Raw genomic sequence first — 72,089 nt, 5'->3', positions numbered from 1 at the left:
TATGTTTCGCCGTGCTAGTAGCGTGTCCCACCAGGCATCGGATCCAGGATCACCGCCGCATTGCCGAAGGAGGAAGGAAACGTGGGCCGGAGACGGGGAGTAGGGGAAGTGAAGGAAAAAACTGTATTTACATTGTTACATGATTATTTACATTATTTACATAGAGCGGGACTGAGAATGGCTCTCAGTGGAAGGGGAACGTCTTCGTCAACCGTAGTCGACTGGAGCTAGCAGGCTTCTTTCGGCCACACTCACGGCCGAGTTAAATATCGTTCGGTTTCCCCAGATCCCTGGCTGGGGAATAATGGTCGACGAGCACTGTCCAATCGGATGGACCGAAGGGGACGTTCTTGTTACCACCCACGGCTGGGCAGGTGCGAGCTTTTCCACTCTCTCGCAGCTGGGTCGATGAGAGGGGGAGATGCCGACTCATCCAGCCCTGCGGGAAAGGAATCTCCCGAAGTCTTCCAGCAGGTGAATGAACTTGCTTCCCCGCCGATTGCCCAGAACGCGAGTCGGGGACACAGAATTCTTCAATTATCCGCCAGCGTGACCGGCGCCGGCACGTCGCCTCCACTGTGGTCGCTCGGACAATACCTCCGGCGCGTCCCCGGCCTTCGCCGCTATAGTGGTCACCTCCGCTGTGGTCGCTCGGACAATACCTCCGGCGCGTCCCCGGCCTTTGCCGCTATAGTGGTCACCTCAGCTCAAGGAATTTCGCCGGGGTTACTGCTGACAATGGCCCTCGACATTCCTGCTACACTAATCCGCTGAGGCTAGGAGGGGCATTCCAAGCATCCCACTTCCCATGGTCGTCGCCAGGTTGTCGGCCTTGTTGATTGTTCACGGTAGCTGCTTGATCGGGCACACGTGGTCCGAAGTACGGTCACAACAGCACGTCCGCCGCCCGAAGAGGTCTCGTAGTGGTTGCAGCTAACGCTGCTGCGCGCAGAGACCTGGAGTTGTGTCCGTTCGGCTTTTGGTCACAGCTGGGCCCAAAGGTTCTTCTTGCTTCGTTGACAACTGTAACGGTCTCAACCAGCAAGGTACACAGCCCAACAAGCAGAAAGCGCCAAACCGTCTTTAAGAACTGCCAAGCTGTTTTCGGTCGACAGAGTCTGTTTAGAGAAAATGAGCTGTCGCGTGAAATTTCCGTCCTCCTCCGAAAGTTTCCAAGTTTGACCAAACCAGAATACAGAGAGCTTGTTTAGCCAAAAGGGAAAAATTTCCTAAAATTTGGGGGGGGGGGTGCCATAGCACGGTTTTTGTCACAGAAAGCCACCTCCCGTGAGAGCACAAAGGGAAGGTGGAGCTGCTGAACACACATACAAAACAGACAAAAATGATTCCCGCTAAAGCAAAAAACAAAATACAAATTTGCATAGCGGATTAACGTCCGGGGAGTCAGGAAAGGGCATTACACGGGAAAGCTTCGGCTGAGGCCATCAGCGTTGCCATTACGCGCACCTTTCGGCAACGCATGTGAACTGAGTCCCGCAATGCCAAGCTCCGAAATTTCGCTCTCATTTCGCATAGAAGAGTGTAATGAACAAAAGACAAAAACCAAGCATTAAACTCAATATGAGATTATGCGTCATATCCGCCCCTTGCGCGGCCGTGGTCCGACAGCTGCTTTAGCAGATGAGACATTACATAATGCTAGAAATTTCAGCTTGCATTTCTGTACAGGAGAGTTAAATGAACAAAAAGAAACAAGCAATAAACTGAATAGGATTATTCCTCAAAACCGTCCAGAAACAGCGTTACGATTAGAGGAATTTACTGGTTCCTATTCTTCAGCCGCCCCCTGCGCGGCCGCGGTCGGATTGCTGCTCTAGCAGGTGCAACAGGACACAAGGCTAGGAATTTCAGCTTGGGACCCTTAACTGTTCCTCGTCCAAGTCTCGCGGTTCTGAAGTTTGGCTGACGCTCAGAAAGCAGAATGCGAGAAGGGAACGAACGAGTGCGAATGCCGTGCCAGCGTATCCGTCTCTCTCGGAATGGGTTCGCGCGTGGCGTTCTCTTGGCTTGTGTTCCCACGGGGCGGGTGCGAACTCTTGAGCACCGAGGTGCCAAATTGGGGCGGCTACGTGGTTCGGATTTCAGTCCAGCAGTCAACAAGAGCCGCACTTTCCCCTTAATTAACTCTTCCCGTTTGGCCACCTCTTTACGCTGCCGCTCCGTGGAAACCCTCGCTATTGGTTTGCGGGGCGCGTCACTAGCCATCGCGGAACCGACACAGGTTAAGTCGTCGGCGTTCGCCTCATTTCCAATTTGCGATCCAGCCTGCTCTGGCTCACTACCGTGAGAGTTTATAAGGGTTACAGGGTCACGTTTGCCCTCTTCACCCGCGTGCTCTGCTGGCGCTGCGAATTCTGGAGCCTTCGAACTGGTGAGGACCTGCGCAGCGTTATCTCCAAGACTAAGGCCCTTTTCTTTGGGCAGCCTATCCAAGCGATTTGGGAAAATCGAGGGATGCTGCATAGGCAGGTCTTGGGAGACGGCTGCCTCGGTCAGACGCAGCTCGAGCGGGCTCTCGATCGCGACACGGGCAGTAAGTTGGTCGTGTTCGATACCTTTCCTATCCTTATACTGGCGGTACAGCAGGCCAGAACGGAGCTGGAAAGGTATGTTCTTCCGTGACACACATATGTCACTTTGGTGACTCAAGTTGCGTAGAGATTTGTCTTTCTCTTGCTCAGCGGTGAACGTTTCCCTGTCCACACGAAGGAGTTCGAGAAAGCCATCTGAGTGGGGCAACACTAGATTCGTAATCAGTTCCTCACCTAGCCCCAGCACATCATTTGCGCCTGCTTCGGAAGACTCACTATCGCCTGCACTACTATCGGTACTCTTTACCCCTGTGCTAGTAGTGAGTAAGTCCTGGGCTGGCTCGTCATTAGGTAGCGCGGAGCCGTCACGGCTTAAGTCGCCGGCGTTCGTCTCATCGTCAGTTTGTAACAAAGCCTGCTCTAGCACATCACCGTGAGAATTTACAGGCTTCGGGCTTACAGGTTGAGGTTTGCCCTCTTCAACCACGTGCTCTGCTGGCGCCGCGACCTCACGAGCCTTCGAAATGGTGAGGACCTGCGCAGCGTTATCTCCAAAACAAAGGCCTTTTTCTTTGGGCAGCATATCCAAGCGATTTGAGAAAATCGAGGGATGCTGCTTAGGCAGGTTTTGGGAGACGGCTGCCTCGGTCAGACGCACCCCGAGCGGGCTCTCGATCGCGACGCAGGCATTGGGCAAAGACACACTGTTTTCATTGGAGCATAACTCAATTTCGGGTGTTTGGTCGCGAGCGGCTGTCGTTCCCTCATCGTTGAACTGATCATTGTTCCGAGGCAGCGATGAGGCGCATTCCTCGCATACAGTAGAACCCTCATCTGTCGCTTTCAGCGCGCGACTGTTTTCTGGAGGACTATATCTCGGCGCTGCGCCTACACCTTTCTGAGTTGCAAGGGCAATCTCTGCGGCATCCCGCTTTTCAGCTAACGCTGCGCTCTGTCTTGGAGCGCCACAGTCGCTGTCAGGTGACTGACAACGACGCTCTGTGCCGTAGATTATCGCGTCAACTTCCCGACTGCCACTGTTCTTCTGAGCAACTACATTGTGCGTAGCTGACCAAGCGAGGCTCTTTGGCTGGTCACTGACGCACTGACGGGAGCGCGGCCCGCTGTTATCACTTCGGCTTTTAGACTCGGTCTGTACGCGAATTCCGAAGTATCGGAAGAGGGCACTTTTGGCTTTGTCGTAGTTTCTGGCATCCTCATCGGACAGTCGCGCTAATACGGCGCTGACATCGCAAGGAAGGATGGCCAGCAACATCATTGACCATTCGCCCTGATCTAGTTCCTCCTCCGCACATACCTGTTGAAAATTCGCGAGGAACGTTCTGAAGCTCTCGCCTCTCTGAAAAGTCCGCAACCGATCTCGGGCCCTTCGCTGTCTGAGAAACTGAGTAGTACGTATGAGCTCCTGCTGTTCTCGTTTTCGTAGTTCCTCGAGCTCAGCGAGTCTCTTATGGCATTGCTCCTGCCATTCTTTTTTCAACCCTGTCGGCCTCCTTTTTAGCGGCTTCCTTGCGGTAAAAGCGTTCTTTTTCAACCCTCACGGCCTCCTCCTTGCGTTCTTTTTCAATCCTGTCAGCCTCCTTCTTAGCGGCTTCCTTGCGGTAAAGGCGTTCTTTTTCAATCCTGTCGGCCTCCTCCTTGCGTTCCTTTTCAACCCTGTCGGCCTCCTCCTTAGCGTTCCTGATTCCCTCCTGAATGACTTCCCAGGTCTCCCAAATTTTGTCACCCTCCTCCTTAGCACCACATTCCTTAATAGCCTCAATCAGCTGCGGCTTTCTGTGACTTTTCCTGGCCTCAATACCCAGCTTTTCACAAAGCAACATCAACTCTGGCTTCTTTAGCTTGCTCAAATCCATGGCAACTTCCGAACGAGGACTTTCATAAAATAAGCTGCTACGTGAAATGCTTAAGCGAGCACGTGCAGAAAAACAATCTACAGGTAGTGATAAATTTCCAGAGTTATCAAGCCTGGCAGATTCTCAAAGAAAGTCAAGCGCTCACCACTGCTGCAGCCAGGACCAAGCGTGGAAGATCCCGCCGCTGCCAACCAGTTGATATGTTTTGCCGAGCTCGTAGCGTGTCCCACCAGGCATCGGGTCCAAGAGCACCGCCGCTGTGCCGAAGGAGGAAGGAAACGTGGGCCGGAGACGGGGAGTAGGGGAAGTGAAGGAAAAAACTGTATTTACATTGTTACATGATTATTTACATTATTTACATAGAGCGGGACTGAGAATGGCTCTCAGTGGAAGGGGAACGTCTTCGTCAACCGTAGTCGACTGGAGCTAGCAGGCTTCTTTCGGCCACACTCACGGCCGAGTTAAATATCGTTCGGTTTCCCCAGATCCCTGGCTGGGGAATAATGGTCGACGAGCACTGTCCAATCGGATGGACCGAAGGGGTCGTTCTTGTTACCACCCACGGCTGGGCAGGTGCGAGCTTTTCCACTCTCTCGCAGCTGGGTCGATGAGAGGGGGAAATGCCGACTCATCCAGCCCTGCGGGAAAGGAATCTCCCGAAGTCCTCCAGCAGGTGAATGAACTTGCTTCCCCGCCGATTGCCCAGAACGCGAGTCGGGGACACAGAATTCTTCAATTATCCGCCAGCGTGACCGGCGCCGGCACGTCGCCTCCACTGTGGTCGCTCGGACAATACCTCCGGCGCGTCCCCGGCCTTCGCCGCTATAGTGGTCACCTCCGCTGTGGTCGCTCGGACAATACCTCCGGCGCGTCCCCGGCCTTCGCCGCTATAGTGGTCACCTCCGCTCAAGGAATTTCGCCGGGGTTACTGCTGACAATGGCCCTCGACATTCCTGCTACACTAATCCGCTGAGGCTCGGAGGGGCATTCCAAGCATCCCACTTCCCATGGTCGTCGCCAGGTTGTCGGCCTTGTTGATTGTTCACGGTAGCTGCTTGATCGGGCCCACGTGGTCCGAAGTACGGTCACAGCATGGTCATGAAACCTCCGTAACGCTATGGGAGAGCTTCATATGTTGACCGCGCCTTCCATGAGGCGGCGCTGAGTGTCCTGTGGGGGCAAAGACGCGAGGAAGCGAGCGTCTCTACGGCCGCGAGTCTACGGACGGAGTAGGACGCCGGCGGTGCGGCAGCAACTATTTTCTCCATTGCCTTCGTTTGCAAAAAGTACAGTGCACGGGACGTGCAAGCCTGTGATACCGAATACTTGCTGCGTTACGGGTTGCCGCTCCGTCTACGGAGGTACGACCTCTCCCGTTCAAGTTCACACGTGGGGTAAGGGGAAAAGGTACGAAACAGCGTGAACACAGCGCTCAGTCACGCGAAAAGTAAGGCTTTAAGCGCACTACATGCACGATTTCAGGCCGTTGACGCTGAGGGCCGGAGACCACAGTTCCATGGGGGACAACTTCGTAGTTGACGCTGTTCAGGCGGCGCAGGACTCTGTACGGGCCAAAATACCTATTTAAAAGCTTTTCGCACAATCCCTTGCGGCGCACTGGTGTCCACACCCACACGTGGTCGCCCGGCTCGTAGTGCACGTCCCTGTGCCGAAGGTTATAGTGTCGGGCATCGGCGGATTGCTGGTCCTTGATGTGCAAGCGGGCCAGCTGACGGGCCTGCTCTGCTTGCTCCACGAAGTGGCCAGCTTCAGGGGGAAGCTCTGCGTCGCCGTACGGCAGCATGGCATCTAGCATCATGCGGACCTCTCTGCCATACACGAGACGGAACGGGGTGAACTGGGTGGTTTCCTGCGTCGCGGTATTATATGCGAAGGTGACGTACGGCAAGACCTCATCCCAGGTTTTGTGTTCAACGTCGACGTACATCGAGATCATGTCCGCCAATGTTTTGTTGAGCCGTTCCGTTAGACCATTGGTTTGGGGATGATACGCTGTTGTTGGTCGATGAGCAGTATGGCTAAGCGCTAAGATGTCACGTAGGAGTCGGGCTGTAAACGCCTTGCCTCGGTCAGTAATGATGGCCGATGGGGCGCCTTGTCTAAGCACGATGTCCATGCCTGAAGTTACATGGGTTGACAATAAACCAGTCCTTACCAACCTGTCAAAGCTGTACGTTGATTTCCGCGACCTCATTATTGCAAACGACCTGTATCAGTTTGTTAAGGAGCCAACCAGGTCATGCCATGGTTCCTCGTCTGTTCTAGATTTGCTTTTTTCTAACCGAGATTCACTTGTGCGCGATAGTTATATTATCCCAGGTATCAGTGACCACGACTGTGTCGTTGCACACGTGCCAATGACCCAGCCTTCAGTGCCACACAGGCACCCCAGGAAAATTTTCTTCTATGATAGAGGTGATTACTCATCACTATCTAGCGAGCTTGCCAACTATTTACAAGACTTCATATTCATGAGCCAGCGTTTCGATGCTACTGCGCTGTGGGACATATTTAAGCAGAAGCTTGATGTGCTCATCGACAAATATGTTCCTTTCAAAAACATATCAGCTAAGCGGCGCAAGGACAAGCCGTGGGTAACTCGGGAAACTAAACCATTGATTAAGAAAAAGCGTCGTCTCCTAAACACGTACAAAAAATACCGGGACGCAAAAGTTCTTGAAAAGGTACGTGCTCTTGGAAGAGACATAAAAGTTGAAAATAAAGCTGCGAAAGAAAGATACATGAATGAGTTAGGTGCTAAAATTCAGAGTAATCCAAAAGAACTGTGGAAATTTCTTAAAGTTAATGGCCGTGAATCAGTTGGTATTCCGGCACTGAATAACGGCGCCGCTGAACCTATAACTGATGATTTTGATAAGGCATGCTGTTTCAATGATTATTTTAAGTCTGTTTTCGCAGCAAACTCGCATCATGAAATGCCAGTCATGGATGCCCATGTGCAAGAGACAATGCCTGAGCTAACAGTTACATACAACGGTGTGTTCAAACCTGCTGAATAACATAAAGGTGTCTTCGGCAAGCGGGCCCGAAGATGTTCCCGGTCATGTCTTGAAGGTCTGTGCTGAAAGCATTGCTCATTACTTAGTTATTCTATACTCGAAATCATTAGATACAGGAATAATACCCCAGCAGTGGAAAAACGCTAACGTGGTGCCCATTCATAAGGGTGGTCCTAAAAACATAGTTGCTAACTACAGGCCGATTTCGCTTACAAGTATTAGTTGCAAAACGCTTGAACACATAATATATAGCGCATTGATGAAGCATTTGGAACAAAATGAATTTTTCACTCAAGCTCAGCATGGTTTCAGATCAGGTTACTCGTGTTCGACGCAGCTCTTAGAATTTAGCCATGATATTTTTTCATCATTTGACAAGGGTCTACAAACGGATTGCATTTTTTTAGATTTCAAGAAAGCGTTTGATTTGGTACCTCATGATTTACTACTGTATAAATTATCTTTGATCAAGATTCCAACTTCCCTTCTAAACTGGCTTCAATGTTACCTGCAGGGACGCAAACAACGTGTATTGATTAATGGGTCCCAGTCTGATTATGTTCCTGTATCTTCGGGGGTACCGCAGGGGTCTGTTTTAGGACCTCTGCTGTTTCTAGTTTATATTAATGACATTTCTAAATATATGACCTGTAAAATACGTTTATATGCTGACGATTGTGTTGTCTACCATGTTATTAACAGTTCTTCAGATTCTTGTCATTTGCAGTGCAACTTGGACCGCATACAACAATGGTGTTTGAAGTGGCAGATGTTTCTGAACCCAATAAAATGTCAGTTCATTTCTTTCACGCGCAAGCATCACCCTTTCTTGGCTGAATACAAACTAGATTCTACCCGACTTTCCAGAGTTAGTAACTATAAATACCTCGGCGTTTACTTTTCGTCTAATCTCACCTGGAATGAGCACGTCGAGCACGTTTCTGCTAAAGCTTATGGCATGCTAAATTTTCTAAGAAATTTTAAAATGGCACCACTAAAAGTTAAAGAGCTTCTTTATTTTACCTATATTCGGCCAATATTGGAGTATGCTTGTGTTGTTTGGCACCCCCCTACTTTAAATTTAACAGACATGCTTGAGCGTGTTCAGAACTTTGCCGCTCGGTTTGTTTCAAGTAATTATGATTTTAACAGCAGTGTTACTAACATTAAACTAACGCTGGGATGGGAGCTGTTACGGAAACGCCGTACCAACTCCCGGTTAGAAATGCTGTATAAAATCTTTCACCGAAAAATAAAAATAGATAAAGAAAATTATTTACTTCCACCGCATTTCAGGTCAAACAGACTTGACCATGGGTGGAAGATTAGAGAAATTAAATGCAAAACTAACACTTATCAAAACGCATTTTTCCCATCTACCATTCATGACTGGAATCGCCTGCCCCATGAAATTGTTGAGTGCCGTTCAGAGTCTATGTTCCGCGCGTTGCTGTCGGATGTATGAGTGCGCAGTTGGCTTTCTTTTTTTTTTTTTTCGTCATGTCTTTTTGTTGTTTCATATTTCATTCATTTTGTACTTGCTGTGTCATGCCTTGTTGTATTGCTTTTTTTTTCTTCCTCTTTTTTTTCCGGCCTAATCTCCTGTTATGTATCCTCATCCCCCCTGCAATAATGCCTTCGGGCGCTGCAGGTATTTCCAATAAATAAATGTCGTGCATAAAGAAGTGGGCAACTTCGGCGGCAGTACCTCGCGCAAGGGCCTTCGTTTCAGCGTAGCGGGTCAAGTAGTCTGTGGCGACTACGATCCACTTGTGGCCGGAAGACGAGAGAGGAAATGGCCCCAGAAGATCCATGCCGACTTTGTCGAATGGTATTTGTGGCGGCTCGATGCACTGAAGCAGTCCAGTAGGCTTGAGCGCGGGTTTTTTTCGCCGCTGGCATTGCCGGCATGTCCGGACATAATGCTTGACACTTGAAGTTAGGTTGGGCCAGTAATAGTTCTGCCGGATTCGGGATAAGGTGCGGGTAACTCCAAGGTGGCCGGAAGTCGGTTCATCATGGCAGGCAAGGAGGACTTCATCCCGCAGATCAGACGGTATGACGAGCAGGTAAGTTGTCGGACTTGAAGTAGAGTTTTTTTTATAAAGCACCCCTCTCCGCAGGCAGAACGACGATAGTCCACGAGCTAGGTGTCGTGGTATTTCAGGGCACCCACCTTCGAGATGTTCGATGAGCAGACGGAGCTCGGCGTCGGCACGCTGTCTGGAAACGAGCTCAGATGTGCTGACCGCTCCAAGGAAGCTATCATCGTCGGTGGTGTCTTGCGGAGGAGGTTCGACGGGAGCGCGTGACAAGGTATCAACGTCGGTGTGTTTCCGGCCTGACTTGTAGGTGACGGTGAAATCGAATTCTTGCAGGCGTAATGCCCAACGTGCTAGGCGGCCGCAAGGGTCCTTTAAATTTTTCAGCCAGCACAGCGAGTGGTGGTCGGTGACGATACGAAACGGTCTGCCGTAGAGGTATGGGCGGAACTTGGCGGCGGCCCAGACTACCGCTAAACATTCTTTTTCCGTGGTAGAGTAGTTCAACTCAGCACGCGACAGTGCGCGGCTGGCGTAGGCAATTACTTTGTCGACACCGTTTTGCCGCTGAACTAGAACGGCGCCAAGACCGACGTTGCTCGCATCCGTGTGCACCTCCGTATCGGCATCTTCGTCGAAATGTGCCAGAATGGGCGGTGATTGGAGTAGGCGTCGTAACTCGTCGAAGGCAGTCTGTTGTTCGTTGCCCCAGGAAAATGACGTGTCATCACGGGTTAGGAGCGTCAGAGGGCTGGCGAGCTGGGCGAAGTTTCTAATGAAGCGGCGATAATAGGAGCACAGGCCCAGGAAACGTCGGACTGCTTTTTTGTGGGACGGGACCGGAAAGGCAGCAACGGCAGCAAGCTTCTCTGGGTCAGCGCGGATTCCGTCAGCACTAATGACGTGCCCGAGGAACTTCAATTCGGTGAACCCAAAGTGGCATTTTTCTGGTTTTAGGGAGAGGTTGGCGGATCGAACGGCTTTGAGGACAGTCCTAAGGCGGTGCAGATGTTCCGTGAACGTTGCGGAAAAAATGATGATATCGTCAAGATAAACAAGACAGGTCTGCCACTTCAAACCGGTGAGAACGGTGTCCATCATTCTTTGGAACGTGGCAGGAGCACAGCAGAGCCCGAATGGGAGGACGCGAAATTCATACAGCCCGTCCGGTGTAATGAAGGCGGTTTTCTCATGGTCCCTCTCATCAACTTCTATCTGCCAATAACCACTTCTGAGGTCGACCGAAGAGAAGTACTTCGCTTGACGAAGTCGGTCGAGGGAGTCGTCGATACGCGGGAGCGGGTACACGTCTTTCTTGGTCACACTGTTCAGCTTCCTGTAGTCGACGCAGAACCGTAGTGTCCCGTCTTTCTTTTTCACGAGGACGACAGGAGACGACCACGGACTGCTTGACGGTTGGCTGACGCCGTCTGTGAGCATCTCTTCGACCTGTGTTTGAATAGCATCTCGCTCACGAGGGGACACACGATAGGGCTGCTGATGGATGGGTCGGGCTCCTTCATGCGTGATAATGCGGTGTTTAACTAGGAAGGGCTCACAATAGGAAGGGCCTCGGGGGACAGGCCGCGGATCCTCCGGCTGGCACGATGGACAGGGGTGGTCACAAGAGGCGGACGCGTCGAGTCGTCCTCAGGAGTAGGGAGCATCGGCCGCACCTCCACCAGTGTCACGACCAGAGGAGCCGTGAAGGTAGACGTCGGGAAGAAGCCAAGACCGGGAGCCTTCTTTTAAATATGGAGCCAGCTTCCACGACCCACAACAGAACAGCGCGCCACGAGAGCCCACCGCCGCTTCGTCGTCGTCTTCGACTCAGCGCGGAGGCCGCGCGGCGCGTTAGGCGCGTGGCAATATGCTATAAGATTTGCACTTGCTTGATTGTCTCTCAACACAAGCGACTGGCTTTGCCCATACCATCCTTGAATGCTACCTGGGCAGCCCGCCTTACCTGAGCTGTATCCACCATGATGGCTGAGAGCGTTGCCATTGAGGCGGCCTTATGAAAACTTAGATATTTCTTACCTCGGCCTGTGGTTATTCTGACGGACTCGAAATGGACACTTCAGAGATTACAATATCCCTTCTCTTTCGAAAGGTTACACCTGAGCTCGCCGCTTTTAGTGCAGCACCTGCACAGCAGGGGGCGTTCCAGTCGTTTTCAATGGATTCCCTCACATGCAGGCGCTCGTAGAAACATGGTGGTTGACAGCCTTGCCCGTGAAGCACTGTCTGCTTAGAAATGAAGAAAAAACTTCTGAGATTCAAACATATTTTTTAAATAGATATTATCAGCCATCCTTTAGGGGCAAAAGAAAGGAGGGAAATGGCAGACGTTCACTTGCACTGGCGGACGTCTTCTATATGTCTCCACCTTTCTGTCCCTTGTCTAGTATTCGCGCTAACTTCTTCAAACGAAGCAGCTGACATAGTGCTGGTGGGGGACTTCTTGTGAACAACTTAGCGAGAATACTAAACGAGGGGCAGAAAGAGGGAGAGACATTAGTAGACATTCACCAGCGCTGGTCATCGCCTTTTTTTTTCAGCCACTCGCATAGTATTCGCGCTAACTTCTTCACAAAATGCCACACAAAATATCCGGGCAGCCTTTCTCTCTCACGTCGTTCTTCGTCACGCGCAAAGCACTGCTTCTTGGGTGATTGAGGCCCTTTGAAAGTATTCCTTAGTGTGTGTCCATGTGCACTGAGCATACCGTTTGAATCCCTTAAAGCTCCCGAGCAGTTTCAGCGTCGCGCAGAAAGTGGAAGTGCAAGCGCTTGTTCACAGCAGACTTTTAATAGGTTTGATCACCAGCGTGAAATTCGCTCACTTTTTTTTTCAGGTCAACTCGTAGTTCGAAAACATCAGCCTTCCAAAGAAAGTTCTGCAACCGAGCTCACCCGAAATGAAAAGTCTCTGGACTGTTCATTCAGAGTACACGCATGATTTTGTGATAATTCCGTGGAAAAATGTTAAAAATTACAAAGCACAAAAAAGACGACCGAGCTAAATGCAACAGCGAAACAATAAAGCCGCTCTTGTTCAATACAAGCACCAAGTTTAGAAACAGGAGTAGACGTGATATTTCCAGCCCCTCAGCTTCTGGGTAGACCTTGTCAAAGTGTATACGAAAGACCCTTTGCATACATTGAAGGCGTAATATACTCTATACTCTTATCTTGCGGCAATGCGCACATATGTGCCAAACCAGCCGATGTATGGCATTGATTTTTCAAGGTCATCTCTAAGAAACTTACCAGCTCACTGCAGAAAATGAGGCAGGGGAGAATAATGCTTCGCAACGTTGAAGTGAAGAGTACCGTTTAACAGTACTCTTCATAAGCACATTTCTGAGAAACTCAACCTAGCTATACAAGTTTGTCTAAAGCAGACAAGTCCCCGAAAAACAACCCATAGTTAACTTACACAATGAATTTTTATTTTTGCTTAAAAAAATTACATCGAGCTTTATGCCGAAATGGTCCATACCAGTCTTAGTTTATAGAAAAACCTCTGGTTGCTGCGTTTTAGCACAATATTGTCACGTATGATATGTGATTCACCACACAGTTCGGGATATTTTTCATGAAAATATAGAATTGCATTTGAACAGCCATAACTGAATGGTAATTTCTTGAAAGAAAAGTATTTTTGTTAGGTATCCAGCCAGGCTAGCCTCTAAAACGCATGACCCTTGTGTTGGCTTTACACGTATGGCATTTGTTGTCATAGTTCAGTGCAACACCTGGAAGCTGATGGGTGTCTGAAGCAGACACCATTGCTCGTCCAAGTCAAACCTAATCACGCTACTCCTGAAGGCCGGCGTGCAGCGCATTCGTTCCACTAGGTGAAAGGGCAACTGGTCTCTTTGTAGATTAAGCAGCCTTCAAAATCCAGCACCGGTGCCAGGGAGGCCATGCGGTCATTTGCCTTAGTGAGCGTCCTTATTTAAGTATTCATGGCTTATTCCTGTCCTGCATTATCCAGACATAGTCTCACGCGGATGGTTTGTTTTCTTGGCGCACCGTGTTTTTGCCATGAAAATTTGTTGTTGTTGTTGTTGTCCTCTAAATAATGGCGCGTACCCACTGCGGTGGATTGACCAAGACAGAGGCGGTGACTGACAGGTACTCAACAAATCCAGTTTCTTTTGCATCCCTTTGAATATTTTTTCTGCACTTGATGGCTAGTTTTCTGGCTTTAGTATTTAGCACATCAGGAACAGATAGCTTCATAATTGCTTTCTTCACTTACACATCAAATCTAGCTTCGTCTATCTTCTCTCTCGCGCTTTTTACAACCTCCACCAACAGGAGATCGCCTTCTTCGTCATCCTCACTAAATCAACTAGCGCTGCGCTGCTCCTGACACCACCTGCTAAACGGACATAGCACCTCGCTTTCTATTCATCCTTAAAACCTGCTGTGCCCTATCAGCACTTTAATTAGGAGTCATTGATTAAGAAGTGCACATAACCTTCCGAATGTGTAAAAGAACGTAAAAAGACTCGATTGCACAAAAGTTGTTTTCTGCAGCCGAAATTATGAAATTCCAAACTAAAAAATTTCCCATCATTGTATGCTATGTCAGATATGATACGCTGGTAAATACCAATCTCACAACACACTCTGAAGAATTATCGCGCTGCTCCAGCTGCTGTAAGAGAACGACAAAGTGCTATTTTATGACCTATTAATTTCTTTACAAAAAGCCACCTCCGGTTAGGATGTAGATTGCAAATAATATTTTCTTTACCTGCCGAATTTCCTCAACAAACGCTCGAAACAATTCCACATACTTTTGAAAAGAAAACCACTAACGAAACGCTTCCGAAGGTGATATATTTTGGAAGGCTTGCAGACAGTGCACATTGTATTACTGAATAAATAAGCAGTCCATTGTAAAGTAAAGGCGGCAAAAACCACACACACAGTGAAGACAAGAGAACGGGACAGAGCGACACTCACAACTAGTTTATTTTGCAGAATCCAGATACATATATACACATAGCCAGCTCCGGCGCAAGGAAGAAAATTACGCATCAATGTGATAACGAACGCTCAAAAAACTTTTTTTTTCCGCCTGATACAGGCATAAATAAGTTTTGCTGACGCACGAACTGCTTTTCTTATGATATAGAACGCTTCAATCAGTTCTCTGGCTTTGATATTGCTGCTTCTGGCAAGGATCCGCACGGATGAGAAGCATGGCTCACAAGAGCGTGAAGGGCAGGATCTAATATGTTTCGGCAAATTGGGACCCTCTTTGTTTGGTTCTACGTTTCGTTCATGTTCCGATTCGCTCATTCACGCAGCGCCCTGTTTGTCCTATATAGGAACGACCGCACGAGAGGGGAATTTCATAAACAACCCCTTCGGCACATTCCATGAAAGGCTTATATTTATATTATAAATTAGGTCCGAGGTCAACCATAAAACACGAATAACAGTAATCAGAACAGTTTAAATTCATATTTACCCTCAGTTGCCAACTTTTTGCTCCCTTTTTTTGGGGGGATGTCTAACAATGAACTGAAATGAAATCCTGAAGCACCTCTAAAACTACAAATAATGGAGCAATAGGGATCGTTTTCCCCCACACCATTGCAGAACTAAAGCTCTATGCTCCACAAAGGCCGCTTCAGATGGCGACAGCCACCAGCAATAGAACGAATTCCCATCTTTGATCCTTGATGTAGTTTCGGTGTTTTGAGGGTGCCTTATTTAAAATCCTAGATTATATAATTATGTAAATTATAATTATATTATATAATAATAATCCTAGATTATACAATATAAACATATAGCGTTGTGCATGGTTGAAAAAGCCGCAGTTCGTCCACATTTTCGAGGCATTGCCAATAAATGTGCATAAAACTATCACCTAATTTTCATCCTGCCCACTTCCCTTATAAAAATTTCTATAGACAGTCCATAGACTGTCTATAGACTTTAGTCTATGAAGTCTATAGACTGTCTATAGACAAATCCTTTAGACTGGTCTATAGACAGTCTATAGATTTATGGCCATACACTTTTAGTAGACTTTTGTCTATAGACAGTCTATAGACACATGTCTACTGAAAGTCTATAGGTCTATAGGAAGTCTATAGACACAGGTCTATAGACAGTCTATGGACGATCTATAGACTTATGGTCATACATTTCCTATAGAGTTGTCTATAGACCGTCTATAGACACTTGTCTATAGACCGTCTATAGACACTTGTCTATAGACGGACTATAGACGACCTATAGACTTATGGCCATAGACTTCCTGTAGATTACTGTCTATAGACAGTCTACAGACAAAAGTCTACTGGTCCAGTAGACATATGTCTATAGACTGTCTATAGACATTCCATAGGTGCGTGGCCTGGCAGTGCTACAGACCTTTGTCTATAGACAGTCTATAGACCTGTCTACTAAACTATTAGTAGACCGTTATCTATAGACTGCCTATAGACAGACAGTCTACAACCGTTGAAAAAGGTCACCAGACAGAGTTCACAAATGACACAATCAATATACTTACAAATTTTGTTTATTTCCAAGCTATCCAGGGTGGGAATATGCAATACATGCACCATAAGAATGCACCACAGTAACATAAATGTTGAAAGTAACAGTCCGGCTAGTTTCCTGAGAAGCATTCTTGCGGCCTGTTGTCTGCAGTCAATCATCCGGGCATGTTCACCTGTACAGCACAAAGGAAAAAAATATAATATAAGAGGAACTGAAAAAAAATTCCCATTCCATCTCTAAGCATGTGCTTTACGATGCAAGGCATATCCTGGCTATGCCATTCTAGAAAGGCAATCTTGATCTTTTGGTTTGGTTTTATGGGGTTCAAAGACCCAAGGCGACACAGGCTACGAGACGCTGAAGTGAAAGGCTGGGGAATAATTTCGGTCACCTGTGCAGAGTACACAGGCGTTTAGCATTTTGCCTCTATTAAAATGCGACCGCCTAGGTCGGAATCGAACCTGCATTTTTCAGGTCGCCAGACGAACATGATAGCCACTGAGCTATCGCGCCGGCTTAATCATTTCAGTAAATACACGACAGATAAGTGCCTTCATAAAATATTGTAACAAAGACCCATAATCCTTGGAGCACTCTACTCTGAATCCAGTACTGATACTGATTTCTGTATTGCAATACTGTTACAGCCAATACTGATCTCTGTATGGCAAACCTTTTACATTATTTGTAACGGAATACTTCGAACAATTGTGCCACATATCTGCATTCACTCGCAAGGAGCTGTTAAGAATGTCATCTCCATATAATACAGATTCAGTGCACCTTACACAGGGATCCAAAAATGGAGAATATTGCAGCATTTATTCTTATAACCGCTATAGAAGAAGCGCTTCAAAATACCCTGCGTGAAGAATGGTACACCCGGCTAAATTTTTAACTGACTCGGGTGTTGCATCGCTAAATGCGCCTTGTAAAAAAGGTGCCTTTCGGCTACACTGCTGGCATATTCATGCTGAAATTTGACGAGTGAGATGTCATTTCGTGGGTCCTTTTTGTTCATATAATGTTTAAGTGCAGTAATTGCGTGTTTAGATCAACGTTATCAGAAATATTCGTGTGCCACTACGAAGAGCTGAAACAAGCGGCATACGCAGCAATGGATCTGGTCCATATGGCCTCATCCTCTGGGTAAACTACCACTCCTTTCATGGCGGACGAGTCGTTTACCCAGAGTAAGTGCAAATGCGCCACCAGAACCACTGCTGCTTATTCCGCTTGTTTCGGCTCTTCGTAGTGGCAGATGAATATTTATGATAACTTCGATCTAAACACGCATGTACTCCACTCAAACACTATATTAACAAAAATAAACTATGAAATGCCATCTCACGCGTCAAATTACAACATGAATATGCCAGCAGTCTAGCCAGAAGGCACCTTTTTACAAGGTGCATTTAGCGATGCAACACCAGAGCCAGTTAAAGATTTGGCCGGGTGTACGTAAGCAGATACTCAAACGGGCACAAGCTATACAAACCCAGCAGGCAGAAGGAACTAGTTCACCACAGATTTGCGCCTATAACTTGAAGCACAAAGACGGAACAGCATACTCATACATCTGCGCGCGCTCTTAGAAACAAGCGGGTTGCAGCGCTTGCATGCCGCGCTCATTATTTAGAAAACTCATACAGCACAGAGAGGCTGCAGCTGCGCCGTTTAAAAAGCAGTCGAGAGGTTGAGACAACATATTACTGTCACGACAAAATACCGTCTGAAATTCACTTAGTTTTTCCTTCAAGTGCAGCCACAACAGCGCAGTAAAGAGATGTGTTTCTTGCATGGAGGTAGTCTAACCCAACGCTGCTAGAAAAATCAGCGAAAGCATTGAACGCGCTCAAAGTAGAAAGTATTTCAATGAAACAATTAACGCCTTCAATAGGCGCAGCTATAATAACACGAGAGCTTAATTTAATTTTAGGCGCAAATAAGCGGCGAGTTACATTGGCGCTTTCGTAACGCAGAAGTCTGAAATGAGAAACACATACTTTGCCTCTGGCGCAAATGGTATTCGAGAAATCTGTGCACGCGTGAGCGGGATTCATGAACGAACCACTCGGAACGAAATGTAAGCCACCTCTTGTCGAGCCGACCTTTACCCAGCTTTCAAAATGAAGTGCCTGCAGGCCAGCGGCGGCGGCCAACGGCTCTGATGACAGACATGGACGAATCTGTACGTGTGCAACGAAGGGGTAACGGGATGCAGCTCGTGGGTTCTTCGCGGTGTTTGAGCACACCGGCCATTCGCTCCGGCAGCGAATTTTATTTACCCATCACACTATAAGAATTCCTCCAGCGCCGCTTGACTACAACTTCGACGAACGTCTCGCGCTCCACTCAATAGCGTTACCAGACACCTTTGTTGAAACGTCGGCGTCCACGACGCGCACCGAGCGAGCGTCCATACGTAGCAAGCAATGCACACCTCAAAAAGAACAGCACTCCATGGTCCAGACAGGCTATAACACAAAGATAAGAAAATAAATGTAATCCACCACTGAACGAGACTGTATGTAAGTACGTTTTCGGAGGTGCAAAGTAAATTGAGCTCACACGGCGCTAACTAACACACAGTTCTATTTCGGCCGTCATTCACAGGCTAAACGACATTTCTGGCCGCGCATCTACCTTGAAACACGAAAAATCTAGCAGACAGCTCGCGAGGAGCGGCTTATCATCAAGGGCATCGCACAAACTGCCTTTCCGCGCGTTAGTAAAGACACCGGGACAGAGATAAGCGGCATTAGTCGAGAGCCCGATGGCTTCCGCCTTAGAAACCAAGATAGGACGTTTGTCACTGCGCACAAAATCTGTTCTGCACACACAGCTCTGCTTAGAGTGGTTTAGGAGACCAAATGAATAAAATATAAACGTGTAGACTTACCGTAAGCGGACGATGAAGCTGGATTTTGAAGAAAACGTAACCCGCGAAAAACACGCCAACACCGCCGATGCAGCCACGCACAGGGTTGTTTGCAGCCCAAATGATTTTCTGCCGTCTCGCGGTAAAACGGGTAAAACGTGAAACAGAAACCCACTTCACGGTCGTATCTTTATCGCTCGAACTCTTGCCGTGTGCAGCTTGATCTGATATCCAAGACCACAGAAGGCAATTGGTTTATAAGCTTAAATTCTTTGCTTACCCTCTAAAAATCGTATTGTTTTCGTGAAAACAGAACCGAAATCTAACTGCTTGTCCGTATACGCGCCGCATCTCCCACCGAACAGTATGTGGTACAATCCTCAAATAATAATTATAATGTTGCATAGCATAACGTCTTTTTTGCGTGTGTTCGCGTTTAGAAAACTGATATGCGCGACATCAGCGTGTCATCGGCTCCGAAGCAACAGGTGCAAGGGTAGGAAAGAAAAAATACTGGCTTTGTAATTCGTCGCAGCACTTATTCACGTGAATACAAACTGCAAAGGTATAAATGGGAGATCTTAATCGCACAGAGTACCAGGCTCTTTGAGGCTATTCTAAGGTGTTTCTAAGGGATGGGCGCTTCCTTGAGTTCTCACGCCCGTCTTTCCCCCTTTATTTTCAGGACGTTTTAAAGAGAAATGTAGAACCGTTGATGAAATGTTTCTGATTTCAGCGCGTTGGACAGGAACGATCGAAAGATGGGACAGAGTATTCGTTCGATGTAGTATAACGAAAAGGAGCTTGTCAAGGCTGCTGAAAACAATATACAGGAGGGTGTTGTAATGTCCTCACGCAATAGTTTTTTAATTTCTGTAACAGCGAAGGAGGTGGAGGACTCCCGACATAGTTGCGGTCACCAGATGCAGGTACCCTCAGAATGCAGTGCAAAAAGAAATTGACATTGTACTGGACTTAGTCGAAAGTCGGAGTATCGAGCATTGTTAGATAAAATTAGGATTGTTATAGACTGGTCTATAGACAGTAGACTATCTATAGTTTACAGTCTATAGACGAAAGGAAATTGAGGTAGTTGTAACTGTAGTCTATAGAGAGTCTATAGACCGTCTATAGACGAAAGGAAATTGAAGCAGCTAAAGACCGTAGTCTATAGAGAGTCTATAGACCGTCTATAGACCGTCTATAGACGAAAGCAAATTGAGGCAGCTATAGACCTTAATCAACAGACAGTCTATAGACCATCTATAGACGAAAGAAAATTCAGTCAGCTATAGACTTTAGTCTATAGAACGTCTATAGACGAAAAGAAATTGAGGCAGCTATAGACCTTGGTCTATAGAGAGTCTTTAGACCTTCTATAGACAAAAGGAAATTGTGGCAGCTATAGACCTTAGTCCATAAAGAGTCTATAGACCGTCTATAGACGAAAGGAAATTGATGCAGTTATATACTTTAGTCTATAGAGAGTCTATAGACAAAAGAAAATTGAGGCAGCAATAGACCTTAGTCTATAGCGAGTCTATAGACCGTCTATAGACAAAAGGATATTGAAGCAGTTATAGACTTTAGTCTATAGACCGTCTATAGACGAAAGGAAATTGAGGTAGCTATAGACATCAGTCTATAGAGAGTCTATAGACCGTCTATAGACTACAGGAAATTGAGGCAGCTATAGACTTTAGTCTATAGAGAGTCTATAGACAGTCTATAGACGAAAGTAAATTGAGGCAGCTATAGACCTTAGTCTATAGAGTGTCTATAGACCGTCTATAGACTACAGGAAATCGAGACAGCTATAGGCTTTAGTCTATAGAGAGTCTATAGACAGTCTATAGACGAAAGAATATTGAGGCAGCTATAGACTTTAGTCTATAGAGAATCTATAGACAGTCTATAGACGAAAGGAAACTGAGGCAGCTATAGACATTAGTCTATAGAGTGTCTATAGACCGTCTATAGACCACGGGAAATCGAGACAGTTATAGGCTTTAGTCTATAGAGAGTCTATAGACAGTCTATAGACGAAAGGAAATTGAGGCAGCTATAGACTTTAGTCTATAGATTTTCTATAGACTGTCTATAGACAAAAACAAAAGTCTATAGGATGGCTATAGAGTCTATAAAAAGTCTATAGACAGTCTATAGACCATTTTCATAAGGGTTAAGGGAAGGTTCTTGGAACAATATATATCTCAGTCATGAACTGTGTTATATTCACAAATCAGCGTAATTTTTCGAATGTTAACAAGCTTTTCTTGATAAAAGGGGCAAGGACATTCTATTGGTAGTAACGAGTTACCACTAATTTACTTCATTTGATGATGATGATGATGATGATGAAGTGGTTATTTATTGAACATTTAATATGGAAGGTAAAAGAATGTTTGCTGCCCCGGCATCTGCTATCGCGACTGGAAGCACCTGAGGGGTATTTTGTGCACTTCTTTTTTAAATGTAGCAAAAGCATGTGGTACGGTATGCTGTGTTTTTTTTTCGCGGAGCAGACTTTATAATTTGCTTTCCCGATCCTGTCTTTTGATTGTCGCGGAATTTTCTTACAGTTCGCTCAGAGCTCATCGGCATTCAAAACTCTTGTAGCTCCGCTGTTTTTCTTAAGGCTAATGTCCACAAAGCTCAATATTTCAGAGAAGTTCTTGTTGGGCGAGTTTGTGGCTGTTCGTCATAAATAATTAAAGGCGCCAGAATAAATCAAACAATTGTTAAAAACATAATGGGGAACGACAGAAATTAAAAAATTTTTGCGACAAAAGAACAATAAAGGTGATCTATTATAACGCTAGCTGCCGCGGAAGGGCCCAGTTCGGGGTCGTTGATAGAACTCTTAAGCTTGCATTTTAGTCAGTTAAATAAAAATCAAAATATGCGTTCCACTATATAAAAAGTATGTGGAATAAACTGAAGTGCTCCGAAAATTCCAAATGTACCACGTGTGCCTATTTTATTACACAGTAGTGATGAGGTCAAGATAAATTTTAAAAGCTGTTTACATGGTCTTGATTTAATATTACAGAATAGTTATCAAACGAAAAAGATAGGAAATGTGATGCACAGCATATTGGCCATTACTATTTTAATAACAATAGTTATGGGCAGTAAAAGGTGTACAAAGCATTTAAAGAATTTCAATTGACCTTCGTACAGTAGTTATTTTGGCATGATCAATGACTTAGGCAGACAGAATGGTGGGTGTAAAAATTATTACGCAGAAAACGAAAGTAATGTTCAACAGCCTCGGAAGGAACAGCAGCTTACAATTAGTAGCGAGGTGCTGGAGGCGTTCAGTGGATACGACTACCTAGGGCAGGTAGTTACCGCAGATACGGATCATTAGAATGAGATAACTCAAACAATAAGAATGGGGTGTAGCGATCTGCATATTGTCTCAGATCATAAATGGCATTTTTCTAATGTTCCTTAAGGGAACAGTGCATAACAGCTGGATCTTACCAGTATTTACCTATGGCACAGAAACGTGGTGGCTAACGAAATGGGTTCAACTTAATTTTAGGGCAGCGCAACAAGCAATGGAAAGGAAAATAATAGCTTTAGCGTTAAGCGACAAGACGAGGGAAGAGTTGGTCAGGGAACAAACGAGAGTTATGACATGCTAGTCAAAATCAAGAAGTGGCTTTGGGCAGGGCATGTAATGCAAAGGCAAGATAACCGCAAGTTCTTAAGGGTAACGGGGTGGATTCCAAGAGAAGGCAATCGGAGCAGGGACGGCAGAAAGTTAGGTGGGCGGATAGGATTAAGGAGACCGCGGGAATAGGGTGGCCTCAGCTGGCACCGGACAGTGTTAACTGGAGAGATATGAGCGAGGCCTTTTTCCTGCAATAGAACTCAGGCTGATGATGATGAATTTGTTGTGGGAGTATTTAAGATTATTTTTGTTACTGCAGTGTTCTGACTTGATTTCTTAACCCAATATTTATTGAAAGGATAGCTTGAATATGTCCATAGTTATTTGAAGGTGACAGCTTTCAGATGGTTTGAAGGCCCGTCGGTGTGTTTTCGGTCATCTCGGTTCAATACTGCTTCTCCTGCTTTTAAATGTGCACGTAAAGGACATGAATAATGAGCTGTCCACTTGCAAACTATTTTAATAGATTGTACTCCCCTCATTCATATGAATTTCTAGAAAGAACCTACAACGCTTCGAAATGACTTCACCAAATCTAATATGTAAAGCATGCATTGGTTTAATGCTGTATTCACTATGCTCCCGATGTACCACTCAATTACTGTCTTATTTTGTGTCGTCACTCTGTTCTATAGAAATAGAAATTGTCTCCAATGCCGTGTGACAGAAAATAGCCACCTTTTGTTTTCCCATTGACTGATCTTAGGACGACTGCTTGACCAAACTTTGTTATGCTAGTTTTGTTTTATGTACATTGTGCAAGGGAGCTGGGGCCCTTGTCAGGCGCTCCGTCGCCTTTAGCCTCGGCCCCCTCTTGGACTGTGTCTGAGGAAACTATAAAGAAAGAAAGAAGAGAAAGTAATGAACTAGTTCCACGCGACTTGTCTTTCTAAATCAAAGCTTCTTTTCTTCCGTAGCCCGGCTGAAGAAGGTAGTACTTTCTGACTTTGTTGGCACTCATTTCGTTGTACAAATTCCTCTTGTCCTGGTATCAATTTTTCATACTCGGTAAAGTATTTAGACGTCTGGTTTCGGTTCCGATCTTATTTAGTTCGCCCACTTATCCTATATATGTACTAAAATGAAATTGTTTATTTATTAACCCTATTAAAAAGCTTTTACCTTTGTTAGGAATTTGTTAGTTGTTTTCTTACCACACAGAATTCTCATACAAGAACATTTCTGCATTCTTCTGGCATCTGGCACCACAGTGTTCATCGTTTATTAGAATCTGAGTGTTACTTAAGATGTAGGTACCCCACCAGATGTCAACCTCTAAGTTGCTAAGTATGCCTAACTTTCACAGATTTTGTACTGAAGTGGTACACAAACATTTCGCATTTTCCGCTTATATATATAACACAAGGTTAGGGGCTCTCCGGGCGTTTCTTTCGTCCCTGTTCTAACGGCCCTCGCTGTTGAGATTGCTTCCGCACGGCGCCGGTTTTTTCGAATATCCGCAGAATTTTGTGACAGCCTCATCGTTGAAGTGGCTAAGTATAGGCGCACAATGAAGACGGGACTTGAGTTCCGTTAAGGCACGTCCCTGGTCCTGGCCCCAAATAAACGGTTCGGCGTCTTTTGTCAGGCAAGTCAAGGGGTTCAGTTAGCTTGGAGAAATTGTGAACAAACCGTGGATAGTACGCGCAGAGGACCCGCAAATGACTCAGGCTCCGTTTATCTGTTGGCTTGGGAAATGCAGCAACGGTGGCCGTCTTTCCGGGGTCTGGGCAACGCCTAGAGCACTGACAAACCTGACCAAGAAACTTCGCCTCATTAAAGGCAAAGTACATTTTTCGGACTTGAGAGAGAGAGAGAGAGAGATCTGCGGAACGTTTTGTCTCGAAAACAGCATACAAATGCTTCAGATGCTCATGGAACATGTTGGCGAAGATAACGACGTCGTAGAGATCTGCAACGCACGACTGCTAGTTCTGGCCAGACAACACGGTGTGAATCATTCGTTGTTATGCGGCATGGGCCAAGTGCAGGCCGAAAGGGATCACCTTAAACTGATATAAACCGTCAGAAGTGATAAAGGCGGTCTTCTCTCGGTCTCGTTTGTCGACCGCTATTTGCCAAACCCACTGTGGAGGTCAAGTAACGAAAAGTAGGTGGCATGGCGCAGGCGGTCTAGGGAGTCATGAGTGCGCGGCAGGGCTACACATCCTTTTTCACGACGATGTTTAGGCGCCTGTAATCCAAGCAGAACCTTACGGTGCCAACTTTTTTCGTGACGAAGACAACAGGCGATGCCCAGGGGCTTGTGTATGGCTGTAGATGTCTTGGAGCATTTCTGTTATTTGGCTGCGGATGGCGTCACGTTCGCTTGAACAAACCCGATAAGGGCGCAGACATCGTGGTCTTTGGTCGTCGGCCACTATAATTCGGTGCCTGGTGAACGGCGTCTGTCGTAAATCGGGGAAGGAACAGATAAAGCTTTCCATGTAGCGTTTTAAGGCGGAAGCCTTTAATGTCTCATCGTTGTAAGCAGCAGTTGTCGACAGAAAATGTCACGCTTTTCAGTTGGCGGAAACGGTCGTGACGTCACAGTGCGCGAATTTCAAACGGGGCCAATTGCACTTTGGCTAGTAACCATACAACCAATTGAAGGGATCGTATAGTGATGCTCTAAGTAAGTGGGACTGAGCTTAGTTAATTGCTTAATTACCCGATTAGCCTAATTAGCTTTACTAGTCAGGCCATATAAATAAATAAAAGCGATTAAGAAATTGGTCGAGCTCAGGAATCGAACCCCGGTCTGCGGCGTGAGAGACGAGCACGCTATCCACTCCGCCATGCCAGCTCGATGGTTTGGAATGAACAAAGGCGCGTCTAGTGAATACGGTGTCTTCACATACTGCCATCCTCCTCCCTTCCCTTCCGGCGAGGTTTAGGTGTCCACCGAGATATGAGAGACAGATACATTTTCTTTCCTCAAAAAACAATTTACCGACGAGTGAGGCGTACAACCGAATGGGCGATGGCGTTCTATGGACTCCTTGGCAGCGTTGCAAGACGCTGTCGCGTTCCACTCTTAGGGTCGAAGCTTAACATCTTAACCACACATCAGTGACCACACTTTAGGACAAATATGTGCCCCCCTGAATTTTGACGGGTGTCCACCGAGATATGTGAGACAGTTACTGCGTAATTTCCTTTCCTCAAATACAATTTTCATTTTCTTCATTACGGCTCCTCTTTATCTATCTTCTTTCACTCCCACCTCCCTTTCTCTACGGTGCGGTTCAGGTGTCCACCGAGATGACAGAGAATTACTGCGCCATTTCCTTTCCTCAAAAAGCGTTGCGTTCAAAGGGCAAGGCATCGCGCCGAACGGGTGGTGGCGTTCCGTGGACTCCCTGGCAGCGCTACAACGCGCTGTCGCGTCCCACTCCTAAAGGCGCAGCTTAAGCGACATTAATTAGCAGTTAATTAGCATTCAGGCATTAAGCAGTAATTAACAATTAATTAGTGATTTGCCATCACTTAGTAATTAGTACTGAAATATATGTGACGCCACCAGTGCCACAGAAACAGCGAAGGTGGTGCGAAAAACGCTTCCGCCTCTACCCACTTTAGACAGTCAAAGTGTCCCCTGAATTTTTTACTGGGCGAGATGTGCGGGTTCACGTAGGTGTTAACGGCTGCAGCCGTCGCCTCGTCGAGGTACGATGTGTTGTACAAAGAGCGCCGACTGGTACACTCTTCATGTTCTTCAAAATAAGCGACCACTGCTTTCTTAGTCAAATGTTGCGGTTCACGGGAAAAGTTTACCACTATGATGTCGCTGCGACCGTTGGCAAGTTCTGCAAGGCCTCGAGCTGCACAAACATGCCGAGCGAGTAGCAGCGAAATGTTCGCTTCAGCGATGCCATGAGTGCCGGTTCTGTGATCGCACTCGAGTGTGACGAACTTGCTCGCTCGCGGAGGGATCCTTATGTGGTCGTCACATATGTGCGCCAGCGCTCTGCGGGGCTCAACTTTGGTACCAACGGCCCGCTGGGCGAAAAACGATGTCATAAGTTCTCTAAAGTAGATGACCTCATCACATTCTTGAAAAAAAGTCATGCCGAGAATCAGACCTTTTGAGCATGTCTTATAATACGGCAAAGGTGCCAGTGAAGGTGAGACTGCGGATCTGTATGCGGCAGGTACAGACGCCGATCGCCGCCACCTCATATCCAGTGGTGGTGCGGATCATGGGTCCAGATCAAGGCTTCAGAACCTTACGGAGAGTCGCGGCTAGCTTACGGAGAGTCACGGAGCATACAAGCGAAGGTGTCGCAGTTCTTCGCGGACAATGCTCCGCACAAGATCTCGCAGCGCCTCGTCCCCAGGGGCTGGCACGGGCGCGTAGTAGTGAGTAGCCGCTACATTTGCCTGACGGCCGTATTGTGCACTCCGTTCCCGAAATGAACTTTTCATGCTAGTGGCTTTCTTGGTGAAGACGGCGACGGCTCTCGGATGGTCGCGAATGAGGCCAGCATACAGCTGCTCGTTCACCCCACCCCCAAGCATAAGGTGCAGTACCTTAGTTGCCTCGGGCACGGCTTGGTCGGCCCAATTAAAGATGCGTGCCATGTCCTCTACAAACATGGCCATGCTCTCGTTGGACTGCTGTAAGCTGGAGCGAAGGGCAGTTTCAGCGTTTTCCTTTCGCTCGCTCGAGCTGAATGTGGCGAGCAACTCACCGCGGAAAGCTGCCCAATTGGAGAAGTACGCGACATGGTTCTGAAACCAAGTCTTCGCCGAGTATTGCAGTGCGAAATACAACTTCATGAGCTGCCGCTCATCGTTCCATTTGGTTTAATGGGGCCACACTGTCAAAACTGGCTGACCAATCTTCTACATCCTCGAACATATCGCTGTGGAAGGACGGCGGCAACCGAGGTGCGAGAAGGACGAACGGCTGGGCATTGCCGCAGTACTGACCTGTCTGGCTGTCCATGGTGGACGCCATGCCCCGCACCGACGTTGTCAGTGGCTCAAACTCAGGTTTGAGGCCTCGCAGACGACGGCTCACTTTGTGGGCGGGTGTGGCGTCCGCGCGTCGGGGAGCAGCGCCAAGGCTATCGTCCTGGTCCGCGTGCATGGAATGGTCCCCAACACGGCTCCACCAAATGTCACCGACAAACGTCGCAAGAAGCAGGACAGCAAAGCCGTTTATTGGGACGAGGATCGCCGAACAGCCGCGCTCCTTCCAGACATAGAAGACGCTCAGCTACGCGCTAAGCTATAAGGTTCGGCCACAAGGTGACGCCGCCAGAGTGTTAGCAGTGTGGCAATGTACAGTCAGCGCACACATGCAGCAATTAAAACAAAGTACAAAGAGTCACGCTAAGTCTAACAGCGGCACCGAACTGCGCGAGGACACGCCCTTCTCAGCTCAAAAGCAACATATTAGGAGCCAACAAACAACAAGACCGCAACCATAACCCACTCCTAAGTTGGTGTTCCTAAGAAACGGAGCTATTTTGCCCTCAAAAGCACTGAATATGGGCTAACCCAGTCGTCCATTTTATCCGCGACTTCACACCTCAGCTATTTCTCTGACTGATTTGTTGACATAATTATGAAGTACTGTGGGCCTTCCCAAGAAGGAACCACGTTCTTTGCACTGCTCTACGTCACGGCAGTGTATGCCGAGATGACGAGATACCCCTATGACGTTGTTGTTATGTTCCATGAGCCTCTGGCTGAGGCATCTGTTCTTGAAGTCAGCGCCTTATGGTGTCTCCCCTCCTGTCCGTGTTCGTCGCCGCGCTGTGTGAATGAAAGCATGAAATACCAACTCGCCCAGCAGTCGGTTTTAAGCGAGTTCATTGGAGGCGTAGACACAAATGCCAACGTGACTGAAGGACTGCTGCACACCACCCCGATTAAAGGCATCGCTACAACAGCTTGAAGGACTTGTTGTATGCACCAGCTTGCATTGGTAGTGGATGGTGTGCGAGGCTACCAATGGAGCTCTATTCCACCTCATTAACTGACCTTTATGAGCTACTGCTAGCTATTACAGCGCTCCATAGTCTGGAAAGGCTCAGTCATAAGGAAACGTTAGTTTGCTTTCTAAGACCACAACCAAACATGCAAATCTGCTCAGCGGAAACAAGCGTCAGGTGTTGTCCAAGGATTTAGCGTCCTGAGCCACACAAGTAGCTTGTAAAGCAGCGGTAGACGCAGTTGAATTCACGTTTCTGAGAGCCGACGACACAAGCACACGTCTACACAGAGCCTGCAATACTGAGGCGACGCCGCGATTATTCTATTGCACCACTGGAGACTGCCCTCTGCGCTGCACTCAGGGCCATTTATAAAGTACTGGCAACGTGGACAAAATTACCAACGTCGGGGCTGGCCTTACATTTTCTGTCGATTTAACTGGCCGCGGCGGCCGAATTTTGATGAAGGCAAAATTCTAGAGGTCCGTGTACTGTGCCATGTCAGTGCACGTTAAGGAACCCCAGGTGGTCGAAATTTCCGGAGCTCTTCACTACGGCGTCCCTCATAGCCTCAGTTCCTTTGGGTCGTTAAACCCCAATAAACCAACTATAATACACATTACTGGAAAGCCCACGCCATTTCATAGATTGTGGCAAACGTATAGCAAGACCCGCCAGAATAGCCAATATTTTTTTTTTTAAATCACAGCAATTTTATATTCAGGAGCGTAATCCGTCGTTCCACTGTGGTCCACTGAAATTCACAAGTACTGTTATCGCAGTGCATATGCAGAAACCTCCTTGCTAGCGACACCTGTCTTTAATTACTCGTTTTTTTTCTGCGTTTGTTCTCTCTGAAATAGCTTCCGTGTAATCAAAAAGTGCTAGCCCATCAATAACGGCTAACTTCAATTTGTTTTAAGCAATTCAAGACCCATTTAGGGAAAAATTTATTTGTGTATCTGTGATTGCGCTCCTGTAGGGCAGATGATATACACTACACTCTGAACGTAAAAGTAGTAAAAAGGGAGTAAGCTGTACTCTGCGTAGGTTGCCCAAGACCAGGGCTAGCTTTTCATCACTAAAAATACAGAATACTTACGCTTGGCAACGGAAACCACTTCCTTCTTCAAAACAGGCGAAGTTATAGCAGTTACGACTGATGGTAACCGACGTTTCAACCTCCTCTATTTCCTAACCTCAAGACCTCCGGCGCCGCGTTTAAAAGCCTCTTCCCATAGCTAACTGCATCAAGTTATTGTGCTTTGCGGTGAGAAAATCACTGCGTCACCAAAAGTAAGCTTTCCAATTATTCTGTGATCAAAATATACTCCAGAACTTTGACAGCGTAGCCTGCCCCTAAAAGAGTGTGCGCTACAGGACAGCTTACACCCTCTTTACTCCCATATAGGCTTATTCGTGTTTAGAGCGTATATGCGAAAATAAGTGGCAGATAAACGTCCAATTAAATTACGCTTCTATAGCTCCTGCTAAATCCTATTCCCTTCAAGAGCACTTGATGGTTGTATCAGCTACTTTCGCAACTAAGTGTCCTCCCATGCTAAACCCTAGAGAATTACTGACAACGTGTGCTCCTTGGCCGCCGTTGAGAACTAGCGCTCAGAATAAATTAGAAGTGAGCGCCCTTTCGCGTAATAGCACCAATGACGTAATGCACCAACCAGCTAAGTGCGAACTAGGCTCCGGTACTGTGGCGAAACCACGCGCCCGTTGTCATGCTCGCTAAGAACCACACGTGTTCCTGACTGCCTGCCCATGTGCTCTGCGACGGCGGGGCGCGGCAGGTGAAGGAAAAAAGGCACACGTGTCGGAGCTACTGTTTTGTCAACATTTTGGCGCCAGCGCAAATTACGCAAGAAAAAAAAACGGGCCCGATACAGCTCTTTTTCTCTGTCGACCGTTGTCGAGGGACTCTCCTCTGTTGTGCCCTCCGCCTCACGTGAGCTTGCGACGGAATGCGTCTTCCGCACGTCGCGAGCCATTCGGGTCCCGCAACGCACACGAGCGTGACAGCGAGGAGAGCAGGCCATCTTGGCGAGCCAGATGTGCGCACGTGGCCGTGTCGCGCTGTCACCTCCAGTGCCACGCGTCTTACGTTTTCGGCCGGGTAAAGGCGCCGCCAGCCGAATTTGGCTTGCAAAAACACGGCCTCGCAGCAGCCCTCGAGGATGTTTCCTGCAAGTGGGTCGGTAGCCGCTGCTCCAAGCGTGAAAGCGGGCGCGGAGAGCGCGGCTCTTGCAGCACGTGGAGCGACGCACGTCCGGGCCGGCCGTCCGGCTCGGGGAAGGAAAGCGCGCACCACCGAGCGCAGCTCGTGATGACGTGAGCGAGCCCCGATTACCGCGCTTTGCGCGGACAACCCCCACTGTAGAGTTGCCCTGGACGCAGGAGCTATAAACAGGCCGGGATGAATCAGCGTCCGCTTCTTAGACCGTTTTTTCTCTCGCTCGGTTGCACAGCCATTAGAAAGCTGGCAGAGTGGAGTGTAGTGAAGCAGTCCGCAAAGACGTTACGTTACGTAACCACAGAGACACGCTTACGTAAAACGAGCTTTTGGGCAAGTTGGTTATACTCTTGAGACATAACTTCAGCGCTGAAATCACAGACATAAGGAGGAAACACCTTAAGCAGCGATTGTCCTAAACCTAACCTAAAAGCAGCGATTGTCCGTCCGTGTCTGTAGGTGCTTCTTCCGTACGTGTTTGTGGTTTTCCCGCTGCAGTTAGGCCTCAGGATAGGCTGACGTCGCGCATTCATTGCTCACCTATTGTTACGGTCTCTGTGCGTTTACTGAGTGCTCATCACGTTGACTTAGCAGCTCTGTGTGACACTCTCCTGAAATCCACCGTCACAGAGCTCGCGTGCCTCTTAGTACTGAAAACCCTGACGCTTATTCCCCTCCACTACCTTCTGGCATCAAAAACTGGCACGAAAGTACCTCTGCAAGAAAAACAAATGGAGTGAGGAAATTGAAGCATTTAAGGCAGAAAGCTGGGCTAGTTGTGTTTGGATTGAGAGGACATAGTGGTAGCGCTAAAAAACAGGGACGACAGCGTAGAGAAAGACAACACAGTGGCTAGACGTCAACTAACTTTATTCCCGAAAAATACCACGAATTTATAGATGGCAATAAGGAGCAAAAAAAATCAACAATGAAATCGCATGCGTGAGGGCACTTCCCGATACAGGAACTTCAATTCGTTTGAACAAAGATAAATATTTGGTTTGCTCACACGCGATGCTCACAAAAGTGCAGACCAGAAGGAGCGGTGGGAGTTATTGGAAGCCTTTCTTATTCACATGGAAACGCAGTCGTGTGTGAGCAAACCAAATGTTTATCTTTGTACTAAAAATTTGAGGTTCTTGTATCGGGAAGTGCCGTCACGCATGCGATTCGATTGTTGAATTTTTTTTTCGCTCCTCATTGTCATCTATATATTCGTGATTCTTTTCAAGATTAAAGTCAGTTGATGTCTAGCGCCTGTGTTTTCTTCTTCTACCCTCTCGTCCCTGTTTTTTTAGCGCTACTACTATGTCCTCTCAATCGAAATTGAAGCTCCGCCTTAGGGCACTGCACCATACCGTAATGGGTTAATTCCCGTTTATGCAGAAGGTCGCTCTCTACATTTATAAATCCCTGGGAGTCCTCATAACACTCCTGGCGCAGGGTGCGGCGGTGAAGCGATGCCCCATTACGCCCTGCGATGGCAGGCTCTTCCAATGGTGGGCCTTGTGCGGCCCAGGTTGCTCTCCCCGAGCGACCAATAAAATTAAACTGCTACCTTCCACAGGGGGCAGTTTGCTCACTATCCGGTGGACAGACTTTGAGGACGCCGCAAGGTCACATGACCTAGGTGGCCCCCCTGCCTCCTAGGTTGCTCTCTGGGGGCCACCTGCTGGAGTCATAGCGGTGATTTTTCGTTCACAACGACGGCGCCAACAACGCCTACAACGCCGACACTGGATTTTGTGGGCAGCGGGACCTTAAATGCTATTGCATTAAAAAGAACATCTGAGATTCACGGTTTTCTCTAAGCGGCTAAAGGCGGTTCTGTGCCAGAGGATTCAAGCTCGCGCCGATGAGAAGAATCCCTCGCTACCCATCACAGGGGAACTGGTTGGCACTTCATTATTACCTCCATCAACGCATTTTGAACGTACTGATTAAATTTTCTTCTTTTTCCTCAAAAGGAACATGCATAAACACTTAGCTGGTCTATCGCCTTCTCCCAGAGAATAATTTTATTTATTGATTTATTTACTTATTTTTATACAGTATGCTTACACGCCAGTAAAGCATTATTTTAATGAGGTTCTTAAACACGGGATGGGGGGTTAGACAATGGTAATACACACATGCTAAATCACATGAATGCATCAGTTAATGCAGCAAGGAATAACCACCGCAAGAAACAATACTGGAAAACTAAACAAACAAAGAGGACCGCAACTTGTAGAATAAAAGTAAATACAAGCTAAACAACGCATGCCCTGGCACAAAGTTCGTCAGTGAGTCAACATCGTCGTAAACAAAACAAAAATCTCACGGAATTATAGCCCCTCGACAGATTTTTGTAAAATATCTTTGTGTTCGTGTCTATTCTCGTACTGACGCCACTCAAGCATATATCGGTGTTTTTCCCCCCTTTCTACCCTCTCTGCTCCGACCTGCATGCAGCCCGCGGTACATAATAAGTGAAAACCCTGCAGTCTGCTCCTCTCCATCAGAATCTGTCTGCTGCAAGATACATTAATTTGCGCTGCGATGGAACAGTACACATACTCGCAGATAATGCGTCCATTGCATGGCGCATGCCCATAACACGCCACGAACAACTTAGCGACGTGAGACAAAGACAGCAGGAGCAGGCCACGAGAAGCGAAACGTTACGCGCTCGTAAGAGCAGGTTTTTGCAGAACCGCCGAGAAGGAGGAGGTTGGCAACGAAATTATGACGCCCACTGCAGGGCAAAGGCCACTCCCATATCTCTCCAATTAACTCTGTCTTGCACAAGGTGCGGCCACACTTCTTAATCTCATCCGCCCGCCTAACTTTCTGCCGCCCCCTGCTACGCTTGCTTGTTCTCTGACCCACTCTCCTCTCTTCCTGACTTTTAAAAGGACCCTGAAAGGATTGCGATGGGCATATTCTAGTGCAAAATATGTAGAGGTGGCCTGCGAGTATTCGAGCAGCGATTTAAAAAAAACTTATTTCTAAATTATAAGGTCAACGCAGTGCTTTCAAATTTCAATAAGAGACCACCTCTATAGATCTGTTGCACTACAATAGGCCCATCGAAATCATTTCAGGATCCCTTTAGCGTTATAGCTATGATTTTAATTTCTATAAATCACTGCGTTGTCATTAGCAAGTGTTGTCTGGCTAGTTATTCAGATTCTTCTTTGGCCATGACAGGTTTTTTGCGCAAAAAAAGACTTAACATAGACGAGACGACGAATGCAAACTGACAATGCATTTATTTAGTGGTTTACACCTACAAGTACAAGACAAAATTCTTCGCGTACGCTTCAGATACTCCGAAGGCATGACTGGTAAGCGCGCATCACCACACCCTACAATTAAGATTTAAATAAGGCTAACTCGCTTCTCTACAATGCCAAAGACGTGTTACTGACGCAGTGAAGCGAAGTCTTTATCGGAAAGGCTTCCATTATTTTGCGCCCCTCGACTTCACTGGAATTTTACCTTAATAGCAGGTTCATAATTTAATGGGTACTAATTGCAACGTAGGCAAATGTAAAGGTTCGTGTGTAGCCCCTGTCCTGTGTAACTGTGTAACATTTTCTGTCTTATATTGACCTTACCCTTACGAACTTAATTGACGGCAAAGTTTTCAGAGCGTTTAGGTACGCAGAATATTTTCGAATTATTTTAAAGGAGCAAGTAACATCAAGTACCATGACATAACGAATGAGATTTTAAGTGATTTTAGACAACTTGATAAGGGCCTGACCTTTACACGTAGTTGACCAGCTGCAGAATGTCTACAGTTTTTGGACATCAGATTTTTTTCTCTCATAAAGCATTTGTGTTGTATGTATCATCCCAAGGTTGCGGAGAACCTTCTGCCGTGACCTTCAAAGGCTATGAAAAGGGGCATCACTGAGCTAAGTCTTGAGTCTGCGCTCATGAATACAATTGGCCTCGTTTGAGATTCGCGCACTGTGACGTCACGACCATTTCTACCAATTGAAAAAAGGTCAGCATAGCTACGGCGGTCACCTGAGGTCTCGCTTTGGCTGTCGAAGTGTTGCTTTCGCAACGAAATGCGCAAAATGGCCCCAAATGAAGGTACATAATCTTACATGAATAAGGACGCGCACAACCTGGAAAAAGTTGCCAACATGTACGGAGTACCTATGGTGTTCTCGGCACCTGTGAAGCTAGGCTGGCTCTGCGCTCTTACAGCTAGAAAGAGAACCAGGCAGACTGAAGGCGCCAGAAAATATTGCAAGCCCTGTATTAAATACGCAAAAAGAGTGTTTTATCAAATTCCACTAACATGTGGCAAGGCCTATATTGGCCAAACAGGACTCTGCATAATTGATCACACATGGGAGCATGAGCGCGCGTTGAGAAATGGGGATAAAAACCCGAATTTGCCTGAGCATGGCAGAACATGAGAATGTAGGCGATGACTCTCTGATATAAATATTCTTGGCAGGGGCAGAAATGACGAGGCACGACAAATGACGGAAGCCTTTCTGGTAAATACTTCGCATAACTGCGTCAGTGACACATCTGTGGCTTTTTGCAAAAGCGAGTCAGCCTTATTTAAATCTTTATTCCACGTTTACCAATCATGCCGTGGAAGTATCTGATGTGCATGCAAAGAATTTTAACGCCACAGGGTTAAGGAGCTCGTATCACAGAAAAACTGGTGTCGGCTGTGTCGACGTTGTAACACGATAACCTGCAAGTGAAAAAAAAATCTTATGAAGATACAAGGAATCACACCCAGATCTTTCAGACCGCGAGGCGAGCACGCGCAGAACACGCTACGAATGCTTTTTCTTCTAACGTGGTATTTATACTTCATACTGAAAACTGCGCAAAAAACGAAGACACAGAGCGAGAAGGCACAACACGGGCGCAGACTATCAACTATTTACTACACGAAGTTATGTATGTAGAGAAAGAGGATATATGCAGATTATTTACCAAGCACGCAGCTATCGACTGAACTGAACTGCACTATCTTAATCGAAAACGGCACAGCTAAAAGAGCGGCAAAGATAGGCACCGCCTCACAGCGGAAACCAGTCCGGTAGAAAGTCCATCTCATCATAAATGTCCATCAGTTGGAGCATCATTCGACTGCAATGGCTTCTGACAGAAACAAGAGCCTCAGCGTTGTGGTCCAGCATGCGCGTTCTCCACAGGCTATGAAGTCCAATGAAGATAAACTTGTCATATTGTTCGTAATCTGGATGAGTAGCCGCACGGTAACGAACACTGTAGGAATTTAAAACAAAGCCTTTCTTTAGCGTCCTCTGCAACACTACCCCAAACAAAATCTCATCCTTGCAGGTAATAAAACAGTGTTCAATGGTTTCCGGTATACTGCGCAAACGGCAGTTAATAGAATCCACAAAAAAAGTTTTTTCTATGGAGCCACGTGTTAACAAGTACAGTTTAGGCGTGCAGTTTGTAGCAAAACGTTTTGGTGCGAGGAGGGATCGGTATCTTGCACACTGGCGTTAGCACGTCGTGACCCTTGAGGCCCGTTGGTTCGAAATGAATAAAAGTGGAGCTAGTTGTATGTCAAGAGTTGTAAGTTGTATGTCAAAGAGTTCTATGTCAGCGCCTGTCTCCTTTCCTGTCCTGTCGCTTTGCGCTGTCCCATTGCAAACACATTTACAGGTCTCATTTTATTTGCTATCTCCCAAAACGCTTTGTCTGCTGGAGGATCCTCACTTTGAGTTCAAGAGTGCTTTCAAAATTATTCCCTAGAACAAGCTCCCCAAGTGAATTACCGTAAATAATCAGATGGTCTTGCCAACATTATTCAAAATCACTGGTACTTAACTAAGTGACGCAATTTGTTTGTTCAAGTCTGAAATCTAAGAAACTTGCCTCAGGCATACGCGAGTCAGACTTTGCTTGGATAGACCAATTCTCGCGGGGAACTTTTGTTATTTTAGAGAACTTGCTGAAGTTAATTCAGTGCTCCCTGTTCCGGTATTTTGGTTCACATTTCTATGTATCAAAATAATTAAAAACATAAAGGGAAAAAACAAAGCACGGAGAACCCTTAAGACTACTTAAGTGCTGTTAAAGCAGAAAGAAAAAATGTCTCATCGTGAGTTTATATGTCGTCGGTTGGAATCCCTGTCGCGAGCTAGCCTCCAAGTTGACTAGCAGCTGTATAATATGTGCAACGAGGAATTCTATCACACCTGTATGAGATAATCTTATGACACTCCTGGCACCTTCTGTGCATGCCATCATCACATTCGCCTCTTTGGTGGCTAGATGACGTCTATTGCGACGCCATCTTTTTGGACCATCCCTCGGCCTCAACAAGAGTCGCCGACGGAATTTCACCTGATGAGGCTAGCAAAAATTTCGCCTCATTAAGAGACCATCACGTTTAGCCATCGGCTTATTCCTCGAGGACTGCATTGTTTACCGGAAAAGCAAGTACTAAATCCACACCTTTCGCTGATATTGAATCCGGGAGGATTGTTTTAAGAGAGTCCTCAAGCGTCTATTTTTCTTCCGGGTTTTGTTCTTCAGTGTCCGTGTTGCAGTAGATGGATTTAAAAGCAGCTGGAGTTGAAAACCACATTTACTGAAGAACACGAACAGAAGGAAGTGCGTTGACTTGCTGCAGGCAAGTATGGGATCTTACTGTCGCAGTTCATCTTTTTCTCACTTTCCTCACCTTCCCCTACACTTTTCTATCCTGCTGGCAACAGTGGCAGTTATTTCCCTCCGGCGGACGTAGCAGACAGCGCTTACAAGCCTGGAAATAGTTCGTCCGCCATGTGCGCGTTGCGTGTAACACTAGCATTCATTTTGAACAGAGGAAAACGGGCAAGACATTTATAACTTCCTCCGCTAACTTCGAGTATCCCGTCCTTCGGTATTCTTCGCTGACTTCTAGCGGGGCTTATGTGGTCGGCATGCTGTCTCTTGGGCTGAATTTGATAGTTAAGGCGTTTCTCACCATTTACAGCGGGAACATTCACCGAAAACGCTATTATTATTTTTTTTTCTCGAAACGCGAAGGCTGTGCTTTGACTTTAGGTGCACAAACAGCATGCGACTGGCCCACCTTTTTCTGTTTTGATTTAAATTCGCATATATTGGAGGGGGCTGAAATAAAATATGGTAATATGCAACCTGAGAGGAAAGTAATATACCGCGCAAAAAACGGCGACAGCAGAGAAGACACAAACAACAGGACTGGCATTGAACTGACGACTGAAATTTTATTGAAAACGGCAGAGTTTTAAATACAGACAGGCCATCACATTTCCAAGAAAATAATGACTCGCCATCAGATTGTAATGCCAGCATCAAAACCACTCCAACGGATATCACACAGGCCGATAATTACGGGAAGGCATGTGCCACCTTCCACCGACTAGCCCATACCACAATTTTGAACCTGAGAGGCCCTAGTCCACCTTTATTGGCAGCATCATGGAAAAGCTTTGCATATTAAAAGCAATTCTACCAGCGACGTGCGCGTGAGCGCGCACGCGGTCACACAGCACATTTTAGGTTTCTGTCAAATCATCCTTAATTGCCAGCCGTCGTGGCGCCGAAAGTAATTTTCGCACGCTCAAGTGAGGAAAAAGCGGGCAGCTGGCGGTCGGCTACGCCTGACGTCACCACGGCGCGGCGTGACTCGGATGCGGAAGCGGCCGCCGGCCCGGCCTTGAGTCGCCGACCAAGGCGAGAGGCCGAGGACCCTGGCGGGGCAGACAATGCGCTCGCTGGGCGAATGGACGCAACAGCTGCCTTTAAAGCAAGGGATGACGCCTGAAGAAACCTGACCAAGGTCCACCTGTCATGTTAAGGCTACTGACGTTTGAAGCGCGCTGTAAATGATTTGGTTTATGGGGGCTTAACGTCCCAAAGCTACTCAGGCTATTTGTTTATTTATTTATTTATTTATTTATTTATTTATTTTTCCTCAAAGGTCCCATTCGGGACATTACATGAGGGGTGGGGATAACGCAGCAAAAAATATTATACATTAATAAAAAAATGGACAAAAATTACGTTGATGAATAGGCTTCCCCGATAGTGGTCTTGAACAGTCGATGATTCATGATGGTGGCCACTTCAGCAGAGAGGTCATTCCAGTCACGGGCAGTCTTTAAGAAAAATTACTGCTGGCATGTGGTGGTATGTGCACGTTCAGGGTAAACAGCGTTCGGGTGGTTATGGCGGGAAATGCGATGCACACGTGGAATTAATCGGTTGGCTTCTGGAAAGTTGTGAAAGAACTTGTGAAATAAGCAGAGACGTGCTGCGTTCCGACGGGTGACTAGCGTAGGTAACTGCAATCGTGATTTCAGACCTGAGATGCTGGTACGGTAGGAGTAGTGAGATGAGATTAACCTGGCGGCACGACGCCGTAGTGAAGGGCTCCGGAAATTTCGACCACCAGGAGTTCTTTAACGTGCACTGACATCGCACAGCACACGGGCCTCTACAATTTCGCCTCCATCGAAATTCAGCCGCCGCGGCCGGGTTCGAACCCGCGTCTTTTGGGCCAACAGCCGAGCGCTGTAACCACCGAGTCACCGCGGCGGGTCCAAAGCGCGCTGTAAATATTGTGCACATTAGAGTCAACCATTTCACCAGAAGAGTGCGGTGAGGGGCTAGTTGGTATGACATTATGAGAACAAAAAGTAACTGCGCAAAAGGACGGGACAAGAGAAAGAGCGTTTGTCCCGTGTGGTTCTCTTTCTCTTGTCCCGTCCTTTTGCGCAGTTACTTTTTGTTCTCATCACATTTCACCAGGGTGGTTCGTATGGCCTTTCAGCAAAGCACGTTGCATGAGCAGCCGGTTAGCTTCCATCGCAAAAATAGTCGATAGGCGCCCGTGTGCTGTGCGATGTCAGTGCACGTTAAAGATCCCCAGGTGGTCGAAATTATTCCGGAGACCTCCGCTACGGCACCTCTTTCTCTCTTTCTTCTTTCACTCCCACCTTCCTCCCTTCCCTCACGGCGCGGTTCAGGTGTCCGCCGAGAAATGTGAGACAGATACTGCGCAATTTCCTTTCCTCAAAAACCAATTTATTACCTGCTTGATCGCTGGGCTCTGGGCTTCCTGAGCGCCTTTATTTAATACGATAGTACTAGGAGGTCCATGAAGGGCAAAAATGTACTTCCGGCTCTCAGTGGTTACCGCGCTCGGCTGCTCAGCTAGAAACCGGTTTCGAACCCGGCCATGTTGGCCGCATTTCGGTTACAATGTAGTAGAATGAAATTAAATAAAAGATAAATAAGCCATTTAAATATGCGTTGGGCCTACATAACATGCTCTCTAACACACCTTTACAACAACTTTTGAGAATCCCTTTCTCTTATCAGTGAAAAAAATGGCTGAGGCTTAGCTAAGGTTAAGCCTAGTCAGATGCGAAGCATATTGATGGCTAGGCTTGGTAATACATGGCTTTCCTTGGTTGAATACTTGGTTAATTTAGTACAACCACTAGAAGCCTTCGTCGTGGGGGAAGACAACGGCATGGCTACAGCGGAACGCCGACTAACCCCGAGACCCGCGTTGGGTGAGCGCCTAGATTGCCACGGAAGCCGCGTCCGCCATCCCGGTGGAGCGAGCGTTTCACCTACACCGAGTGTGAACGCGCGTTCGAAGTGCGCGGGAGTGTGACGTCACCATACCACGTGATTCACACGGCGTGCAACCGCAGCGACGGCACAAGTTGGAGCCCCGTCTCTCATCTGTCGTGACGTCACTGTGTCACGTGGTGTGACGTCATGTGTCACGTGATTTAGAGGCGCACAACCACAGCGACGGCGCGAGGTGCGCCCCCGTTTCTCCACTGCCATGACGTCAGCGTGTCACGTGGTGTGGCATCATCGTGTCACGTGATTTGGAGGCGCACAACCACAGCGACGGCGCGAGGTGGGCCCCCGTTTCTCTACTGTCGTGACGTCATCGTGTCACGCGGTGTGACGTCATGTATCACGTGATTTGGAGGCGCATAACCACGGTGAAGGGCTGAAGTGGTAGCTAAAGTAGTATGCTTCGCATAATATGAGTGATTGTAACTCTGACCTTCCCAAAGCAGCTTGGCAAAGGTGAGCATTGCAAACTGGCAACTCATGCTCGTACCACTTGTTATATCTAGAATTTTTGAGTATACTATTATTCGCTGATCATTAACATCGTCAGCAAATTATGCCTTATTTCACTACCAGCGTGGTTTTCGAGGAAAGTAATTAGCTGAGGCATCAGCAGGCACCTGAATTTTTTAAAAGACGAAGTTGAAGTTAGGCTGAAGAACACTGAAGAAAAACAGAAAGGCGGTGATGGCTAGCGTCTTTTCTTTAAATACCTTTGCTGCAACTTGAAGTCGACGGCTTTTAGACTTAAGATAAATCACCAGTCCAGTGAACACTTCCCTAAATATGACCGAATATATAAAAGTCACATGCATAAGCATACACAAGTAACATTCTCACCTAGCCATGTTAGGAAATCTGTCTGTCGCTTAGCTACAGACACGATTAGACACAAGAAATAATGAAAGCCTGACACACGCAGACATATCAATGCATAATCAGCTTTGTAGTGCCACAGTTTACCAAGCAAGAGCTAACTTGTGCACACTGTGCAAGTTAGCCCAAATGAAAATATTGCGCAGATCTGCCCGGATATTGCTGTAAATATTGCTGTAAGGAAAGTTCTCGATTAAGACATTATGCGTATGAGAGCAATGTATTGGTTTTCCGAGGTGAGCGAGTGACTAAGTACCTTATAAATCAATTTATTGTTATAATATACAACTCTTCTAGATGACAATACCTGATAATGATATAGAGCCTGGAAGGAGCTCGAGGAGTTCGCGATTTATTGTCTGAATTTCTACAGTGACCATTTCGAAAGGCAAGAAGTTAGTAAGTGTAGCCTTGTGAGGTGAAAGATGATTCCATTCTTTCGTGAGGCAACCAAATGAACCTTCAAACGCAGTGGCCTGAGCTAACTCAGGCACAACAATGTTAGTGCGGCTAATGCGGATTGAACTACGAGTCGCAAAAGATTAGTTGGTTACATGGTGGTAAAGGATAAAAGAAAACCTGCAGTTTCTGCACGTGATAAACAAATTTCAAGATTCACTTTCAGTATGAAACTGGAGTTTCAAGAATAGCCAAGTAGAATAAAACAAGCAGCTCAGGCTTGAACTTATCCCAGGATTTTAGCAAGGATATATTTGTGCCATACTGCTTTAGAATACCCAAGCTGATGCCACACATGAGTTCTGAACGTAACTTGGATGTATACATCATCATCATCATCATCAGCCTGACTACGCTCACTGCAGGCAAATGCCTCTCCCGTGTCTCACCAATTAACGTTGTCCTTTACCAGGTACGACGACTTTGTGCCCGCAAACTTCTTAATCTCATCCGCCCACCTAACTTTCTGCCGCCTCCTGCTGCGCTTGCTTTCTCTTGGAATTCACTCCGTTACCCTTAGGATCAGCGGTTATCTTGGCTTCGCATTACATGTCCGACCCAAGCCCGATTTTTCCTGTTGATTTCGACTAGGATGTCATTAACCCGCGTTTGTTCTCTCACCCACTCCCCAAGAGAACTCCCCAAACAGCAGTAAACTTGCTATATCCACTAATATTAAATACTTTCATGCATATTTAGAATACTGCTATTGCGACTTGCCTATTTCAATGGTGTTTTTCGACAGAGAGACCAGTTTTTAGGAAGCTAGTCGCCACAACTTAGGGCGTTATTGGTTGATGTCAATGATTACGTTGTCACGTATTGTGCACGGTAGCATCGTAGCTTCTTCGTCGGCAGACGTCGTATATTTGACGAACTCCATTCATAGTTTCAAAGATACTTTAAGCACTAACGCGTGTTAACGTATAACAGTTTAAAATACTTTATACTTTATACTATTGGAACTTTATACTGACGAAAGCTGGGCTAGTCGGTACTTGGTAAGTAGCTGTGAAATGGATAGCTAGGAGAATTTTCTAGAGCTAGTCTTACCGGCTGAATCAACGAAAGCTGTTGATGTTTTCGTTTAGCCATATAGTCGTGCATTCTGCCGTTGAACAGCCCTCACGTTGAGCATTTTTGCGCCCTCGGCATAACTTCCCCAGATACTAGGCCGCCCGTCGCCTCCAATCCTCTCTCTCTCTTCCCTCTCCCTTCTCTTTTCTAAAAGTGGGGAAGAACATTTTCCTCTCTCCACTACGTCACCTGCAACGGTTAGCAGGTGATTGTCGTTGAATTGGAATTTATTTGAGCTAAATTCAACTTTAAATTCAATTTGTTCAATTCCTTAAATAATTAAGGCCTTACGGCTGACGCTGTAGATTCTACACTAGAATGCTGAGCTATATGGTAAAACCACAGCTGCAAAATCTATCGTTTTCAAAACAAAAGTGCCAGCGAAAAGCAACACATGATGATGTCTAACGCGGTGTCCCGTGTGTCCCATTTCGCTGTCTGTGTGAAAGGTCAAGCTTCGCAGTTAAAGAAAAATTCACCTTGATTTTGGATTCGCACCAGGGGCCGTCGCCTGGTTGCCGCAGTCGGTCTACGATCTGAGCTAACAGGAACGGGAGCAGCTGGCAGCGTAAGAGTGAATAAAATACTATAGCCAAAGCATTCCAGCATCCAAAGAACTAGTCTTGAGGAAATTCATGTGTGATATAGAGATGCCACCAGAAGGTTTAGAACAAATATTATTTATTTTTTTTGCGTTATTCCGTGCATGTTTCTCGATCGAAAGGTCTTGTGTTTCTTGGTTGTATAACATCAAATTGAACTACGATACATTTTTTTTCTGAAGTACTAAATAATGCGTATGCTGGCTTTCTAAGAATTGTGAGCATGTGGTCCGTAAGCAAATGGCGCATATGCCATGTTCATGCATTTAAAGACCAAAAAGCTTGAAATAGATGTTAACGAATATATATGCTGGCTCATAATTTATATCAGAGAAAACAGGCTGCTAGCAATTATCACAAAACCTCCAATATGTTGGCGTCACTAGATCCTCTAACACACTCTAAACACACGAAAGAAATCATGTACGTTTCATTTCCCTTCATCCATGGTTTGCATTTGCAAAGTAGATCATCCAATGTCTGTGCTCAGAACTTTGAATGCGCATGCCTTGGCCGAACATAAATACACACTTTCCCTGTTTCCCAAATGAACTTTCAAGAAAATGCAAGGTTTAAGTTTAATGCTGAAATCTGTCGTTTTTAAAGTGATTTCGCAATGAAGCATGCGTCCACTGAAGTCACTGAAATTATTTCAGTTTGTTGTCGTACGGAGGATCACCGCTGATTTATTCCTTCTAAACATATTAGACCTGTTGCAAAAACAGTCAGTGCACTGGAGCATAGCAGGGTAGGGAAATGAGGGGTTGTTATGACACACTTATGAATAAGCCAACAGTCACCGAAACGATTGAAAATAGACGCCGATGTTTATATCCTTATTTTTTATGCAGTTAGTAGTGTATTCGTATTACGGCTGAAAGATTATTTATAAGAAAATAAAAGAAAAAACAACCACATGCTGCCCGTAGGATCTAACTCCACGACCTCCGTATGTCGCGTACGCTTCTTTACCACCTGAGCTACGGCGACTTCTGCATCATAAGCTAATGCGCAGGTCATGGGTTCAGATACCACCGGCGGCATGCAGCTTTTTTTTCTACCACTTTCCAATCGCTGATCTCTCAGCCATAAGATGATTACACATTAATTTTACATCGATCAGCACCACAAATTTAAACAAAAAGGAAAGAAACATTCCTGTAAGCTTTCTTTTGTTTAGGTAAGTGTTTGCTTCCTTCAGTCAGTGCACTTGTGAGATGAGACTTTTGGTCAATGAACAACAATCACGGAATCTCCGAATATCTGCCAGAGCCAGATATGGTATCGCACAACCAAAGCGTAGTTCACAGAAAGCTGCTTAACATCGTAGTGGCGCTATTAGCATTTTTTGCGACCTAGAAGGTGCGCTTCAGCTTATCAATATGCGGGCGCTACTGAGAGCTGCTTCGGGGAGTAGGTTAGATAGAGTCGAGCTTGTTCTAAAATTTCACAACCTCGCGTTTTTAACTCCTGTTAAGATCGGAGAACACGGGCCTGGGAAGAATTAGTACCGGACGTGACTCATCGCAAAAAAAAAAAAAAGATGCGGCGAGTGCTGGCGACGGCGGCAGCAGCGGCGGAAGCAGAGACGACGGCGGCGGTGGTAGTGTGGCCGAGTCCTCCTCCGGTCGCCGGACGGAGTGGTGCTGCACAAGGTCAAGCGGTTGCTGTTGATTGAAAGGCGGCTGTGTCCTCGACAGAGGTCTCGTGCTTCGGTCATCCGGCGGGGGAGTTCGAGGACGTTCATTCACCTGCGGGGAGACTACGGGAGACTCCTTTCCCGCGGAGGCAACGCACAGAAGACTTGCAGCAGTGGTCAAGGTGACGCATCCGTGTTTGATGACTCCGTCTTCTCCTTCCCATCGAGCGAGCTGCGCGAGAGCCAAGCACCGCCCCCTGCCGTGGGTGGTACCACCAGTGTCCACATGTGCCCATCTTATTGGGCATCGAACTTTATTCCTCAGTCAGGTATCTGGGGGATCGTAAGCCTATTTAACGGAATGTTGTCTGGTCACCGGAGCAATCCCATCGCGGCTGTAAATATGTAAAATGAGCCTTCAGTAAAGTTTCCTCCACAGCGAAGTTCGACACCGTCCTTCGAAGCCGGGACCTGCGGGGCTGAACGAGTCAGTCAACACCAGGGCCCCTCCGTCTTCAACACGCTATAACGTTAAGGAAAATCCGGCGTCACCGGCGTCGTCGGCGTGGTGAGCGAAAACCTCCTTAGAAGCAACCAAGTGGGCCACATAGTGGCGTCATCCCGACCTTCCACCGGGTTATGAGCAGACTTACCACAGTGGCAGCTGGCAGTTAAATTAATGACTGGTCAGTCGGGAAGAGGAACCTTGTCGCACAAGTCCCGCCGGTGGCAGCACCTGCCATCGCAAGGCAGTGGCGTATCGCACCAGAGATTTATGAGTGTGAAAGCGGGAATGATAAATGCCGCATACGTGGGCATTAATTAACACATTACGCTATCGCGTCATACCCTTAAGGCTGAGCTTTAATGGTCCCTCCAATTTTTTTTCTATAGTGGCGACCTCGTGCGGGCGTCTTTTGTTCGATGGTGCAAAAGTACTGAACAGAGAAGTACTGAACAAGGAAGAAATCGCTGTCTGGTGTGCGAAAACGGCTGGCATGAATGCGGACAGGTGGACGACCGGTGGACACGCACATTGCAGATTTTAAAATAAAAAAACGTCGACCCTGGATACTCACACAAAGGCTGAATCAGAGAACTACAAGTGCAATTAATGCAAGACTCAGCGATTACAATGCAGCTTGCGCAGAAACCGACTTCGTAACATAATCGCTGCCGCATGTTTCAACTGCTAAAGCTGCGTCCACTTTGCGTTTTCTCGTGCTTTAAGTTTCAATTTCACATGCTACCTTAGATAAGAATGGAGATTTTTAATCATGTGTACAATTTGATAGCAATAACAAAATGAGGTCACCTTCACTTCGCGCTATTCTTTCGCAGCAACCGCCTTATTGCGCTCTCTGTTTGCTCGTAAACAGTGAATGGAGGACGTGTAATCAATTTAATGGCACTATATGTGCTACAACTTTATTTGTCCGATTCTATTCATTTGTTACGATCCGCGTTTCTGAGTGCATATTTCAGTCACTGCGATGGCATGGGGCATTAAAGAAATGAGAAAGTAATTATAATGAAACGGACTCCAGTAATATGCATTGTGGGCCTAGTTGGTTCATTGTCAGCGTTCTTTTCAGCGCTCACAAAGACAACACAAGGGAAGGTAGAACAGGATGCGCTCTGTCCTGTCTTCTTTGTCCTCTGTGCCGTCTTTGCGCTCGCTAAAACGAACACTGATAACAAAATAGAGTTGCAGTAAAACGCATCAACCCCTCCTCTTCGTGGATAACAATTCGGTTTGCACGTACGCAGTAATTACAGGGACATTCACGCACAAGATTCCTCACAATTGCATTAGTCGCGTGTGCTCAGCGATGCTTGTCCACAAATAGCGCCGCGTATTTGCGTACACCTACGCATACCAACTCTTTAGAAATAGATGTCTGATAATAACTGCACATCCGTGGTCTTGCAAGTGCTCATCTACACAGCGTTCAAACTTCCTGCCTTCTCTGTATTGCTGGCAGCAGAAAACTCTAGCGCTGTCACTTACCGGCTCTCCTATCTCGTCAGCATACAAACACCCACGTAATAGGGCTCCGAATATACATATTTTCACAGCAAAACTATGACAACAAGTCTGAATGTGCCGGCGAACCAATCGCGTAGCAGAGCAAACGGGGTGTTTCAGCGTACCAAATCTTCGTAGACTAGCTCGCGGTGCCGCTGCAGCATGGCGTCCATTTCATGAAAATCGCCAACATCTCTTCTGGAAACTGTTTCCCAAAGCGAGGCTTTCAAAATCTGCGCCCTCTGAACCGGCCACCGAAAGCGTGGAGGACAACATCCGGTTCACTTCTGTATTTAAGTTACGCTGAAACGCAACCCGCGAGTCCGTTTCTGTTCCTGTTGTGTAGAACAGACTGGGTACCGCTTCAACTTATTTGCCACGTGTCCTCGCGCTTCGGACACACTTGCCCCGAGTCGCAATTAGTGTCCAGTTAAGCTACGACAAACGGCTCCTTCTCGCCTATCTTTTTTGGCATGAAAGAATGTAAACACCACTCCACCTCATTCTTTGAGGCTTTCCATAATTAACTTCAGGTTAGAAGGACCCTCGTAGCAAGCCGCGAAACAAGCGTGATACTCTAGCGTGTGCGCTTAATAAGACTTCCGCAATTCGCACAGAGGACGCCTCCATTGTCCCTCACTTGGCCCACGTAGCAAGCCGTGCAACAAACGTGATACTCCAGCGTGTACGCTTAATAAGACTTCCGCAATTTTCACAAAGGACGCCTGCATTGTAACTCCAGCGGTGACATTGGCAATGACGTAGTTTGCATCCCTCAATCGACTCGCAATGACGAAAGAGCTGCAATATCTTCACAAAATTTCTGGCACAAGCCTCGCTTGCGCAATAACCTCCACAGCGAAACGAAATCGCCTGGGGCGTATGTAGCGTAACGTTGCTCTCGTCATGGCGGTCTTTCGGGCGGAGTTTAGGAGACGTATCCTGCGCAAGCGGGCCAGTCGTCGGGCTTCTTCAGCGCCACGTAACAAATGATAGAGGGAAAGGTCTTCTTGAAGCGAGAAGGGAAATATAGTGTCCAGAAAAGCACGAGGCAGCCTCTCGTAGAGCAAGCATACAGAAGGGAATACCCGGTAACATCACCCTTCGTGGTGCTGTACACTCTAACAAAAAGGTGTGATCTTAGTCTTTTTGGGGGGCAAAACACTTGTCGCTGAGCTGACACCTTTTTGGGGGGTAAGGTTACGCTGTTTCTTGGAGACTAAGTATTTATGCTCTAGCACATAATGTAATGTAATGCTTCTAATAGCCTAAACTTGCACTGCCATAAGAAGAATAACTTTAAACCAGTTAGGTATAACATTACGCCTTTCTAAGAGGGGTAAGTGTTAGTCTGAGGACAGCATAAACATATCCTAGCATGAACGGTGCAAGTTTGCACCTTTAGCACGCAAATATATGCTATATATAGAAGTACAAAGTTACTTTTCAAGAACTAAATTTATACCGTCATAAACAGAGCAAAGTTCGCACCCCTATGGTGCAAGCTTACACCCTTACATGATGGATAAAGTTACCCTTCCAGTGGTGCAAGGTAATCCCCTACTGCAAAGGGCATGCACTATTCGGTGCTCTATTTATACTTATGTATCAGCAGCGCGAACACAACACGGGAAGAAGAAGGAGAAGAAGGTAAAGAGCGCTGAACTTCCAACTTTTATTTGAGCAAAAACTGAACCCGCACTTTTATACACATACCAGGTAAAATCCCACCAGGGGGGTAATCAAGGCGCGCAATCGAATTGGGACCAACACAATGTCCAGGGCATCAATATGATAACTACTATCGCACTATACAAAGACTTCCATGAAATGAAGCACGAATGACATGTGGAAAAACAAGACAATGTAAAAACAGGGTTGAGTGTGCGCAAATGGAAAAATGGAAAAACAGATTTGAGGGCGCGAATTTTGCTAAACGCAAAAAAAAAACATGAGAAGGCGAGACACGGTAAAAACGTAAGCGATGCGAAGGGATGAGCGCAAACAATTAACACGGCTAGAACGAAAATGCAGTGTGCCCCTAAAAACCAGGTAAAAACCAGACAGAAGCCAACAGCCACATAAACCAAGGGGCACAGGGGATTTTTTTTAAGTTATTTATTTTGTGGTGTTGATCAATTTAGAATATTACTGAATATGTTATCGTTAAAGATAACTGATTAGAAAAGCAGAAGAAAAAACAACCACCTGCCGCCGGTGGCATCCGAACCCACGACCTCCGAATTACGCGTCCGGTGCTCTACCTCTGAGCTACGGCGACGGCTGTCAATTCTTCTGCTTTCGGGGGTATTTATGTTTACAAGTAACCTAACCTTGAGAGTGTTCATCAGCGCCACCCACGTTCATAAGCGGCGGACGTAGAACGTCCTGAGTTACCGCAGGTCTGACGTAGAACGTCATCGAACGGAGAGGGTAGAAGCTGCGTGAGAACCCTCTAATGCTTCCTAAGGCGTCAAGGCTGCCAGAATCGAGGCCCTCGCTAAGCAATTAAGCAAACAAGGGAAGGGGATGAGGGGCTCGTTGTAAATATGACAGAAGCCAACAGCCACATAAACCAAGGGGCACAGGGGATTTTTTTTTAAGTTATTTATTTTGTGGTGTTGATCAATTTAGAATATTACTGTATATGTTATCGTTAAAGATAACTGATTAGAAAAGCAGAAGAAAAAACAACCACCTGCCGCCGGTGGGATCCGAACCCACGACCTCCGAATTACGCGTCCGGTGCTCTACCTCTGAGCTACGGCGACGGCTGTCAATTCTTCTGCTTTCGGGGGTATTTATGTTTACAAGTAACCTAACCTTGAGAGTGTTCATCAGCGCCACCCACGTTCATAAGCGGCGGACGTAGAACGTCCTGAGTTACCGCAGGTCTGACGTAGAACGTCATCGAACGGAGAGGGTAGAAGCTGCGTGAGAACCCTCTAATGCTTCCTAAGGCGTCAAGGCTGCCAGAATCGAGGCCCTCGCTAAGCAATTAAGCAAACAAGGGAAGGGGATGAGGGGCTCGTTGTAGATATGACAGAAGCCAACATCCACATAAACCAAGGGGCACAGGGGATTTTTTTTTAAGTTATTTATTTTGTGGTGTTGATCAATTTAGAATATTACTGAATAAGTTATCGTTAAAGATAACTGATTAGAAAAGCAGAAGAAAAAACAACCACCTGCCGCCGGTGGGATCCGAACCCACGACCTCCGAATTACGCGTCCGGTGCTCTACCTCTGAGCTACGGCGACGGCTGTCAATTCTTCTGCTTTCGGGGGTATTTATGTTTACAAGTAACCTAACATTGAGAGTGTTCATCAGCGCCACCCACGTTCATAAGCGGCGGACGTAGAACGTCCTGAGTTACCGCAGGTCTGACGTAGAACGTCATCGAACGGAGAGGGTAGAAGCTGCGTGAGAACCCTCTAATGCTTCCTAAGGCGTCAAGGCTGCCAGAATCGAGGCCCTCGCTAAGCAATTAAGCAAACAAGGGAAGGGGATGAGGACCTCGTTGTAAATATGACAGAAGCCAACAGCCACATAAACCAAGGGGCACAGGGGATTTTTTTTTAAGTTATTTATTTTGTGGTGTTGATCAATTTAGAATATTACTGAATATGTTATCGTTAAAGATGACTGATTAGAAAAGCAGAAGAAAAAACAACCACCTGCCGCCGGTGGGATCCGAACCCACGACCTCCGAATTACGCGTCCGGTGCTCTACCTCTGAGCTACGGCGACGGCTGTCAATTCTTCTGCTTTCGGGGGTATTTATGTTTACAAGTAAGCTAACCTTGAGAGTGTTCATCAGCGCCACCCACGTTCATAAGCGGCGGACGTAGAACGTCCTGAGTTACCGCAGGTCTGACGTAGAACGTCATCGAACGGAGAGGGTAGAAGCTGCGTGAGAACCCTCTAATGCTTCCTAAGGCGTCAAGGCTGCCAGAATCGAGGCCCTCGCTAAGCAATTAAGCAACAAGGGAAGGGGATGAGGGGCTCGTTGTAAATATGACAGAAGCCAACAGCCACATAAACCAAGGGGCACAGGGGATTTTTTTTTAAGTTATTTATTTTGTGGTGTTGATCAATTTAGAATATTACTGAATATGTTATCGTTAAAGATAACTGATTAGAAAAGCAGAAGAAAAAACAACCACCTGCCGCCGGTGGGATCAGAACCCACGACCTCCGAATTACGCGTCCGGTGCTCTACCTCTGAGCTACGGCGACGGCTATCAATTCTTCTGCTTTCGGGGGTATTTATGTTTACAAGTAACCTAACCTTGAGAGTGTTCATCAGCGCCACCCACGTTCATAAGCGGCGGACGTAGAACGTCCTGAGTTACCGCAGGTCTGACGTAGAACGTCATCGAACGGAGAGGGTAGAAGCTGCGTGAGAACCCTCTAATGCTTCCTAAGGCGTCAAGGCTGCCAGAATCGAGGCCCTCGCTAAGCAATTAAGCAAACAAGGGAAGGGGATGAGGGGCTCGTTGTAAATATGACAGAAGCCAACAGCCACATAAACCAAGGGGCACAGGGGATTTTTTTTTAAGTTATTTATTTTGTGGTGTTGATCAATTTAGAATATTACTGAATATGCTATCGTTAAAGATAACTGATTAGAAAAGCAGAAGAAAAAACAACCACCTGCCGCCGGTGGGATTCGAACCCACGACCTCCGAATTACGCGTCCGGTGCTCTACCTCTGAGCTACGGCGACGGCTGTCAATTCTTCTGCTTTCGGGGGTATTTATGTTTACAAGTAACCTAACCTTGAGAGTGTTCATCAGCGCCACCCACGTTCATAAGCGGCGGACGTAGAACGTCCTGAGTTACCGCAGGTCTGACGTACAACGTCATCGAACGGAGAGGGTAGAAGCTGCGTGAGAACCCTCTAATGCTTCCTAAGGCGTCAAGGCTGCCAGAATCGAGGCCCTCGCTAAGCAATTAAGCATACAAGGGAAGGGGATGAGGGGCTCGTTGTAGATATGACAGAAGCCAACATCCACATAAACCAAGGGGCACAGGGGATTTTTTTTTAAGTTATTTATTTTGTGGTGTTGATCAATTTAGAATATTACTGAATAAGTTATCGTTAAAGATAACTGATTAGAAAAGCAGAAGAAAAAACAACCACCTGCCGCCGGTGGGATCCGAACCCACGACCTCCGAATTACGCGTCCGGTGCTCTACCTCTGAGCTACGGCGACGGCTGTCAATTCTTCTGCTTTCGGGGGTATTTATGTTTACAAGTAACCTAACCTTGAGAGTGTTCATCAGCGCCACCCACGTTCATAAGCGGCGGACGTAGAACGTCCTGAGTTACCGTAGGTCTGACGTAGAACGTCATCGAACGGAGAGGGTAGAAGCTGCGTGAGAACCCTCTAATGCTTCCTAAGGCGTCAAGGCTGCCAGAATCGAGGCCCTCGCTAAGCAATTAAGCAAACAAGGGAAGGGGATGAGGGGCTCGTTGTAAATATGACAGAAGCCAACAGCCACATAAACCAAGGGGCACAGGGGATTTTTTTTTAAGTTATTTATTTTGTGGTGTTGATCAATTTAGAATATTACTGAATATGCTATCGTTAAAGATAACTGATTAGAAAAGCAGAAGAAAAAACAACCACCTGCCGCCGGTGGGATTCGAACCCACGACCTCCGAATTACGCGTCCGGTGCTCTACCTCTGAGCTACGGCGACGGCTGTCAATTCTTCTGCTTTCGGGGGTATTTATGTTTACAAGTAACCTAACCTTGAGAGTGTTCATCAGCGCCACCCACGTTCATAAGCGGCGGACGTAGAACGTCCTGAGTTACCGCAGGTCTGACGTACAACGTCATCGAACGGAGAGGGTAGAAGCTGCGTGAGAACCCTCTAATGCTTCCTAAGGCGTCAAGGCTGCCAGAATCGAGGCCCTCGCTAAGCAATTAAGCAAACAAGGGAAGGGGATGAGGGGCTCGTTGTAAATATGACAGAAGCCAACAGCCACATAAACCAAGGGGCACAGGGGATTTTTTTTAAGTTATTTATTTTGTGGTGTTGATCAATTTAGAATATTACTGAATATGTTATCGTTAAAGATAACTGATTAGAAAAGCAGAAGAAAAAACAACCACCTGCCGCCGGTGGGATCCGAACCCACGACCTCCGAATTACGCGTCCGGTGCTCTACCTCTGAGCTACGGCGACGGCTGTCAATTCTTCTGCTTTCGGGGGTATTTATGTTTACAAGTAACCTAACCTTGAGAGTGTTCATCAGCGCCACCCACGTTCATAAGCGGCGGACGTAGAACGTCCTGAGTTACCGCAGGTCTGACGTAGAACGTCATCGAACGGAGAGGGTAGAAGCTGCGTGAGAACCCTCTAATGCTTCCTAAGGCGTCAAGGCTGCCAGAATCGAGGCCCTCGCTAAGCAATTAAGCAAACAAGGGAAGGGGATGAGGGGCTCGTTGTAAATATGACAGAAGCCAACAGCCACATAAACCAAGGGGCACAGGGGATTTTTTTTTAAGTTATTTATTTTGTGGTGTTGATCAATTTAGAATATTACTGAATATGTTATCGTTAAAGATAACTGATTAGAAAAGCAGAAGAAAAAACAACCACCTGCCGCCGGTGGGATCCGAACCCACGACCTCCGAATTACGCGTCCGGTGCTCTACCTCTGAGCTACGGCGACGGCTGTCAATTCTTCTGCTTTCGGGGGTATTTATGTTTACAAGTAACCTAACCTTGAGAGTGTTCATCAGCGCCACCCACGTTCATAAGCGGCGGACGTAGAACGTCCTGAGTTACCGCAGGTCTGACGTAGAACGTCATCGAACGGAGAGGGTAGAAGCTGCGTGAGAACCCTCTAATGCTTCCTAAGGCGTCAAGGCTGCCAGAATCGAGGCCCTCGCTAAGCAATTAAGCAAACAAGGGAAGGGGATGAGGGGCTCGTTGTAAATATGACAGAAGCCAACAGCCACATAAACCAAGGGGCACAGGGGATTTTTTTTTTAAGTTATTTATTTTGTGGTGTTGATCAATTTAGAATATTACTGAATATGTTATCGTTAAAGATAACTGATTAGAAAAGCAGAAGAAAAAACAACCACCTGCCGCCGGTGGGATCCGAACCCACGACCTCCGAATTACGCGTCCGGTGCTCTACCTCTGAGCTACGGCGACGGCTGTCAATTCTTCTGCTTTCGGGGGTATTTATGTTTACAGGTAACCTAACCTTGAGAGTGTTCATCAGCGCCACCCACGTTCATAAGCGGCGGACGTAGAACGTCCTGAGTTACTGCAGGTCTGACGTAGAACGTCATCGAACGGAGAGGGTAGAAGCTGCGTGAGAACCCTCTAATGCTTCCTAAGGCGTCAAGGCTGCCAGAATCGAGGCCCTCGCTAAGCAATTAAGCAAACAAGGGAAGGGGATGAGGGGCTCGTTGTAAATATGACAGAAGCCGACAGCCACATAAACCAAGGGGCACAGGGGATTTTTTTTTAAAGTTATTTATTTTGTGGTGTTGATCAATTTAGAATATTACTGAATATGTTATCGTTAAAGATAACTGATTAGAAAAGCAGAAGAAAAAACAACCACCTGCCGCCGGTGGGATCCGAACCCACGACTTCCGAATTACGCGTCCGGTGCTCTACCTCTGAGCTACGGCGACGGCTGTCAATTCTTCTGCTTTCGGGGGTATTTATGTTTACAAGTAACCTAACCTTGAGAGTGTTCATCAGCGCCACCCACGTTCATAAGCGGCGGACGTAGAACGTCCTGAGTTACCGTAGGTCTGACGTAGAACGTCATCGAACGGAGAGGGTAGAAGCTGCGTGAGAACCCTCTAATGCTTCCTAAGGCGTCAAGGCTGCCAGAATCGAGGCCCTCGCTAAGCAATTAAGCAAACAAGGGAAGGGGATGAGGGGCTCGTTGTAAATATGACAGAAGCCAACAGCCACATAAACCAAGGGGCACAGGGGATTTTTTTTAAGTTATTTATTTTGTGGTGTTGATCAATTTAGAATATTACTGAATATGTTATCGTTAAAGATAACTGATTAGAAAAGCAGAAGAAAAAAAAACAACCACCTGCCGCCGGTGGGATCCGAACCCACGACCTCCGAATTACGCGTCCGGTGCTCTACCTCTGAGCTACGGCGACGGCTGTCAATTCTTCTGCTTTCGGGGGTATTTATGTTTACAAGTAACCTAACCTTGAGAGTGTTCATCAGCGCCACCCACGTTCATAAGCGGTGGACGTAGAACGTCCTGAGTTACCGCAGGTCTGACGTAGAACGTCATCGAACGGAGAGGGTAGAAGCTGCGTGAGAACCCTCTAATGCTTCCTAAGGCGTCAAGGCTGCCAGAATCGAGGCCCTCGCTAAGCAATTAAGCAAACAAGGGAAGGGGATGAGGGGCTCGTTGTAAATATGACAGAAGCCAACAGCCACATAAACCAAGGGGCACAGGGGATTTTTTTTAAGTTATTTATTTTGTGGTGTTGATCAATTTAGAATATTACTGAATATGTTATCGTTAAAGATAACTGATTAGAAAAGCAGTTATCTTACCGGACGCGTAATTCGGAGGTCGTGGGTTCGGATCCCACCGGCGGCAGGTGGTTGTTTTTTCTTCTGCTTTTCTAATCAGTTATCTTTAACGATAACATATTCAGTAATATTCTAAATTGATCAACACCACAAAATAAATAACTTAAAAAAAAAAATCCCCTGTGCCCCTTGGTTTATGTGGCTGTTGGCTTCTGTCATATTTACAACGAGCCCCTCATCCCCTTCCCTTGTTTGCTTAATTAGGTAAAAACCAGGTAATAGTGCGATAGTAGTTATCATATTGATGCCCTGGACATTGTGTTGGTCCCAATTCGATTGCGCGCCTTGATTACCCCCCCCCCCCCCTGGTGGGATTTTTCCTGGTATGTGTATAAAAGTGCGGGTTCAGTTTTTGCTCAAATAAAAGTTGGAAGTTCAGCGCTCTTTACCTTCTTCTCCTTCTTCTTCCTGTGTGGTGTTCGCGCTGCTGATACATAGGCATCGCAACCAACTAGCCCGACAGATGGTGTTATTCATGTATTTATACTGTCCACGCAAGAGTATTATTAGTATTATTACCCGTCCGTAGCGTAAACCTGCCCACTGAATGCAGGACTAAAGTTGACCCAGATGGTATAAGCTGTAGTCTTTCTGGAAGTGCAGGCAGTGTCAAAATGTTGCGACAAATCTTTCATGTGAGATGGTCTGTGTCATCTTGATGATGATGATGATGATCTTGTGTTCAGGTCCAGGTACTACTGCAGAATGCACACAAAGAATTCATAAAACAATCGGAGAAAGAAAAATACAGTCAGAGTTATATTGCCATGTGCTACACCATATTACAGGAATGACCCCGGCAGTCTTCTTCATACAGGTGGGGGCAGTATGCACCATGTATTTGACCTGCACAGAGAAATCATGCAATGAATTTTGCAACCACAAAGTTCCGAACGACATGGCCATGGGCTTAGTTAATTCAGGTCTAAAAATGTAAACCTCACAAAAGGCAGGGATAGAGGGAGATGCATGAAAACAATGCCACAAGTGCCGGCTTCTGTTTATTAATGAGAACCAATATCAAAAAGATATGCACGAAAAACAAAAGATGTCCTAAATGACAGCCACTTAATCACTCATACATGCTGACATAATCACACGCACACTGGCTTCTCAGGAAAAAATTCATTCTGTGGCTGACAAAACAAAAAAAACAGTAAGGAATTAGAAAAATCCACAATATTGTGCCCAGCTGCACGGTCAAGCTGTAGGCATCCCGGATGCCAGACTAATGAGAGGGTCCATGTCAAGAAAAATAAAAACACGTGCATGAAATGGGAGCTACTAAAGAGTGAGAAAATGAAATGCAGTTTAACAAATACTTCCCTCTAAAGTGGTTAAGGTTTCACGCGGCCCTTGCAACAACATGGCTCTGGTCTCTGATGCCACTATATGTTTTGTTGCCCATACGGTCAATTGTCTTCCTAAAAAGGAAGTGTAGGTGATTATCTGAGCGTTAGTGAGTGATACTTCCAACCGTAATTTTCAATGTGCTCTGCTTTCCCTGCATATATTACCTGTGAATTCATTTCCTATTAGCAAGCAGCAAGAAGCTTGTGCCTGTGGTGGCATTTCTGGGTGCATTCCATTGTCGCAGCCTTTTGACACAGTTTAAATTCCTGGGGAAAAGCCTGGACATCACACAAAGGCTATGCACTATGAATTTTAGTGTACCGCTCCTGAAAAACAAGGAAAACTTCGGGCTAAACATGAAATAATAGCAAGGCCAACTTACACATCTAAAGAGTTGTCTCCACTCATGCGGTAACATCATACAAATAAAATTATATGGACCACATTATAATAAAGGTCCCTTTTATTCACGTTCATAGCCTGTTTCATACTAAACATCTACATTATGCCTGTGCAAAAAGCTTTGGCTATGGACCGGTGCTCACTGACATACTACATTAACTATTCTAGCAGCATAAAACAGTCTCCTTCTAAAGCACTATTTTTGCTTAAGCAAATTAAAAATCTCGAAGAGTGTGCTGCTTCATCCAATGCTTGCAGCATACAGGGTCTGTTCTGAAAGTAGTAGGACTGGTTTTTTCCTGGGCGAACGGGCGGACGAGAGGTGGTTTGCACGTGCAGGATCGTTGAGGGGGGATATTGGAAATGCTGGGGAAAATGGGCAGTCGGCTCTCGGCCGTTGAAGAGAGGAGGTCGCTTGTACTGTGAACCCCTGTCAAAACGTCTCGTCACGCAGAATCATCGTGTGTTTACTGGATCAGCGATACGTGATCAAATTTTGAGTAAATCTTGGTAAAACGGGCGAAGAGACTCACAACATAATTAAGGAGACCTACAGTGACGCTTCCATAGGTAGATCAGGTGTTTTTTGAGTGGCACAAGCTGTTCCGAGAAGGTAAGGAAAGAGTGGAGGAAGACGACCGCTCCAGACGCCCTTGGACCAGGAAGACCAACGAAAATGTGTAGCGAGTGAAACATTTACTTAACAGTGATCGTACAATGAGTATCAGAATGATTGCTGATGACTTGAGCATTCCTCAAACCCAAGTTTTTGAGATCGTGACAGAAAACTATACATAAGGATAGCGTGCGCGAAGTTGGTGCCGGCAGTGTTGTCAGAGGAGGAAAAGGCCAACCGGTAGGATCTTCTTCATGTGAATGAGGACCCCGATTTTTTGCCCAGCACAAGGCGGCAACGATCCCTCAGCCCCCCTACAGCCACGGCTTGGCCCCGCCAGACAGTTTTCTATTCCCGAGAATAAAATCGACGCTCAAGGGGGAACATCACGGATCGGTAGAGGTGGTTCAACAGGCCGTGGCAAGGGAGCTAAACAGCATTCCGGTCCAGGCGTTCCTGGATTCGTACGAAAACTGTAAAACTCATTGACAGCAGCGTGTAGGTGCGGAAGGGTGCTACCTTGAAAAATTGTAATAGTTTGTACTATTCCCTTGAATAAATTTTGTTTTAAAAAATGAGTCCTACTACTTTCAGAACAGACCATGTATGCGGCAGGAGTTGAATTACATTTTGCCAGCAGAATAGAATGTAATTTTTATACATCTTTTCAGATGCTTAGCATAATGAAATTGTAAACACTGACTGGCAGCATGCAAGAATGGCTATTAAAACAGTTGCCTTCCGTATCTGCTGTCACGTGCAGGGCACGTGAACTTCATTAAATTTTAAGTTCTCTCCAATGCGAAGATAAAACTAATAAGGGTTCATGTGATTTATTGGAAATTATTCACATCAGCGAACAGCACCTTCCTACTCAAGAAGGAAATGTGAACAGTGCAAGGAAGGTTAACAGCCTCACGTAGCTGCATATCACATTAAGCTTTACATGCATAAACGGTGCTAGTCATATTAGTTCGGTAGCATGCCATCCTACCAGACATTACCATAACGGTGTGTCATTTTTTTCTGACTTTTCCAGCAACATAAATTGTAGGCAGCGCCCCTCAAACTAATTCAATATGAAATCTTTGCTGAAGTCCAGCCTGCTTTTGCAGAAAAAAAAACTGCATTGATACTTCACGCAATAAAAAGAGGTCACAATTATTCAAACCATTATTCAAAAGTTCTTTCACAACTAAGTCCTCGAAAACATTTAACAGCTCCAAAATCTGCGTAATAGAATGGCTGTAGCTGCACAGCATAGCATACTATGTTCACGGATGGACATCGAGCGATGATGAACTTGCAACAATGCCACAATTACATAAAAACATACCACAAAAATCTAGTCCCGACCATTTGTGTGATTTTGAAGCCAGACTGAACTTCGATGCTAGGAGTAACAATACTTGTGCACCTTTGCATCCCTCCTTGTGACAGCTGCACTGCAATAGAGGCATCATTTATAGCATTAGTGTAACGGTTAGTGATAATTTATATGTTCATTAAACCACATAATGGCAACACACATGCTCAAAAAACAACAGGAATATTTTTAAAATGAGAAACTACAACTTTTTATTCCAAATTTTATTCATTACAGCACTTGCCACGTATTTATAAGATGCCTAATTGACGCAGTGCACTGGCACAATAAGCCTAGACAAACTTCTACAGCACAATGGCCGATTTTAAGTGAATTGTCATTAAGTGCCTAACATAATAAACATATTTTCTAACAGCCACTGCAGAGAGAAGAAAGAACTATACTGTTACTGCTCACGAGATTGAGAGTATTCATAACAAATTTTTTTTCGTCGACAGATTACCACAGTGCAACCAAAATCCTTATTGTGCATAACATAAAAGCTTAAATACTAGCGTATTCTTCTATTCAGTCTCTTAGAGTGACATCAAACCTAAAGTCTCACTCTCTCACAAGAGAATACAAGAGCACAAAAAGAGGTGACATAGACTGCACGCTTTTGCGAGCTAACGTTTGGTCACCAACTAGCCCAGACCTTTTCACTAGCAGAAAGAACTAAACAAGTTCACTTTTCACGATTAGTTCTCAGACTGAGTGAAGAGCCAGTTAAATATCAGCTTAGCAAAATTAGCATGCGCATCTTGCCATTCGAATGCAGTAAAACTGCTGGCATGATAGGTCACTCTCTGGGTTAGGTGTGTGCGAAAATGGACGCATACCAGGAAACACAGAGCACAAATGAGCTGCTAATTTCTTGCCTATTAATAAATAAATTTCACGTTTACTGTTTTATCGTTTGCTTTCTACTCCGTGGTAAAAAAAAAAAATTCACGCCGTCCATTCACCAAAAAGAAAGCGACCTGGCAGGAGGAGTTCCCTTGTAGTGCTAAAATTATAACAGGATTATTGTCCAATAAGAATCAGATACAGTGTTGCGGTAGATGTGAGCACTGTGCGTTTTATGTGCCACAGAAGCGCGAACTCTAATTTACTCGCCCCTTTCTGAACAGAGACTCTGCTTTGAACTTACCTGACTGAATGGTCGTGAGCAGGGACAAATACTTTGCGTTGAAGAGACGACCGGCAATGTTCTTTCGCACAGGAGACGAAGGATCAGAGCGCAAAGAATCCGTACCATGAGCTGCACCGCGACGATCTGGCGTGCGCTGTTTCTTTCAGACGTTCACTCTTTCGCGAAGATTCCGCTCACTGCAGCGTCACACATCGATGAAGCTTGCACGATGAAGTAAGCGCTGAACACAACCGAACACGAAACGCACAAAGGCCCGCACAACACGAAAAGAGGAACACGCGTCGCGACTCGCCCGCACGGCACCCACCAAAAGTACAAGCGTGGTAAACAGCGGCTTCGTCTTCGACTTTAAGAGAGCAAACAGCCAATCCAAATAGACAGGCACGTGACCTGAAGAGAGAAGGGAGAAACTACAAACCGTTGCTTCGCGCCTAACGATCTTCCTAATGCCATATCTCGTATCCGTCTCTTCTCAGACGATTGTGTCCTTTACCGCCGCATATCTACTCCCGATGATCAGACTCTGCTTCAACGCGACTTAAACCTCATGGAAACCTGGTGTGCATCATGGCTTATGCAACTGAACATTTCCAAATGTAAGTTCATGCATGTATCGAGAAAGCAAAATAACCTCAGCTATCCGTTTTCATAAAGTTCCACACCACTCTTCGAAACAGAATCATACAGGTATCTTAGAATCATCATAAACAACAAACTAACCTGGTCTGCGCACATTGCAAAACTTTGTACAGATGCTTCCAAGATGCTTGGGTTTATCAGACGATCCCTTGCTTTTTCACCCCATTCTGTCCGACAACTCGCCTACGTAACATTCATCCGTTCCAAACTCGAATATGCCTCGGCGATCTGGAATTCCCATCAGAAATATGTAATCGATCAGCTTGAAGCCATTCAAAACCGCGCGGCCTGTTTTATCACATCGTAGTACGGCAGAAAACACAGTGTTACTCTTATCAAGGCATCCCTTGATCTGCAACCCCTGGCATTTCGGTGTAAAATTTGACTGCTTTGTTTATTTCACAAATTTTACTACACCTTCCCACAGCTAAGAAACTATGTATTGCACCCGCCGCTTCGCACCTCATATCAACTTTTTAACTCTAAGTTTGCAGCGCATACACGGCTCCACAAACTCATTTAATAAAGCTTTTTTACCTAGTTCCATTACACTGAGGAATGACCTACCGGATTTCATAGTTATTGAAGTAGAACCCAATAAATTCAGGCAGTTATTAGCAGCACGTTTCAAGGGCTGAGTTATTTTGTCGTGTTTTTGAATGTCTACATGTGTGTTTCTTATCTCTCTCCGAGTTGTTCTTGAGCTTCTCTCTTTCTTATTTTAATACTTTTGATAATGTTGATAATGTTAATGTTGACCATGAACCCTGCACTCTGTATTTCTTGTGGATGTTACGGACCACTGTATAATATAACGCTGCCCCCCCCCCCTTATGTAATGCCCTAAGCCAAGGGCCCTTAAGGGTAAATAAATGATGATGATGATAGAGGAATTGCACAGGAAGTTTTCCTTCTTGCATGCTTCGCGCCTTGCTTTTGTTCGGCTGGACCCCGCGTACGGGGCGACAACTTTCGGTCCTTGCAATGTGCTGGTTGCTTACATTCCTTTTTGCATGCGCCTCTCTGCCCATGTGGCAGGTATTTTTCCGCGCTTTCGGCGTGCACACAGCGCTTCCGTTATCGGAGACAACGAGCGCGGCGAGACTTGTCTTGGCCGTCCTTGCAGTACCCGTTTGAAGCTTTTAATGCAGCCAGTTATCACGCAGTTTGAATTACGCAGATAAAGCCGTAAATGTTTGGTGTATGCAACAGAGTAGTTTTCATAGTAGCTGCAGCTTAAAGTTACGAGCATCATTCGGAAGTTCTCGTCAGCTCTCATTTACTACCGCATACAGGAGGCATGGCGAAATAAATATTAATAAACTGCCCTTCCTACACTTCTAAATCATTCATAGAACTGGCTAAAAAAGCGACGAAAATGCTGCAGCATTACTAATCCCATGTCAGATACAATAACAGTTTTAAATACTGATATTGCCGCGTGATAGTGCTGCGACAAATTTCAACTTTCTTTTTTCTTATGGGGCCGCATGTGTCAGGAGAATCCGAAGAAAGCAAAAGCAAAAAACCAGCGAAGTGGGAACACTCCACCTTGGGGGATTCCCCTAAACATTTGAACAGCACTGTTCCCACTTCAAGTTATTGATCAATTCGCTCTCGCCCTACCATATGCTTGCCGTCCCGGCTAGCTCAATTGGTAGAGAGACTGCTCCGGTGAAGCGGTGGTCCCAGGTTCGAACCCCGGACCAGTAGGAATTTCTCTTTAACTGCGAAGTATCCGAGAAAGCTGTATAGCTTTCCTTTGTAGCCGTATGGCTGCCCTTGGGTGGACGTCAATGAGTAATTGCTCCCTTATTACAAATATACTCCACCTTGGGGGATTCCCCTCAACATTTGACCAAATCCTCAGTTTGTTGTGTTGATAGCGTAAAATGCATTATGAGGTTTTCATTTCCTCAAAAACCATATAAAAAACCTCTTTTTTGTAGACAATCTTCATGCACCACTCGCTGCACCACTTTGTTGGGGTCATTTTTCAAAGCAACGCCATCGTGGTTGGCACAGAAAACTGTCTACGAAACAAAGTCATCCACAAATAATATTACCTAGTACTAAATGCTACTGAAGATGTCATTCGTACAAATCAGTACCAAGAGCGGTCTTATGACCGACGCTCTTGGCACGCCAAAGGGCACATAAACTTTTTGATATTGTTTAGCGCTAAGGAAGTTTTTCTGTCGGCTTAAGTTTATAGATTCGTACACCCGCTTTACAATCATTTTACACTTTATTATATAGGCGATGATATCTTCCAGGACACTAGCTTGGGCATGTTGGTTATTCATTTGTGACGGAACAGCGCAAAACACCGGGACAAGAGACAAGCGCTGACTTACAACTGATTTTTATTTCGAAGAAACACTGCTTCTTATACCTTCTTCACCCCCTCAAGAACATATGCGTCACAACCATATCGTTCAAGCGTCGAAAAAATTATAACATACGATAAATAATCACAGATTTATAATCACATTTTTAACATGTCAAATTCTTTCTTTTTCAAAGCAACAGACGGCATGCTGACACAAAGACCAGTTAGTCCGTGAAATAATCGAGGCAGCTTCGATAGCAAGTCTGCGCGACGATTGTGTCAGCACGCCGTCTGTTGCTTTGACAAAGAAAGACTTTGACATGTTAAAAATGTGATTATAAATCTGTGATTATTTATCGTATGTTGTAATTTTTTGGACGCTTGAACGATATGGTTGTGACGCATATGTTTTTGAGGGGGTGAAGAAGGTACAAGAAGCAGTGTTTCTTCGAAATAAAAATCAGTTGTAAGTCAGCGCTTGTCTCTTGTCCCGGTGTTTCGCGCTGTTCCGTCACAAATGATATCTTCATCGGTCGCAGTGGCAGAGCATAAAAAATCACGCCTCCGTTCGCTGCTGCCGGACCCACGCTCTCGGCTCCTTCCCCATCTATTCGTGATGCCGCACGCGTTTATCTTAACTTCTACAATCAATCTCACGAAGAGAGCCATACGGTGACTACAGGAGAGGACAAGCTGGGAGGATCGCCATAGGGCTTCAGGCTCTGAAGTGAGGCGTGAAGTTGGGCTGGTTGGTTCTTGAGTTCATTCATTCTAGAACTGCACTAATAAGACCAGACGACAAGACGAGACACAAACAGACCACACAAAGCGCAGACTTCCAACTAGTTTATTGCGTGAAAACAGGAGTTTTATAAGGGCCTTCAACATAACAAAGAACAAGGTACAGTCGCAGGTGAAGTGTACACGAGGCAGCGACAAACATAATAAGAAGGGATTAACAATGACACGTGTGCATTAAGACCGATAGAGAGCACGAGCGTGCCCATTAAGGAGTTCAATCTCTTGTTCTCGATAATGATAAATATAGGGAGCTGACCCAGTTGTCATCCCTTTTGGCGATGTAGGCGATGTTTGTCTGTCGCTGCCTCTCGTACACTTCATCCACGATTGCACCTTGTTCTTTGTTATGTTGAGGGCCCTTCTCAAGCTCCTGCTTTCAAGCAATAAACTAGTTGGAAGTCTGCGCTTTGTGTGGTCTGTGCCTCGCCTTGTCGTCCCGTCTTGGCGCCGTTTTAAAATGAACCAACTTCAGACTGTGCGTGGACTACGCGCGCCACGCCCGCGACGTCGTGATTGGCTCGACAACTTAGTTCACCGGGAAGATTTGCTCGTTGACACTGTAGAGGCCCTGATACTAGGTGAGCAGCTTTTGGCACAGGTTCGAAGGAGTAGGTGGAGTCCACAACCAAACAAGAAAGCCTTGTTAGAATGGATGGTAGGGTTCACAACGTCGCTGATAGGATGCTGGTGAAATTGGTAGGCCGACGTAAGCAATCAGGCAATGCACTGGCATTCTTCAGCGTGTTTCGCTGCCGGAAAAACAGGGGTGCGCTCTGAGAGAACAGTGCAGTGTGGAAGTATGTTGTCAGATGTCGACAACGGCTCGCGTGTATACTGAAGGAAGAGCGGTGAAAATTCTGTTGTGGTCTACGTGGCACTGTTGTAGGCGAGCGTAAAGAATAGAAGATCCCTGACCCAGATAGGGCGGTCGGACGCAACATATATTGAGGTCATGTCTTCTACAGAGTGCGGTTTAAGAGCTCAGTTAGATCGTTATTTTGAGGATAGTAGCAGTGGCAGTGTGCTGTATAATCCGACATTGACGGAGGAGCGCTTCAACGACTTCCGACAAGAACACCTGCCCTCTGTCGCTCAAACGTTCCCTTGACGCACCGTGAAGCGAGACGAGGAGATGCAGAATGAAAGATGTCACGTCACCCCGGCCGCTGCACAAGACAGTTCAAAGGTTTCGGCACAGAGGGTCAAGCGGTGGACAGCCACAATTATCCAGCGACTGCCAGTGGCGGTGTAGGGGAGGAGCCCACATAGCCCGATGCCGACAAGATCGAAAGGCGCAGCCGGCCAAGGGATTAGCTGCAACGATGAAGAGAGAGAGGAAGAGAATAAACGTTATTTATAGAGTCTTTGAAGAGGAAGGCTCTCTTCTGGCGCAGGTGGGCTACTGTCGCTTGGTGGCCTTGATCTCCTGGATCTCGGCGACCTGGTCAGCTCTCTCTGTGAGCAACTTTTGCTGCCCTAGGTCCGAACTGCACAGCGCGGTCTCCCACTGCTCCTTTGTGGTTATTCCGCTTAAAGGGTTTTTACTGCAGGCCCACATGATGTGGTTGAGGTTAGCATACAGATAACACGACTCTCCAAAATTGCAGCAGGCAGAAATATTCTAGAAAGTTTCAACGTGAAATGCAGGCCGAACTCACCTCAAATCACGGATATCGACGGGAAATTACGAAACGTATCATAATACCACCCCTCCCAAAAAACATGCATCTCTCTCACAACATCAGCAGAAGGAAAGCCCGCGCGGCAAATATCCACAATAAACTTAAAGACGACCGGTCAGCGCTGTACGTCGACGCTGCCGAGTACAGGCACAACGAGGCATATGTTGTGGCTATAGCTGACCACAAAGGAGAACGCATAGCAGCTGCGACCATACCAGCAAAAAGTCCGGAAGAAGCAGAAGAGCCAGCAATAGCATACGCCTTGTACATAGACGTTTCGCAGGAAAAGACCATAATAAGCGACTCGAAAACTGCGATAAATAACTTCATAAAAGGCAGAGTACACCTCCCGGTCGCAAAACTAATTAGCAAATACCGCCAAGAAACTTGAATCAACGGTGGAGAAGAATGGCGCGAAGAGCTTGCGGCGTTGGCGGACAGGACAGAAGCGCACTTACTCTGTACTAAGGTGTATACATGCCACACCAGTAGAGCTGGAGCCAAAGCCTTTCGTACGTTGTAAAAACGCCGGCATTGGCGCATTTAGTTATAGTATAGTAAAAGCATTGACTTCAGATCGTAAGATGCGGTAAGATGCGGAGAACAGCAAGCAACCTTTTTCGCCCGTCGGAAAAGTACTTTCGGCGATTTAGTTCCCAAACTGCAACATGCGAGGCTTCGCGACGGAGATTGCGGAATGCTGGATGTTTAGAAGGTTGACGCAGAAAAGCCATGGTGGAGGCTATATATGAATGTTTCTTTCCGTTGCTCTGAGACTATGCCGCTGAGGGAAAGATTTTACATAACGGTGCCGGATCGGGAACGAGTCGAAGAAGGGGCTGTATTCGGCAAGGGAGAGCTTGACAGAGCGTCGCCGTCGTTTCGTTACTCCTGAGCCTGTAGGTAATGCAGATGTCAAAGTCTTGGAGGCTGAGAGCCCGGCGAGCAGGGCGGTAAGAAGGATCCTATAGTGGGATACAACTTAAGTTCGCAGGGAAGCTCCGCTCACGTTCAGCCTCTGCGCAAAAAATTCCTCCACGACGAAAAAGTAGTCCGCTGCTTTAACGCTTCTTGTTACCTAAACAAGAAGCTTATCACAAGAAAAAACATATGAGCTCAAGAATTTTGATACGTGGATTGTTTGATATAGTCAAACATTAAAGAGTTGATTTCGTTTACTGTTGCGATTGGCCAGCGGAGTAAAACAGGTCGCCGCGGGCAGCGGCCCAATGTTAGCAACAGCTGTTTATTTTTAAGTTGTATCCTACTACAGAAAGAAGATAACCAACACAGCACGTGATGGCCTGTCTGTCAGAACTCTGAATGGCCGAACGTACCAGTCGGGCGCAGTTTGTGAAGTGCAAGGCGATTGCCAGACACTGTTTCACAGCGAAAGCTCTACTTCGGGGCCAAAGCTGCGAAAGCCGTTTCGCTGCTGAAGCCTGACCTTCAGTCGACCTTGTAAGCCTTAATAAATAAAATCAATATTGCCGCAACTGGGCTTCGAACCCGCGGTGGCACGAACATATCAACTTCGCTGCCCTGTCCACGAGATAACTATGCTATAGCTACAGCCGATCAAGCCCCGTGTTAAACTGCAACACACTCCACGCTGTGGATTGCACTTCGTCGCTTTTTTCATCAACTAATATTACTATCGAACTTATACCGTCGCCAGAAGTGCAGACTACCCAGCAAAGTCAAGCCGGCTAAACACGTTTTCGCACGTCTACTGGGTTCATCATCGTCATCAGCCTGACTACGCCCACTGTAGGGCAAAGGCCTCTCCCATGTCTCTCCAATTAACCCTGTCATTTGCCACCTGCATCCACCATATCCCAGAAAACTTCTTAATGTAACCCGCCCACCTGCCTTTCTGCCACCTCCTGCTACGCTTGCCTTCTCTTGGAATCCACTCTGTTACCCTTAAGAACCAGCGATCAGCATTACATTCCTTGCCCAAGACCATTTTTTCATCTTGATTTCGACTAGGATGTCATTAAGCTGCGTTTGTTCCCTCATCCACTCTGCCCGCTTCCGGTCACTTAACGTTGCACCTATCATTTTTCTTTCCATAGTTCGCGGCGTTGTCCTTAACTTAAGCGCAACCCTTTTCGTTAGCCTCCACGTTTCTGCCCCATAGGCGAGTACCGGTGAGTAGCATAGGTGATCGGTTCAACTACGTTTAAACTCTACTACTTTTTTCTGTCACAATGCATATAGTTGGTCTCTGTCTTTCTCTAAAGACCTGCTGGCATACGCCACATCGTATTCGTCAAAGCCGGCTCTGCGTTCAGCGAGCACAGTACCGAGTACGGCATCGGTGTGCACCTCAGTTGAGCGCTGGGGTAAAAATAGCGTAGTACTAAAATGAAATAGACTTCATACCCTGGCATCGTAGAGGATGTGGAGGTCCTCGGAAAAGTCCGTTGTAGCGACCACAGAATGGTAAGCTCTCGTATTAGCTTAGATTTGAAGAGGGAACGAAGGAAACTGGTGAGGCGAAAGGCTATTAACGAGTTAGCACTAAGAGGGAAAGTAGAGGAATTCGGGATTTTGCTGCAGAAAAGATTTTCCGTTTTAACTGAAGATGACGACCGTAATGTTGAAACAATGAACAACTGTCTCACAGATATCATTACGGAGTACGCCGTAGAAGTAGGCGGTAGGGTGTTTCGACAGGACACCGGGAAGCTATTTCAGGAGACATAAGATCTGATTAAGAAACGCCAAAGCATGAGGTCATATAACTCCACAGAAAGAATAGAACTAGCAGAGTTGTTGAAGTTAATAAATAAGCGTAAGGTAGCTGACATAAGAAAGTTTTACACAGAGAAAATCTAGCATGCTATAAAGAGCGGAGGTACCCTAAAAACATTGCAGAAAAAAATAAGCATAGGTAAAAACCAGACGTATGCGAATAGAGACAAAGAGGGCAATGTCATGAGCAATATGGATGAGATAGTTAAAGTAGCCGAAAAGTTTTGCACAGATCTATACAATAGCAATTGCAATCAGAATGTTACTGAGAGAGGCAGTAGAGCACAGCAATGGGACATCCCGCCAGTAAAGAAAGAGCAAGTAAAGAAAGGAGCCACGCAAAAGGGGACACCAGCTGGTGAGGATCAGGTAACAGCAGAATCGTTGAACGATGGAGGAGATATTGTGCTAGAAAAACTAGCCACCCTGTATACGCAATGCCTTGTGACCTCGAGCGTACCAGAAGCTTGGAAGAACGCTAACATTATCTTAATTCATAAGAAAGGAGACGTCAAGGACTTGAAAAATTGCAGACCGATCAGCTTATTGTCAGTAGCCTACAAGGTATTTACTAAGGTAATCGCTAATAGAGTCACGACAACCTTGGACTTCAGTCAACCAAATGATCAGGCAGGCTTTCGTAAAGGATACTCGAAAATAGACCACATTCACACTATCAATCAGGTGATAGATAAATGTGCAGAATATAACCAACCCCTATATATAGCAAACAAGGGAAGGAGAATGAGGGGCTCGTTATAAATATGAGAGAAGCCAACAGCCACAGAAACCAAGGAGCACAGGGGATTTTTTACTTTTTTTTTTGTGGTGTTGATCAAGTAAGAATATTACTGAATATGTTGTCGCTTAAAGCTAATTGATTAGAAAAGCAGAAGAAAAAACAACCACATGCCGCCGGTGGGATCCGAACCCACGACCTCCGAATTACGCGTCCGGGGCTCTACCTCTGAGCTACGGCGACGGCTGTCAAACCTTCTGCTTTCGGGGGTATTTATGTTTACAAATAACCTAACTTTGAGAGTGTTCATCAGCGCCACCCACGTGCGTAAGCGGCGGACGTGGAACGTCCTGAGTTACCGCTGGTGTGACGTAGAACGCCATCGAACGGCGAGGGTGGAAGCTGTGTGAGAACCCTCTTATGCTTCCTATGGCGTCAAGGCTGCCAGAACCGAGGCCCTCGCTAAGCAATTAAGCAAACAAGGGAAGGAGAATGAGGGGCTCGTTATAAATATCAGAGAAGCCAACAGCCACAGAAACCAAGGAGCACAGGGGATTTTTTCATTTTTTTTTCTGGTGTTGATCAAGTAAGAATATTATTGAATATGTTGTCGCTTAAAGGGTCAGTCTACTGAACTTTATCGACCATATTTTCTTTGCGGCAACCGATAGCTCTTTACTCAAATTACCGTTTAGCCAGCTGTGGTGCCAAGGAGTGCGGTAGAACATTTTAAAATAGAATTTATTAATGTGGGAGCACATCTGTATGAGATGGTAGTCTCATCTGGCAACCATCTGGATTTCCGCCGCGCGGCGACAAACATGGCGGCGCCCGTCGAAGCTGGACCTCTCGCTTCGGACTGAATTCTCGTTGTTGCTGCCTTTTTCAGTGCGTTCACTGGCCATAAATGGGGCGCCTGTCTTTCGCTTCGTCTCATCTCGCCTATAAGAAAACATATGAGAGATAAATTTCCTTTATTTTAATAATTAGAGTGACGATTCTGCCGCTCGTAGGCTTAAGTGGAGAGTCGGTTTGTTTACAGCAGTGGTTCCCGTCCTGACGACCAGATGGCGCCACTATAGGCTGTTTATTTTTGTGTCTCTACTAGCATACGCTGAACTAAAAGTGGGAATGTGCCTGCGTTTTGCGTACGTGTAACTATAAATATTCATGTGATTTACAGAAAAAGCGAGCGGTACGCCTTCTACAGTTTACTAGAACAAAACGTGCGTTTCTCTGGCATTGGGGCATACAAATGGTACGTAGTATATGCACTTATGCTTCTGCAAAAAAAAGACTACCACTTTCTTGAACAAGATGAGCGTTTGGGGTCGCCACCATGCTTTTTACGCGACTTTTAACGCCGAAATAAAATATAAATTCCTGCCTAAACCGGGAGCAGACCCCTCGTTATTGATGTTATAGGGTGCCAACTACCAGAATATGCCATTATTTATACACTCATCTCGGTGAGTAGACTGACAAATTAAAGCTAATTGATTAGAAAAGCAGAAGAAAAAACAACCAAATGCCGCCGGTGGGATCCGAACCCACGACCTCCGAATTACGCGTCCGGTGCTTAATTTAAATTAAAAAATCCCCTGTGCTCCTTGGTTTCTGTGGCTGTTGGCTTCTCTCATATTTATAACGAGCCCCTCATTCTCCTTCCCTTGTTTGCTTAATTGCTTAGCGAGGGCCTCGGTTCTGGCAGCCTTGACGCCATAGGAAGCATAAGAGGGTTCTCACACAGCTTCCACCCTCGCCGTTCGATGGCGTTCTACGTCACACCAGCGGTAACTCAGGACGTTCCACGTCCGCCGCTTACGTACGTGGGTGGCGCTGATGAACACTCTCAAAGTTAGGTTATTTGTAAACATAAATACCCCCGAAAGCAGAAGGTTTGACAGCCGTCGCCGTAGCTCAGAGGTAGAGCACCGGACGCGTAATTCGGAGGCCGTGGGTTCGGATCCCACCGGCGGCATGTGGTTGTTTTTTCTTCTGCTTTTCTAATCAATTAGCTTTAAGCGACAACATATTCAGTAATATTCTTACTTGATCAACACCACAAAAAAAAAATAAAATTAAAAAATCCCCTGTGCTCCTTGGTTTCTGTGGCTGTTGGCTTTTCCCCTATATATAGCGTTCATTGATTACGAGAAAGCATTCGACTCAGTAGAAACCTCAGCAGTCATGCAGGCATTGCGGAACCAGGGTGTAGAAGAGTGTTATGTGAAAATATTGGAAGCTATTTATAACGATTGCACAGCTACCATAGTTCTCCATAAAGTAAGCAATAAAATTCCAATAAGGAAAGGCGTCAAGCAGGGAGACACGATCTCGTCTATGCTATTCACTGCCTGTTTACAGGAGGTATTCCGGGGCCTGAAATGGGAATAGTTGGGGATAAGAGATAATCGAGAATACTAAGTAATCTGCGATTCGCTGATGGCATTGCCTTGCTAAGTCACTTAGGACATGAACTGCAAAGCATGATCAATGAATTAGACAGGCAGAGCAGA

The 72,089-nt window shown here is 46.3% G+C and overlaps 2 non-coding genes across 2 annotated transcripts; both read right to left on the bottom strand.

Moving 5' to 3' along the window:
- Positions 1 to 51,774: 51,774 nt before the first annotated feature.
- Positions 51,775 to 51,846, bottom strand: TRNAT-CGU (transfer RNA threonine (anticodon CGU)). Its single transcript has one exon. It is a non-coding gene; the product is annotated as a tRNA-Thr (tRNA).
- Positions 51,847 to 52,754: 908 nt separating this feature from the next.
- Positions 52,755 to 52,826, bottom strand: TRNAT-CGU (transfer RNA threonine (anticodon CGU)). Its single transcript has one exon. It is a non-coding gene; the product is annotated as a tRNA-Thr (tRNA).
- Between the last annotated feature and the right edge of the window lie 19,263 nt (positions 52,827 to 72,089).

Source organism: Amblyomma mixtum, chromosome 1 (genome assembly GCF_055824585.1).
Source record: "Amblyomma mixtum isolate Tamu chromosome 1, ASM5582458v1, whole genome shotgun sequence".
NCBI lineage: Eukaryota > Metazoa > Arthropoda > Arachnida > Ixodida > Ixodidae > Amblyomma > Amblyomma mixtum.
This window is presented reverse-complemented; position numbering and strand designations above follow the sequence as displayed.